Source organism: Wolffia australiana, chromosome 6 (assembly GCF_029677425.1).
Source record: "Wolffia australiana isolate 7733 chromosome 6, ASM2967742v1".
Classification (NCBI taxonomy): domain Eukaryota; kingdom Viridiplantae; phylum Streptophyta; class Magnoliopsida; order Alismatales; family Araceae; genus Wolffia; species Wolffia australiana.
The window spans coordinates 15,283,016-15,355,104 of record NC_135840.1 but is presented as its reverse complement, the minus strand read 5'-3'; the positions used below and the strand labels follow the sequence as shown (position 1 = coordinate 15,355,104).

Below are 72,089 nucleotides of genomic sequence, written 5' to 3'. Positions count from 1 at the left end.
AAACCCTAACGGGTTGATGTATCTACGATGCGATGAATGTCCTAGGTGTCGTACGTGCAGGCTCCAACTCGAGGGAGGCACTGAACTCCAAGCTTGGACGGGTCGCCGGTTGATGGTGATGGTGGCCTCTCAAACCTCGTTGGAACGACGAGGAAGTCTAGGCTCGAACAGAATCTATCCGTAAGGCTCGGACATAACGGACGTCGTAGTCGTAGTTTTCTCTCAAAACCTCGCTCTCTCCTCTTCCAACTGCTCCAGCATTACATTGCTCGTCGAGCCACTGCTGCTCTCAGGCACCTCCCTGCCCCACCCGTTTCGGTCGTCGTCGGTCAATGACAAATCCTGCAATTTGATGCCGGACGTCGTTGGGACGTCGTCCTGTCGTCAGAATTTCAACCTAAGAGAATGATTGGTTGTACAAACTATCAGATATGATGCAAACAGAGAAAATATAATAAAATATAAAGATTCATAGTGCTATCAGAAGTATAGGATTTCAGCCCAAATTAATAACATGTGATCAAACTGTGAAGGAAAATGTATGTGAAGAAATGATAGAATTCTTCAAGGAGACTTCAGCGCCCAGGGCCCAATAAGTTTATCTCACTCATTATGAAATTCATGTGCCAAGGAAATTTTCTGATATGCTACTTATGAACCTATACAAAATTGTGTGAAACTGTAATGAAGCCAAAGTCTCACTTATGAAGTCTATTTTAATCCTGATTGATTTCTGAGGATCAACCCCACTTTGAACATGGTAAGCTGGATATGACAACATTGCATAAGGATATACTATCTCAGAGAGGTTGTCCATGCTGAGATATGAAGTTATCATCAGGAAGATCATAAAATAAAAATTGTATGCAATGGAAATATCAAGGGTAGTCATGCAAAAAAAGGCTGCCCAATTGTCACACATAGCATATTCACAAATGAAAGTATTATTTTTCTCAATGGAGGAGCACATTCACTGAGAAACATACATACACTAATAGAAATATTAAACATTACATAGGGCCATAAATAAAATCAAAAGTTCCATATATACTAGTTTGAAATCTTCAACAACGCATTCCAGAATATTCATAAAATCAAAGATATTATAATGGGATGACCTTTTCATTTTCACAGAAAATTGTGAGAACATGCAACAATTTTCTGGTCCGGAGGTTGTGGGGAGAAGAAATGTAAGTGGCTAGGATGGAAAACCATATGCTGGTCTACAACTGAGCTATATCTATGGATAAACAGATTAGAAGCGAATATAAATGTAATAAAAGAGAATATGACTTGGAAACGTCTAACTGAATATTCAAAATTGATATGCGTGTTCACACATAAATTTTGAACTATGTACCAACTAGAGGACAACGGAAATCTACCCATCATAATTATGAAACTAGTTAAATTATATAAATAAATGTCTAATCTTACCCATTGTAAGGTTTGTAGATGTCATATAAATGTGTGACACACAAATTAGACAAGAGATGGGTGTTTGGGTCACATGGAGATGATCATCATAGAAAATTTTATGTTACAGGTTTATGAAGTTCTACTAGAGACATAGGAAGAGTCAGTAGGAAGATTAGGGTTTGGAGTGACATTTTACAAGCCATCAAAACCCAAAGAATTAATTATATGTAGATGGACAATATGTGCAGAGGATCCTGACACTCATTTATAATTTTCTCTAAAAAATAGCTCAACACTTTTTCCAAGAAAAGCATAACACATCAATATTCTACAAAGAAATATGAGATAAAAGACTAATAACCAAAATATGCATTTTCTGTGAAATTACGCAAATAGCTTCTATTAGATAGCACCATATAGGAAATAAGGATTTGTTAAGCCTCGAAGTGTGTATGACATCTAAAAAATCCTGATCTAGAATACACACTATGGCACTGTGCCTATATTCTATAGAAGTTACATGACATAATGAATATGTAGATGGTTTATTTAATGTGAAACTTTCTAGCTAAACCAAGGATAAAATTGTGGGAGAGTTATTAACTTTCAATAAGAAAAGAAATAGGGACAGAAAATTGGATAGATTAGGGAATGATCCTTCCTTATTTTATTATGGGAACTTGGAATAAATGGCATAAAAAGAAATGCAACAATCTCCAAAGATACCCAAATATAAAATCTGAATTCAGAGTGATAAGCCAAAAATTAGGGGTGAATTATGCAATTTTATAATCCCTTATTGTTGTTGATTTTAGCATATAAAAGAAAACGTATAAAACCTTAACTTAAGATATATAATGATAAGGATAGGTATCGTCCAAGGGAAGCTATTAAGGAATTCAATCAGTCATCTACTTGAATAATTTGACCCTAATTTGAGTTAATTTAATATTCATGAAAATAAAGTTACCCTAATTAGATTAAAAATTTAGAAAAGAGGGTTAGAAGAGATGAGAAGTCTAGAAGAATTAGGTATCTATAAATTGATTTCTTTGATCCAACAAAAAAAGATCAAAGGGGTCCAATATAGGGGTTAAGAAGGAGTTTTGGTTTTAGTTTGATTAGGGGAATTGGGTATCCAAATTTGCTAACAACTATATCCTAAACTCAATCTAATATATCCTATAAATTATTATTTTTAATAATTTTTTTCTTAATGTGAAAGTGGGATAGATAGATGAATTTCATAATCTCTTCTCTCAATACTAGTAAGGGCTTGCACATACCGCTCAGGTCAAGCGATTAAAAAATGCAGACCAATATCAACAAGAAAAATCACAAATTTCACTAACACATAATCAAAATTAGACCAAACTTCAGGTACAATGAAGGAAAAGTACCAAATACCGATGATCCAGGATGATTCTCCTCTCTGTCTTGTAGGTGTGAAAGAGCACCTTCCAGAATGACCTCCTCAAGTCGAATTTCTGCTTTCAAACATAGGTTAAATGGTAAAAATTATCATTTTACCTAAAAAAATTAATCAATTCATATCCATCGATGTAGGCATGATCTGAATGATCCAACCATATGTATAGAAAGAGGACGTTAAGATGAGCAAATCCATAAAAAATGAGCTCAGTCTGACTTCAAGATCAAAAGTTCTTAATAAATGAAAATTTTCCAATCTAAGCTGATGGAACAATTTCCTTTTATTTATTTAAATTTTGAAAAATGCAATTGCGTGTCGCCTCATGATTGGCTGGCGCAGTTAAAAGTCTTTTTGGTGCCTCCTCTCACGGCGCGCCATGTACCCCTTGGCTAAGATAAGGGGATAATAAAAAAATAACAGAAATACATATTAAACACTCTTATCTGTGCGTTGTTACTTGGCGGCCCGATGAAAAGCCGCTATGCTACCTCCCATGCATGTGCTTTTTATGTGTAGCATGGGCAGTGCACTTACCGGCCAGGAGATATTATATGCGTACAGAATTTAGGCCGTTGGATTCTCTTCCGACGGCCGAGATTTGGCCATGTGCCCACGCGAAATCAATTTCTTGCAGTTTTGCAGAAAAATCCATGGTTAAATTGACCCACGTAAATGAAAGCCGTTTAAAAAGTATTAATTCATATCCCCCTCCACTTTCTCTCTCCTACATATTTCCTAAAAAACATAGAAAATCTAAGTTATATTGATAAAAACCTTATGTGTATTTAATTGGATCTTTACACCTGCAATGCGCGACCAACAGATGTTTTAAGGGCATATTTACAAAAACAATTTAAGAAAAGTCCTTCCAACTTAAAAAAATAATTTAAACTAGTATTTTCTATATAAATATATCCTTTTTATATTAAAAAATTCATTTCTTCTTTGAGTACATCCCCAAAACATTCAATAAAATTCTAGAAAAATCGAGAAAATTCAGTAATTTATCCCCGTATTAATTATCATTAAAAGTAGTTTTTAAAAATGCCATTTCCATATAAATAGAGTTATTACAGGCTTAAATAAATTCCATGAGATTCATAAAGTAACATAAAATTAGGAAAAAATCAGAATTCACTTGGAAAAGTAATTAATATGAAAATATATGGTGACAACTATATTTTAAACTCTTTAAATGGATGAAATCGTGCTAATTAATAAAATTAAATACCTAATTTAGTGTGTTATCACAGAGCTTTCTCTAATGGGCTCAAAATGTGGCATAAAAAATAAGCTCGATGGAAAGTGAAAAACCCTATAGAAAATGATAACCAACAAAACATGTGTTGTGAGGAATTGAGAATCTTGATGGATAAAGGTTATCTCTCTACCTCTGATTCAGTATTCGCATTGATTATATTTGGCGAGAAGGTAATACTTCGCTAAAGGAATAGATACCTATGGAGTATGTACTAGAAAAAGTTTGGGATCGGTTCTTTGTTGGCATTGCCACAAATATACAAAGGAATTTATCACACATACAAAATGAGAATGCCATGTATTAATATGATAGAATTCTGACAAAAAATATTATCAGGGTTGCATGTCTTAAAATCTTTTATGCAATGTAGCAGGATTGCGATGTCCGTGGGAGAAAGAAATAACATAAATGGGGAGAATTTAATATCACACAATTCAAAGCAAAAACAACTAGACCTAGAAAATGTGTTCCTGTTATTTTTCTATCCACCTTGCATTATCCATGATGGGTGATAACATGCAAATAGGAGCTAATAAAGAGCTAATTTCATCATATTTATTGGATTTTAATGCGTATAAACATTAATTTTTAATGCATGTTATCATGATTTTAGGTTAAAACAAGAATTTCCTTAAATTTCAAAGTAAATGATGTATTTGATGAATAATTAGGTCAATTTACACAGTTTTAATGGTTTTAAAATGATCATTATAAGAATTTAAATGCTTTTAAATTGACCTATTTCTATAAATAAAATAAAAATAGTAATATAACTTATTTTAGAAGCTATTATCACATTTTTTGCATTAATAACCTTTTTTTTCATTTTATTTAAAATTTTTTCTTTTATAAATTTTTTTATATATTTAAACTGGCACTTATTGGGCCAATTTTGGGTGCTAACTGATGCAGGACGGCGATCGTCCTGCGCAGTTGTCGGTGGAGGGTCTCCGTATGGTCCTGCGCAAGGTCCTCATTTCGTCAAGCCGAAGGGTGTCTCTTTCGTCGTGTGGGAGAAGCTCCTCAGATAGTTGGCGAGACGCTGGTGGCGGCGTCAGTGAACGGCGTCGGCGAACGGCGTCGGCGAGCGGCGTCAGTGAGCGGCGTCGGCGAGCAGCGGGCGACGGCGTCGAACGGCGGCGGTGGCGTCATGCGATGGTGGCGGCGTCGAGCAACAGCGTCGAGCGGCGGCTGGCGTCGGCGGCGGCATCGAGCGCGGCGACGGTGGCGTCGAGCGGCGGCGGCATCGGCGGCGGCGACGGTGGCGTCGGCGGCGGCGGCAAAATGGACCGCAGGTCTGGGCGCGTGCTGGGCCACGGCCGGGGCGCGGTCTGGACCGCGCTCTGAGACGCGGTCTGGGCCACGGTCCAAGCCACTAGCTAGACCGCGGTCTAGGCCGTGGTTTGGGCCACTGGCTGGACCGCGCTCTGGGCTGGAGGCCTGGGCCGGAGGCAGCCCAATAACCAAGGCCCACAAGGGCATAGGGCTGACGTGGCAGCCTCGGGTTGCGTGCCCGTGAGACGGCGCCTTGGGACGCGAGCCAGGCGGCTAGGCAGCTGGCGAGCGGCGCCTCGGGGCGTGGGAATTCGGCGCCTCGGGGAACGGCTTCGGCGGTTGGGGCCTGGTGGGCCTGACCGGTTGGAGCCGGCCCAATAGGCCGAAGGGCCCATTGGGCCGGTCGACTGGACCCGGGCGCGCGGTGGCGCGGCTTGGGTCTAGCGGCCGGCGCGCCTGGGCGGCGCGAGCTGCGCGGAGGGTGGTGCCAGGCAGCGCGGGCGGCACGGGCGGCACCGGGTGGCACGGGCGGCACCGGGTGGCACGGGCGGCACCGGGTGGCACGCGCGGCGCTGGGTGGCGCGGCGACTCGGATGGCGTAGGGCGGCGCGGGCGACTCAGGCGGCGCAGGGCGGTGCGGGATGACGTCGGGCGGCACCCGAAGGTGCGCGGGTGGCTCGCACGTCGCAGGGCGCCGCGCAGCAGCGCGTGGCGGCACGGGGCGGTGCGGGGCGCCGCGGGACGGCGCGAGGCGCCACGGGGCGGCGCGGGGGCTTGGGGACGGGGCAGCGCGGGTGCGCGGCGGCGCGGAGCGCGCAGGGCAGGCGGACGGCGCGCAGCGCGGGCGGCGCGGCGCGGGCGCGCGATGCAGGCAGGGCAGGCGGACGAGGCGGCGCGGGGCGCGGCAGGGCAGGCGGGCGAGGTGGCATGGAGCGCGCAGGGCAGGCGGATGAGGCGGCGCGGAGCGCGGGAGGGCAGGCGGACGAGGCGGCGCGGGCGCGGCGAAGGCAGCGCGGGCGTGGCGATGCAGGCAGGGCAGGCGGACGAGGCGGCGCGGAGCGTGACCAGGCAGCACGAGCAGACGAACGGGGCCGGCGGCGGCGGCGGAGCCGCTCTAGGTCACTCGGACCTTCTTCCAAAAATTACTTTCTCAAATGGAAAAATCTGAAATTCTCTTACATGAGTGGGTCCTTTTATAGGAACCTTGAGGAAAATAAGGGAAAAACAATTAACCTAAAAGATGAAAATTTAAACTACCTACGAAAAAAAAGGTTGCGGATACGTTGAGGGCTCCGCCATCACTAACTATGATAAGGAGTGCAGGGCGCATGAATTGATCACTCCACACGCGATGCCAGATAAGGTAATCCTAAGACAAATTCGCGTCTTCAGTGCGCGATATGCACGTACGCAATTTCGTGTGTGTCGCGCACAGAAGGGAGACACGCGAAGGCACAAACAGCCAATCGCGTCACGTTGTACGCCCAACGTACAACGCGAAAGAGATCATAGTGCTAACGGAATCGGAAGAGCTGTTCTTCTGATTCCGCGGCGATAAAAGATGAGAAAACGAGATTTCATGGTCGTTCTTGATTTTTAAGCTCGAGGAGTGATGGCCTAGCCTGCTCGAAGTCTCAAGAAACAACGGGGAAGGATTTGGAGTTCAAATGGGGGTCGAAATTTGCAGATCCATCGCCGCATTTTTCAGCTCTTTCAAGTATGATTTGTTGAAGATTTTTGGTATTTGTTGTGCGAAGGTCGCCCCAGATTGATTCTCTGGCATCCTTGGCACTTCTAGGTTCATTTTGAATGCATTCTACACTTCATTTTGCATTTTATTGTTCTCAGATTCTCAATTCCGTTCACGGTCATCATTTTTCCATGTTTCGATTTTAATCATCTTAGCTCGTGAATTTCAGTTTGTTTTCAAATCAATTAACATAGATTGATGGTCAATCTCCTAGTTGAAATCATATTTGTTCTTTCAAAATCATAAAACTCAGTCTCGTGCTTCTGAAAATCAGCAAACCATGAATCACGTTCAGGATTTGCTATCACAGGAAATTTTTAAAATTTCGCACTAATTAGGATAAAATAGAAATATAATAAAAATACTATTATCTCCGAGCGGAATAAAAAAAAATATATATAATAGAAGAAAAGTAAAGATATTAGGAAGTATTGCCTGAGGGCTTCTGAATTAGTAGTTTCTATTCATAAGACATTTCGATCAATCTCTATAGGAAGTTTGGGAGTAATAATTATAATCAATTTTCTTCTTGAAGTCATTTCCAATTCACAAAAAAAGGTAAAAAAAAATTTATTTAGGCTGGACTAGTTTTTTTAGGTTAAATAAACAACCAGCGCAAGATTAATGAGAAACTACCAAATTAGATTTGGATCACACTCACATCCAAAAAAGTCTTAGATCAAAGTCTCACCCTAATAGCTAGTTAGTAAATTAGTTAATAATTCTTATAAAGAATTACTAACTAAACATAAACTTGTCAAAATCCAGAGTGCTAATCCCTAAATAGAGGAAAATTGAATCACTATTGCCTCTCAAGGGTTTGACCCCTTACTCAAGCATTAAGGGATATATAAATTTTAGTGATTAAGTTCGAAAAACCCTTAAATAACGACATATAAACACATATTTTTGAGCATATCATCTGGCGCTGTTGCCGAGGAGGCAACAAAGCTGACTTTCATTTTTTTTCAATTTAGGGATTCATTTGAACACTTATTTGAATAATGAATACTATGCAAGTGTTTGCTTGACATAATGTATAACTGTTATGGAATTATCGAATTCCATAACGGAAATATGGGAAGTATTGGAAATAGGGAAAATTATTCTCCTTATTTTTCTGATTTTATTAGTCCATCAACATCCAATTTCCCTGATTATTACTATAATTTTCACTCACATGCTCCTCTTAATCCTCGCAAAATTCTTTTTCATATGATCAATTTTCTAGTAATTCTTCTAATTTTCATCCTATTTCTCCTAATTTTCATGATAATGATCCTATTTTAAGGAAAATGAATGGATTTCAAGAAAATGAATGTAATAATTCTAGAATTTCTGACATATATGCTTCCTATGAGTCCCGATCTTCAAATTATCATTCTCCTCCTACTGCTGATCCCGGTAAAAAAACTTTGCTTCAACTGATGAATGAAAAAAACATGAAAAATACTTCAAATATTGCTCATGTTTTGGACAATTGTGATGCATATGCACATGCTAATTTTGAATCTTCAAAGTTTTATTCTTCTTCCACTTCCGATATTGGTAATAAAACTTTGTTTGAATGGATGATTGAGAAAACTATGAAAAATATGCAAGGAAATGAACATGCGAATTCTAGAATTTCTGACGTACATCCCTCCTATGAATCCCAATCTGCAAATTATCATTCTCCTTCTACTTCCAATATTGACAATAAACTTTGTTTGATGTGATGACGGAGAAAGAAATGCAAAGTGCTTCAAATATCACTAATTTTTCTAACAAGAGTAATCCATATGATTATGGCAAGTCTGAATCTTCAAATGCTTTTTCATCTATTTCTCATGATCAAACTAACCAAAGTTTGTTGGATTTGATTGATGAAAACAAACTATGGGAAGAGTATGTAAGATTGCTAGAAAAGGAAAAAGCTTGGGAATAAGAGAAGAAGCTCATAACTATGCAGATTGACATGCTGAAATCAACACAAACCAGGATGAGCTTTGAGTTTTCGGAAGATTCAGCCCAACTCCAATCCATGAAACATGCTAATGAAGGGGAAGATCAATCTTCACTCAAATCTATTACTAGTTTTCAAATTTCTAATTCATCATCTTCATACCGTGAAAATGATTCTATTCATGAACTTGAACCTAGAGAGGTACCATTTAATTTCATTGACAAAGTTCATGAATAAAATATCAAAGATAATGATATCATGCATGATAGGGATGCAAATGAGGTAGAGGAAGAATCATTTTCTGATTTGGTCAATGATTTCAAAAATTTGATTAATGGTGAGGAGAATAAGATGATGAATGACTTAGTGATTGGAAAAAATTTAGATTTTGAGGGTAATTGTCCACCGATCCACTAGCACTTTATTCTAGAGCTCCAAGGAAACAAGTTGGTTTTATTATAGACGATAAAGGTGATATAATGGAGTTGGAGGGAATTCTTGCTGATATGCATATGATATTTGAAGACTTTGAAAGAATCTATGAGGAGGAAGATGAACAGTTACGTGAAAGAAATCTAATTGAGGATAAATAGATAATGATATCATGCATGATAGTGATGCAAATGAGGTAGAGGAAGAATCATCTGGGATGCCAGAGAATCAATCTGGGGTGACCTTCGTGCAACAAAAACCAAACATCTTCAACAAATCATACCTGAAAGAGCTGAAAAATGCGGCGATGAATCTGCAAATTTTGTCCCCAATTTGAGCTCCAAATCCTTCCCCGTTGTTTCTTGAGACTTCGAGCAGGCTTGGCCATCACTCCTCGAGCTTAAAAATCAAGAACGACCATGAAATCTCGTTTTCTCATCTTTTATCGCCGCGGAATCAGAAGAACAGCTCTTCTGATTAAGTTAGCACTATGATCTTTTTCGCGTTGTATGCTGGGCGTACAACGCGATGAGATTGGCTGTTTGTGCCTTCGCGTGTCTCCCTTCCGTGTGCGACACGCACAAAATTGCGTATGTGCGTGTCGCGCACTGAAGACGCGAATTTGTCTTAGGATTACCTTATCTGGCATCGCGTGTGGAGTGATCCATTCGTGCGCCCTGCACTCCTTATCATAGTTTGCGCCCAAAACTGGCCCAATAAAGGCCAGTTTAAATAAAAAAACATTTGTAAAAGAAAACAATTGAAATAAAATGAAAGAAAAAGGTTATTAATGCGAAAAAATGTGCTAATAGCTTGTAAAATAAGTTTTATTACTATTTTTATTTTATTTATTGAAATAGGTCAATTTAAAAGCATTTTAAATTCTTATAATGATCATTTTAAAACCACTAAAATGTATGAATTAACCTAATTATTTATCAAATACATTATTTACTTTGCAATTTAAGGAAATTCTTGTTTTAACCTAAAATCATGTTTATACGCATTAAAATCAAATAAATATGATGAAATTAGCTCTTTATTTGCTCCTATTTGCATGTTATCAATGGGTAAACCAGAATTTGTGTAAAATAAGTCGTTTGAAGACTTTGATTAATGCAACAATATTTATTAAAATTTTCTTAGTTGGAATAGAGTAATTATGGGTCAAACCCACAAGGAGAAGTTAATGAGATCATAAATTGCATTTAAAATATATTTTAAAATAATTATTTTAGGTGATTTACATTATTCTAAAATTTTGGGTGGTTTCTTTAGAGGAAAATCAATCCAATTAATGAAAACTAGTCAAACTGTTTTAAATTAATGAAAGAAATATTTATTTTGTTTTAAATATTTCCTATATAAATATGTAATATTTAGAGAATTTTTAATGATGGGGGACCATTCAGCTTCGAAGATCCACTCACATCAGTTCATCATTCAAGGGCTCATGCACGCAACCCAGCCTTCAGAGTATCCGGCCTAGTCGACGGGCCACACAAGTTGACATCATCTTTGCTTATATTTTTCTTGTTTAGTAGGCCTTGTATGTCGGCCGCTTATGTGTTTGTTTTTTCCTTTGTTAGCATATGTTTCCGCCGTTGTACGGACCTACACATTTGTGCATGTGTGAGCTCATGTGTGGGCATGTTAGTGGGCCTCTCTCTCCAATTAGGGCCCCTACTTACTTATAATTGGGCCTTCTCCCTTTTATTTTGAAGGGGGAATGCCCATATTTACCCCTATAAGAGGTGGAGCCGCCCGTATGAAGAGAGGAGAAGAAGAAACATTTTAAAAAATGATTTTGAAGGATTTTTGATAAGCCAAAAATAGGGGTAAAAATTATGAATTTTTAGCCCTTGTCGTTGTGAATTTTTGGCTTATGCAATAAAATTTATAAAAACTCAACTTAAGACGTATAGTGATAAGTACGAGTGTCGTCCAAGGGAAGCTAGTAAGAAATTTAATTTGGTGATATTTTTGGTTTTTTAATTCTAATTAGGGTGAATTTGATCTTCAAGGAAGATCAACTCACCTAATTAGAAGAGAAGGTTAGAAAGGGGGGTAGAAGAGATGAGATGAAAAGAAGAAATGCGGGCTCTAGATTGAATTAATTGATCCAATTGGGTGGATCAAAGAATTCAATTAGAGAGGTTGGAAGAAATTTTTTATTTAAGTTTTGGTTGGTTTTGCGAATTTGCTAAATCAGAAATAAAAAGGGAAATCTTAATCTCCTAAGAATTAAAACTAAATTTTTTAGAGTTTTCTTTTGGAATGCAATTGAATGCCAAGGTAAATCCCTCAATTTCTCCTCTCAATCCTAATCAGGGCTTGTACATGCCGCTCAAGCCAAGCGATTTAGAAGTTCAGATCAGAATAGAGATGAAGAAACAAACAACTTAACCTAATTCATTCAAAATGCATAAAAGTTCAAATAATCAAGGAAAAAAGTACCAGATAACTTGATCCAAGCTAGAGCTCCTCCCTGTCTTGCAGCTGTGATAGAGCACCATCCAGAATGAGCCCCTCCTCTCGAAATTCAGCTTTTATACCTAGGTTACATGGTGAAAATCACCATTTTACCCCCGTTTAGTAATTAATATTTATCTATCAATGTAGGCTAGATCTGAATGATCCAACCGTACAGATAGAAAGAGGGGATCAAGACGAGCAAATCCATAAAAAAATCATCTCAATCAGACTTCAGGATCAAATTTTTTTAATAAATCAATTTTAACCATTGGATTAAAATTGATTTATTTCTTAATTCACGCAATGACGTGTCGGCAGCCTATTGGTTGCCGCATTTCAAATATCTTTGGCGGGCCCTCTCTCATCGCGCCACGTACCCCACCTGCGAAAAAAAGAAAAACAAAAGAAAAATCTAAAAGCGGGATTTGCATATGCATCGCTACGCACGTACCGGTGCGTTTCTTTATACCTTATCCATTAAACTGTCGCCACGTCACCAACCGTGCACGCGCGTTGTATGCGCTGCATGGGTGGTGTACTTACCTCCTGCGTGTAGCGCACATCTCATACCCGTTGGATTAAAATCCAACGGCTATGATTTTGCCACGTCGACGCGGCGGAAGGCACCGGCGCGCTTTTTCAGCGAAGCCCTTCATAAAACAGATTATTGATATCTGACGCCGCCCAGAGGTATTTGTATCAATGTCCTTTCGGCACTCTCTCTCCTCCGATTTTCTCTAAAATTAATAATGCAATTGCAAATAAACCCTGAATGATTTTAAATTGGATCTTTACGCCTGCCATGGCGACCGAGAGCTGTTTTCAGGGTCTTTTTGCAACGAAACGTTGCAAAAAGGCCCCGGAAAGTCTAGAAATTGCATAAATACATTTTTTCTCTTATAAATATGCCCTTTTTAATAGAATAAATGCATCTCTTCTTGAAATAAATCCCAGAAAATTCCTAAAAATTTGTAAAAATTTCTAGAAAATTCCCTGATTCATTCCCATGTTGATAAATGTCGAAATAAAATTTTTAATGTGCCATCTTCATCCAAAAATAATTATTTCGAGCTTCAATAAATCCTTACAAATTCATATAATTAACAGAAAATTAGGGAAAAATCAGAAATTACTTGAAAACATTATTTTCGTGTAAATATATGATAACAACCCAATTTTAAGCCTTTTAAATGCATAAATCATGCTAATAACATGAAATAAAGACCGAAATTAGGGTGTTATCAATTTTCTTGTGCTTTTAGTTTTTTTTAGGTTTTCATCAAAATTATGAAAATGCCCCCAAAAATTTGAGTGAGAAACCCTAGTTTCACCAAAAACTGCCGCGCTACGATCGTCGGCGCCACCATCGCCGCTGCCCGTGAGACGTTTAGGCTGCCTTGTGCCAACTTCACCGAGCTGTGCCAGTGCTGCCACCCAGCACCACCCACAGCCGCCCAAGGCCGCTTGTGCCTGCCCAGCATCGCCCGCGACCACCGCTGCCCTAGCGGCCACTACTGCCCTAACGTACGTCGCAGCCCATTGCATCAGCTGCAGACCTATCGGCCGCCTCTACCCGCCATGGCCGCAGCAGCTCTATCAGCCACCAAACTCATCACCATCACACCCGCCGTCGTCGCCCTTGCTCCATTCCCCCTGCAGCCGCCGCATTCGGTGCCGCTATGCCTCGCCACCTCACCGCACTGCCACACCTTCTCACCGCCGTGTCGTGGCGACCTGTTTCCATTGCGCCTGTTTTCCCGCAATCGCCGTGTTCATTGCTGCCGTGCCTCGTCATTTCGCCGCGCCACTGCAACCTCTCACTACCATGCCACCGCATCCTGCTACCGTTGCTCCCTTGCTGCGCCCATTTTTGCATTCGTTGTCACAGCACTATTGCATTTTCTCATGCCGTCATGCCTACTCACATTGCTGCATTTATCTGCGCTGTCATCACGCCTACGTGCGGCTTGCCGTCCACTACTGTAGAATCAGACATCGCCTTGCATGCTGCTACTACTACGCTCATAACTCCCTCTCTGCGTTATATTTTTTTCGTTCAGTACCTCAGAACATTTTCTCCACCGCCATCGTTGGATTAGTGATAGATAGGATTCACGTCCCAAGGATTAGTATTTCAATCAGTACGTTCTTGGTTTGGACCGTCGAGGGCATGCACATTAGTGCCCGTAGCCGAGCTTGCATCGTCGGCCTTCAACCCGACATCCGGATCATAGGTAGCCTAATTGCATTCCCAGGCCTTACTTACCGTGACTTAGAGTTCGTCGGTGTCCGTCGGCATCGCCATTGGATTTAATTCAAATGGATTGTAGGTCTAGGATTTCATAATTTCCAGCCTTCACCCATATGCCGCCTTCTCAGATTTTAAAACAAACCTTTCAAATTCAAAATTGGGGTTAGTTCCCAAATTCTTGCCTTTAGTTGACCCTGTCTTTAACGAGGTTTGAATGGGCTTCTAGAATGGGCTTCTTGTGTATTGGGCTGCCTCGAACTATCTATTAGATTTCTACTTTCCTTCCATCTGTATCTCGAATTCATCATTGTATTTCTCTAAGTCATGTTTATCAAATAAAACTCCAAGAAGATATGAGAAAGCCATTTGACTCTGAAGAGTTAAGTGGGATTAATCTAAAAAATCAATAAAATATTTAAAAATAGAGCTTAGGGAAATTAATCATAAATTTGTAATTTAATCCTTGAATGGTGAATAATGCTAGTAAAAATCTAAACATATGTGGTAAAAAGAAGTAGAAAAGCATATTATATATACCTTCCCCTTCCTCTCTCTCTCAACTGAAGCCATAGATGATGTGTCCGCTAATCGACCACTTCTCTCTGGACGAATCTAAGTGAAGGCGATGACAGTGCTGTCTCTGTCTCACCCGTCATGGACACTGACCAATTCTAGCATATGCGCCGCTGAAAAACTTCAGCCCTAAGTGGCTGCGTCATAGACGTTGATGGTGGTCAAAGGTCAAAATTATGGCCCACTACTCTCTGGCATCACACACCATGGCCCAAACGTTGTGGTCAGCGGCCCCCTTATGAAGGGAAGAAAACGAATACTTCTTCCCAGTGGCCAACATGACAATAAAGTTTTTAGTTAAGGAAATAGAGAGGAAATAAATATAGCGATCGCTCGGATAGCCCTTTGAAAACAGCTGAGATCATTCCCTTGGTCAACACTACTCTTTGAGCAGATGATATACTCAATGAATGAAGTACTTGTCTCACCAGCTACCTTCTTTTGGTGCATGATTTTCCTATACCATCCTAGTAAAATCTTGTCCATCTATTTTGAAGGAATAATACAAAAGCCTGGCATTTTGACGTGCAATATATTTAAAGAATAATAGGTTTTTTATATCCATTTCATCGTAAGATTAAACAAAACTAGATTGACTTAACTATTGACTGAAAAGCCAAAGGAGACATGTTATTTCTGTTCTGCATCATATTGAAATTAGAATCATAAAACAATATCTAGGTCATACTGAACAAACGCATCCTTCCGGACTTCGTACAACTGATGAAATTTACACCGTTTCACAACTGAGCATCTTTATTGTTAGAAATGTGAGAAATTAGTTTTTTTAAATTGGGCTAGATTGAGGGTAGATTCTGTAATAAAAAGAGAAAACGAACACATTTAAACTACTTATTTTTTGGAGTTTTACAAACGTGGCATTGACTTCGATGTACAAGTCGAAGGAGACATGTTATTTCTGTTCTGCATCATATTGAAATTAGAATCATAAAACAATATCTAGGTCATACTGAATAAACGCATCCTTCCGGACTTTTTACAATTAATGAAATTTACAGCGTTTCACAACTGAGCACCTTTATTGTTAGAAATGTGAGAAATTAGTTTTTTTGTTTGGGCTAGATTGAGGGTAGATTCTGTAATAAAAAGAGAAAACGAACACATTTAAACTACTTATTTTTTGGATTTTTACAAGGCATTGACTTCGATGCACAAGCAAAATCTTCGAATACTATATCCATAAATTCCTTTACACAGGAACAATATTCTCCATTTTGCATCGAATCATAGGCTTAGGTGTTATAAGATTTCTCTTGCGCGTGAAACTTGTTGCTTTGTGGAGTTATTTGATATAACAACTTTTCTAGATTACTTCCCCCTGTAATATTTAATAGTAATAGTAATAGTAATAGTTGCAACTTGATAATCGATTACAGTGCAGTAATAAACTGTAACCGTTGTGCTGAAAACAATAAAACGTTGTACGATTGGTGTTATTTTTCACAGTACTAACAGTAAATCATTTCTCGAGCCTCAAACACTCTCTAGTGTCTTCATCATCGTTTAGGAAAAGATAGACGTTTTTTCTCTTATTTGAATGATGAGGGAGGGAAAGATATCAAAATGAAGAAATTAGCAATGAATGATGAATGGACGAAATACAACCCCAACGAAGGGCATGTACTGTTAAGGACCTCAGCCCACATTTCCATGACGACAACAATGACACAATTGCGGACGCCATAGAACATTCGAGAAGAATCAAGACTGACTCTGGAGAATCGCCAGCCACCACAGCAACGATCTCGCATCCTCCCCACGACGGCACGACAATGATCTCGCAGCGTCCCAAGACCAACGCAATGATGGCATCGGCACAGTGCAAGATGACATTAACTCACCTGCCGACCTAATGCTCCCCAGCAGCTCTAAAAGAGGAAGCGACCTGTATCATCGAAGACACACAAAGAAGCCTCACGGCGAGCTTATCCATTCTTCAATCTATTTCTTGTTTCTCTATTTCTTCTTACATTGGATAAATCTATCCAGTTCTTCCTCTCATTCTCCCACTGCTGGTAGAAGATCAGATCATCGTTTTCTATCATGGTATCAGAGCCATTGCCGGAGTCAATATTTGAAGCACTGAGTCTGGATGAAGACAGCGCTTCCGAATCATCACCTATGGATGAGTCTGCAGCAACCCAAAGAAGGATCAAATCCTACAAAGGTCCAACAAGGATCTCGGCCGCCATGCTGCCGTCGGTCAAGTTGACAAGAGAAAATTACGTCATATGGAAAACCCAGGTAATCCCTACGTTGAAATCCCATAGATTGATATCTCACATTGAAGCAGAATTGCCATCGGAGTCTCAAAATCCGAAAGATGAGTGGTGGTACTACGACCAACACGTCATGGGATTCCTTCTATCGTCCATGACAGAAAATGTCATTCGATGCATAACTGAGGCCACTACGGCAGAAATCTGGGATACGTTGGCAAAGGACTTCACCTCATCCGCGGAAGCAAGAGAGCAGGAGCTTCTTAGAAAGTTACATACTCAGACAAAAGGCAGTTTGAGTCTCGAAGACTATATCGCCCAATTCAGAATGCTTGGCAGCGCTCTATTGGCGTCATGAGAAAGAATCGATCAACGGATGATGGTTTGCGCACTCCTTTGAGGATTAGGCGCACAATATGCCCCTGTGATCACGACCATGCGAGCAGCAGCTGAGCCAATGTCACTCGAAACGGTCATTTCTCATCTTGAGACCATGAGGTGATGCTCTCGCGTCACCAAGTTGCTAAAGAAACAACCGACTTCCCTGCAACAGCCAATCTCACTGAAGCCAACCCAAGCAACACAAATCAAGGCAACGGTAAGAGAGAAAACTCAACTCGTAACTGTGGAGGTTTTGCCAGGGGAAATGGACGAGGAACGGCGCGCACTGGACCCAACGAACGATTCCCTCTGAAATGCCAAATATGCTCCAGAACAGGGCACAGGGCCTTGGAATGCTACAAACGATTCAATCGAACGTACATTCCACAAGACCCTCGGCTGAACCAGTTGATGCCGCCAGACATTCGAGGTCAGAATGCTCGCAGTTATCCACAAGCTGAGCAGTCCCATCGTCCACCTCCACAAGCCTACATCACCACGTCTTCAGTTGCGCCATCATCAACGTACTGGTACCCAGACAGCGGTGCCACACATCATGTAGTGGCCGATCCGAACATGCTTGTTGATGCCCAAGTCTACTCCAGACAAGACAAAATCTATGTTGGAGACATCTCAGGTTTGCAAATTCAACACTCAGGCTATACCACAATCCAAACTATTTCTCGTAACCTAGACCTTAAACAAGTTTTACACGTTCCCAACATTACTCGCAATCTAATCTCTGTTCGTCAATTTACCGAAGATAACAATGTGTTTTTTGAGTTCCACTCTACACACTGTCTCGTTAAAGACAGCTCTAACAGACAGGTTCTGCTCATGGGTCGCATTGAAGATGGCATGTACCAGCTCACGCCAAGCCCCTCACCAGCTGCTCTCATTGGCTAGCGTAGCTCTCCCACAACATGGCATCACCACCTCGGACACCCATCCTTTCGCATTATCCAACAAACCATTCGGTGTTTTGGGTTACCTTCCACTCAGCTCCCTAAAAAATATGTTTGCTTGGCATGTTCGATGGCAAAAAATCACAGACTTCCGTACTCATATTCTCTCTCTCATTCTATCAAACCTTTACAACTCATACATTCGGATTTATGGGGACCGGCCCCCGTTTCCCATTCTTATCGATGATTATAGTCGTTACACATGGTTTTTTCCGTTAAAAACCAAAAACGAAGTATTTTCAACTTTTCTCACCTTCCAAGCCTTGGTCGAACCGCAATTTGCATCCAAAATTGTTGCCTTTCAATCTGATTGCGGGGGTGAGTTCCAAGCTCTTCGCTCTCATCTCCAGCAACAAGGCATCTGTCACCACGTCTCCTGTCCACACACGCCGTAACAAAATGGGACAGCTGAAAGAAAACACAGACACGTCATCAAAACCGCTCTCGCACTCCTCACTCATGCATCCCTGCCTCACCAATACTGGGATGAAGCTGCGGCAACTGCGACCTACTTGATCAATCGTCTACCATCGCCACTCCTCAACTACAAGTCTCCCTAGGAGCTACTTCACAAAGATAAGCCGAATTTCAATTTTCTTAAAACCTTTGGATGCCTATGCTTTCCTCCCTTACGTTCTTATGTAGCTCATTAACTCTCTCCTCGATCCGAGTGGTGCATCTTCCGAGGCTATAGCGCACACCATCTGCGCTATCGATGCCTTTCCCTCTCCTTCGGTAAATTATATATCTCTCGCGATGTTCGCTTTGATGAACATACATTTCCAGGTATCACCTCTTCGCCTCAAGCACAACAATTGTCGCCACTGCCGTCCAGCATCCTCGGACCACCACCCCCACACCGCTCTCTTCCCTTGCTGATTGCTCAACAAACTCCTTTACGGCACCACCCCCCTCACCTCGCTTGCCATTCTTAGATCGTCCTCCTACTCAAACCCTACACTCACCGGTCGCCTCTTCCGACCCCCCTGCTCGGTCAACCTCCACCTCATCCTCCAGTCTCGCTTCCCTACACCGACCACATCACTTATTGCGTGACATTTATGCCAGCACCCAACCCATCTCTCGTCCACTCTCTCCCCAATGTCACACTCTCGCCACTTCTTCTGCCGGACCTAAGTCATACGCCGAAGCCACCATCCACCCCAAATGGCACCAAGTCATGCTGTCCGAATATCACGCTTTACTAACAAATGGCACCTGGATTCTGTTCCTCCACCTCCCAATGCCCGCATCCTTTGATGCAAATGGATTTATCGGCTCATGCACAACCCCGATGGCTCCGTCGCTCGTCACAAAATGTGCCTCATCGCTCAAGGCTTTCGTCAAATCCTAGGGGTCGACTTCGCCGAATCCTTCAGCCCAGTGGTCAAAGTCAAGTCCATTCGCCTCCTCTTAGCAACGGCCGTCGCTCGCAGCTGGTGCATTCACCAGCTGGATGTCTCCAATGTGTTTCTTCACGGCGACCTCCACGAGACCGCCCACATGTGCCAGCCTCCAGGTTTCATCCATCCTCGTTATCCTTCACAGGTTTGCCTTCTCTGCAAATCTATCTATGGCCTCAAACAAGCCCCTCGGGCCTGGTTTTTTAAACTTTCTCAATTTCTTCTCTGTCTCGGTTTTTCTGGCTCTCGCACTGACCCGTCTCTCTTCTTCAAAATCACTCCCTCTTCTCGTCTCTATCTCCTCATTTACATGGAGAGATGTAACCCCCGGGCGATCCGACCAAGGACGAGAAAATCATCAATGTAAATGAGGAGATAGAGACGAGAAGAGGGAGTGATTTTGAAGAAGAGAGACGGGTCAGTGCGAGAGCCAGAAAAACCGAGACAGAGAAGAAATTGAGAAAGTTTAAAAAACCAGGCCCGAGGGGCTTGTTTGAGGCCATAGATAGATTTGCAGAGAAGGCAAACCTGTGAAGGATAACGAGGATGGATGAAACCTGGAGGCTGGCACATGTGGGCGGTCTCGTGGAGGTCGCCGTGAAGAAACACATTGGAGACATCCAGCTGGTGAATGCACCATCTGCGAGCGACGGCCGTTGCTAAGAGGAGGCGAATGGACTTGACTTTGACCACTATCCGTGACCTTGGTCCAGCTCGCACGTTTCTCGGCATTCAACTCACTCCTCACCCCCTCGGTCTTAGTCTCTCCCAATCTCAGTATCTATCCACTATTTTGAGTAGCGCCAACATGAGCACGTGTAATGCTACCATCACTCCCGCTCCAGTCTCGTCCATCAACCTCATCGACGGCTCATGTGATGACACCCTCTATCGGCAGATAGTTGGGACACTCCAATATCTTACGCTCACACGTCTTGACATATGCTATGCAGTCAACCGAACATGTCAACACATGCATCAATCGCGTCCCGAACACTGGAAAGCGGTTAAACATCTACTACGCTATCTCAAAGGCACCGCTAACCTTGGATTACTCTATTGTAAAAACTCTAACTCTTGTTTAAGCATGTACAATGACGCCAAGTGGGGCGGAGACTCAAAACATCGGCAATCCACTAGCAGTTACCTCATCTATCTTGGATCAAACTTGGTGTCATGGAGCTCGAAGGAACAATCAACAGTTTCCCACTCAAGCACGGAGGCTGAATATAAATATATGGCTAACGTTACCTCCGAATTTCTTTGGATCAAATCCCTTTTGCAGGAACTGCGGTTGCCAATTGATGGCACTCCCACACTATGGTGCGACAATCTCGGAGCGACATACCTTGCCCGAAATCCCATGTTTCATGCGAGCATGAAACATGTGGAGAACGAGTTACCAATTGTGATGCAGGACCACGTTCGAGACGAGGTCCGGCCGTCACCGAGAGAAGACAATCGGTGTCGAAATCGTGTTGATGCGCGACGAATACTCTAGGGGTTCATCGGGCACGGGTCTCCTACGATGAAATGGTCGGGTAGGGGTGTCGTACGTGCAGCTGCCGACAAACAGGGGGTGCCGGCGTCCGGGAGTCGACGGGGTTGCCTGGAGATGGGGATAGACCTCCTGACCCTCGTCCGAATGGACGAGGTTGCTACGACGCCGAACGGGATTTCTCCCGTCGGAGGATGCTCGCACGGGACGAGCGAATCGAGCTCGTGACAAATCGGGAAGGACGCTCAAGACTTCGTAATGTTCGCTCAGCCTATCACGCTCACCTATGTCTAACCCGAGCACGGTGGAGGCAAACAAAAATATACTACAGGAAATAAGAGACGAGCGCAGAGCGACGTACCTCGTAGTCACCCGGTGGTTCTATCCCGTCGCTTTCAGATCGTCGGGGTGGCATGGTGACGGTGCTCTGGAGTGGCGCGGGCGGCAGCCTCCGCGCTCAATCACGGTGCAGCAGGAGCGCGCGGTGGGCGTGCGCGTGCGGCAGCAGGTGGCCACGCGCACAGGCGAGGCACGGGAATGCGCGGCTGAATGGACGTGGCAGGGGCGCGCGCCCAACAGCAGCAAATCACGCGCACGGCAGGTGGCGCCAAGGGCGCCGGGCGACGGTTGACGCCGGTGGGAACTCGCCACAGGGTGCAACCACGAGGTGGCTCCGAGCGGTGGCAAGGGCCTCGTGACGGCAAACGGCGACGAGGACGTATGAGTGGTGAGCACTAACGGAATGATAGCACTGGCGGTCGGGGAAGATTTCGCGACCTCAGTCCTGGCAGGTCACAGACCCGTCTCAGTACAATCCCGGAGGGTGCACTGACTGTCGCGGAGAGATATCGTTTCAGTGCACCCGGCAGCAGCAAAGACGTGAACACCCGTCGGGCAGAAAGTTGGCCGAGTAAACGGCGGCGCGGGAATCCACCGGAAGCGGCAAACGCGTGTGAGTGAACGGTCGCGGGAGGATCGCGGGCAGGTGGTGCAGTCAGTGGCGTCCGGGGCGGAGGCGAAGGTGGCCCTAGGTGCGGGGAGGAAACGCTGGTGGTCGGTGCAGCTGAGGACCACGGCCCCTTCCACGGATTGCTTCGGAAGGGGTTGCAAGCGCGGGAGCTCGCGCGGCCACGCGGGCGCACGAACGGGCGCGCACGGCGCGGTGGCATGCGGGCGGGTGCGAAGGGGCGCTGCGGCACGTCGTCGGACGATCCTCTTCTCCACTCCTGCACTTCTCTTTCCTCTGCTCCTTCTCCTTCCCCTTCCTCTTCTTCTTATTTTGCTTCAACTGGTCGTGACCTAATTCTCCATCGTGAGGAAACAATTCAAAAAAAAATATCTTCCTTGTTTAGGGCAACCCTCTTCCCTTATATAGGGGGGAAGTGGGGTGACCTGCTTATGCCAAAAGAAGAAGAAAAGAAAACCCAAAGGACAACATAAAGGGAAATCCTATGACCTAGGACCAAGGAAGTGGAACAACAAGGAAGAGGAGGTTGAACAAGGGGGAAGGGAGAGGGGATCCATACAGGATTATCCTCTCGTCTTACATGTGAGCATGACGAGTTTAAAACGACGAACGGTGAAAAGCAAGACTAAAACAACGAACAAAACGGGACGTAACGATGACGATAAGGTGTCCATTACCCGGAATATTTGAATCCGGGCGCGCGTACCGTCGCCTTGGCTTGCCGAGCGGGCTGAACACGTACGGATGGCGGTGCCGAGGGCGACGGTGACGTCTCTGAAGACGTGTCCGGGGTTGTCGCTGGAGCTGCCGGGGACGATGATGACGTCTCCAAAGATGTTCCTGGTGGTGCTGCTGGCGCCGCGCCATCAAATTGACTTCCATTTTGTTTGAGAACGAGTTGCCGCCAAACAACTGCAAGTTATGTTCACGTCCAGCCACAATCAGTACGCCGACATTCTCACCAAGCAGCCATTTCTACGACTGCGCTCCAAGCTCCACCTCGTCCCTCTGCTGAGCTTGCTGGGGCGTGTAAGGACCTCAGCCCACGTGTCCATGACGACAACGATGACACAATTGCTGACGCCATAGAACATTCGAGAAGAATCAGGACTGACTCTGGAGAATTGCCAGCCGCCACAACAATGATCTCGCATCCTCCCCACGATGGCACGACAGTGATCTCGCAGCGTCCCGAGACCAACGCAATGATGGAATCAGCACAGTGCAAGACGACGGTAACTCACCTGTCGACCTAACGCTACCCATCAGCTCTAAAAGAGGAATCGACCTGTATCATCGAAGACACACCAAGAAGCCTCACGGCGAACTTATCCATTCTTCAATCTATTTCTTGTTTCTCTATTTCTTCTTACATTGGATAAATATCATGTACATCCCTTGGAAAAACTTTCAACCGTGAGATATATCAGATATATGAACTACTCTCCAGCCCGCATCTCAGTCAGACCTGCGACTCCAGCTCTCGAGTAGGAACAAACGTTCCATGGAAGCCGTATGGAACTCTAGAAGGCAGCTCAACCGACGCCTCTCACGTAAAATTCCGATATTTCTAAAACGTCAAATTCCACTATGAAAACCTCCTCTAGTATGCCGCTCTTTGGAGGTGTAATCCAAAAGCCTGACATTGTAATGTGCAATACATCTAAAGAATGGTAGGTTTTCATAGCCATTTCATCATAGGATTAAACAAAACTAAATTGAATTAATTATTGACAAAAATTTTACGTCATGTTGAAATTAGAATCATAAAATATAAAGGTCATACTAAATAAGCATATCCTTCCGGACTTTATACAATTGTTAGAAATTTACGCCGTTTCACAACTCAACATCATGTGTTTATTATGAAGATCATCCCTCTTCGCACATGTGGCTTAATGATGCCGGACGTCGCCTCAACGTCGTCCGGTCATCACCGAGGGTATAGGCTCGGTGTCGAGTCACTAACTAATCGGACTACGGCGAAGGACGTCGTCCGATGTATGCGAGTGGACAGATGAAAATGATGAGGTAAATGAATGAGGTCCTATATAGTACGTGCGTGTGCCGACGAGTGGTGTTGCCGTTCCAGAGCGATGACGGGTCGCCTGAGTGAAGCCTGATGGGCTTCCTGAACCTCGCCCGAGAGGGTCGAGGGCGAGTACGTCGCCGAATGGGAGATCCCCGCTGATGTGCTCAGACGCGTCGGGTGTTCCCGACTCGTACCGGACGGGTAAAGACCCTCAAGAATCGTCGTCGTTATCTCAACCTGTCTCACGCTCACCTATCTAACCCGAGCGCAGAGGCAATACGAAAGTATACTGAAGAACGTTAAGGAAGAAAAGGAAAGCAAGGGAATGGTACCGTTGTCGCGCTGGCGACAGATTTTCGTACTTTGGAGGCCCGTAAGAGGTGGGAATGCTGAAGGCGGGGCGAGGCCGGAGAGATCGGGGGCGCGGGAGCGGTCTACGTCGACGGCAGATTCGTCCGTAGACCGATAGCGAGTGTTCGTAGCGTGCAGATAGCCACGACCCATAGTTATTCCTGAAGTCACGAGCGCCGGTCGGCTATTAATGGTGTAGAGTCGCCGCAGGCAGTGTGGGATGAAGGGATTGGGTCGTCGTGGACAGATGAGCAGAGAAATGAAGAATGATGTAAGGCGTAAGGGGAAGTGGTGGTTCGGATGGCAGGGCAAGAAATGAAGAATGGGGGTCGGGAGATTCAAATGGCGGAGAGGATGAAGAGTGGGGGGATTGGCGGAAGGGGGGAGGATCAAAGAGCGTAGGGAAAAGAGAAGACAGAAAAGAAAGAATGGCCGGAGGGTCAAAGGGCTGAGAGAAAACAACGGAAGGTGGAAGGGTCAAACGCGGAGAGGAAAGACAGGGTGGCGGAAAGGATATGTGGGGGAGAGAGAAGTTGGGGCGTCGACGGAAGGGTCAATGAGAGGGAGGGAGAGAAGGGAGCGATGGATAGGCGGGAGCGCGTGGAGAAAGAATGCGTGTACGGTGGCAGAGTTCTTAGGGAGATCGCGGCAGAGGCTGACAAGGGACGACAGACACGGGAACAAGATGGGGAATAGAGGGGATAGATGGGCAAGAGACACAGGATGGTAGGGGCGGAGGGCCACGGAATTGCCGCGGCCGCGCGGAGGAAAGAAAAAAAACAGGGAAATTGAGCGACGCGGGGGAAAAGGAGAGTGTTAACAGGTCGTTGGTGCTCGGTGACGGTTTGAGGGAGGAGGGAACGGCGTGCAGATGATGTGGGAGGGTTCGGGAGCGATGCCGGCGACGGCTGAATGGCGGTAAACGGCGGCGGCCGGCGGCGGCCGGCGGCGACGGGGCAGTCCGGCGGCGGCTTTTCTCTCGTTCCTTTCCTTCTTCTTTCTCTTCTTCTTCCTCCTCCTCTTCTCCTTCTTCTTCTTCTTCCTTCTTCTTCTTCTTCTTTCTTTCTTCCTCCTTCTCACGATCGTGACTCTTCCACTTTCTTTGAAATAACTGCCAATTTCAGGGAAAGAGTGGGTCCAAGGACGCCCACCCCTTCCCCTTATATAATGGGTGAAGGTGGGCCTCCTTTTAACAAGAGAAAATTAAGAGATAAAGCAAAAGCTGATAATGGGCTTGTCAGGCCCAAGTGAGGGGAAGACGTCCTCATATGGGCTCTTCCCCTCACTACACGACGATGCATAAAATACGAACGAAACGAAATGAAACGAGACGAAACGAAACAAGAGCAGAAGGAAAAGTAGCAGCTCCGAAGGTGATGTGCGCGCGCGTCATGCCGAGTATTTGAACTCGGGGACGCGTGTCGCTGCGACAGCTCGTGGTGTCGGCTGGACGCGTGGCGGTGGCAGGCTCGATGACGACGGTGGTTCCTTACATGCTGGCTCGATGACGTCCGGCGGCTGTTCTCGTGCTGGCTCGATGACGTCCGGTGATGCTGCGCCATCACTTAATCTCTTGGGACAGTTAAAAAGATCAAAAACCTGAGTGAAGCATAGGTTTTTATATTGGGGAGATTGAGGCTAGATTCTGAAACAAAAAAGAGAAAAAACGAGCACATTTAAACTATTTATTTTTTGGATTTGTAGAAACGTGGCATTGACTTCGATGCACGAGCGGACACTTCAAATACTATATCCACAAAATCCTTTTGATAGGAACAGTATCCTCCGTTTTGAATCGAATTATATGGCTACGTGTGACAAGGCTGCTCTTCCGCCTGAAACATCTCGATTTGTGGAGTTATCTGACGTTACAAATTCCGTCTAGATTACTTCGCCCCTAATACTATATGTGATATTAATAATTGCAACTTGATAATAGATTACAACGAGGCAATAAACTGTAATCCTTGTGCTGAAAACGACAAAGCATTTTATCATTGATGTTTTCTTTTGCACTGAAGTAACAATAATCAGTCCTCAAGCTTTAGATACTCTTTGGTGTTTTTATCATCGTTCTCTCAAAAGACGATGCCTTTACTCTCATTTAAACGATAAAGTGGAAGAGAGGGAGGAAGAGAGTGAGAGATCACAATGAAGAAATTAGCAATGAATAACAAATGGACCAAACACAGCCCCAACAAAGACCATGAGAAGTATCGGAATATACAAACTACCCTCTAGCCCGCATCTCAGTCAAACCTGCGACTAGGGAGTGGCACGTCCGGGACGTGACGCCCCGGATGTGATGGGACGGATGACGAGCCATGATGAACGGTGACGTGACAAAATGTTTGTCACGTCACCATCACGTCACCCGTCTGAGGATTTTGAAAAACATCGTCACGTACCCGTCACGCGTCCATGCATCCTCATTCTGTCACGTCACTGTCACGGTGATGGCGTCACCACCACTGGTGACAGAAATTACTACAGAGACAAGCTTCTCTTCCTCCAGGTCCGTCTTCTCTTCCTCTTCTCTTCGATCTGATCGATCGCCATCGCCAACAATCTTCCGTGTTCTTCTTAGGAGCTTCTCTACGCCGAGTGCATCTCCGCCGACGAGTACCAGGGCACAAAGCTGCCGCTGCTCCGGAGACTCACCGAGCAGAGCGCGGAAGTCGATTGTAGGGACGTGATCGTCCGCCTGTGCGATCCGACAGCGGAGGAGTGATCGGAGATCGATCTTCGTGATTGATCAGATGGTGTGCAAGGAGTTCAAGAAGGATCAAATGGTGGTCGGAGATCGATCTTCGTGATCGATCGTCACGTACCCATGCCACGCACTGTCTCCTTCAGGAAGAAGTTCGAGGACCACGTCGCCTCGAATCTGTTCGATGAAAAACCCAGGAGCTGCTTTGCGTACGACCCCTTCGGACTATTAAGTCAGAAGGAGTTCTGAGTAAGGTCTACTAAGTTGTATTAAAGTTCCGTCACGAACGTCATCCGTGACGGACTTTTTGTCACGTCACACATCCAGACTACCCCGTCACCATCATCATCACGTCACCATCACAGGCAATATGTCACCGTCATCGTCACCGTCACCGTCACTGTCACGGCTCATCTGGTTTGTCACCGTCACCATCACGTCATCCGTCACAAGTCCGTCACGGTGACGTGTGACGTGACGGATGACGTTCGGTGATCCCTACCTGGGACTCCAACTCTCAAGTGGAAATGAACATTCCGTGCAAGCCGTACAAAACCCTAGAAGGCAGCTCGAACAATGCCTCTAACGTCAAATCAAGGGCATTTGACGATGAGCAACTTTGATTTTCCCATCTCTTCATCGTGCATAAATGTGAGGACGAACCCATCGTCCTCTCGCGCTGTCGTCAATGAGTCAGCGTTCCTTGGCACAAAGCAGGGCTTGCTGCCAAAGCCCCCACCACTGTAGATGAATTTTCTCACCTCGCCGGACTGTAGATCAACCTTGGCGAATACCAAAACCTTCGGCCATGGCTCAGCGATAGAGAGATAAGCGTACTCGATCTTCCTCCCCAGCCAGTTCCTGTTCACCATCCCAGCCTCGAGGTTCATCTTCTCCACGATAATCGGCCGCCTCGTAGACTTCCCCGTCTCGGGACTTAGCCTGATTTCTGACAGAATGCTGCTCAGGCGTTCCTCGCCCTTGTTAAACACCGAGTCGGGGGGGGGGGGGTCATACAAGACCCGATTATGACGATTTCTCCTGTCTCAACCTCCTCCCAAGCGTTCCAAACGTGGAAGCAGAAGCACCCGAGAACGTCAACCCAGTTCAGCTCGAACGTGTCCTCCGCGTATCACGAGAGAATCCCGAATCTTGAGACCTGTTGGGGGTTTGTCAGCCCCCCCACTACAGGAATGTGGGTGAAGGGGGGCTTGATTGGTCTACCACCTTTGGGAGAGGGGGGGCACGGGAATCGAGGCACCCCCTTTTCCCTCTCATCCTTTTGTGAGAAATGGCCCATTTGGGGCCCATTTCTCTGCTACTTAAAGGGTTTTCATCCCCCTTGCACCCTAATCCATTTTTGCAGCCATCAAGTGCTTTTGTTAATTCTTCTTGTCTCTTCCTCTCTTCTCCTCTCTCTCTCCCTTGGTTTTGTCTTCATCACTCCTTGGTGGTTACTCCCTTGGCTTGGGAGTTGAAGGAGTTGCTCTACTGCACCACACTAGAAGCTAGTGCCCTGCACCGAGAGCCTTGCACGTCGATGTCACACTGGTGATGTCAAGAGGTTCTTGTTATCTTTCTCTATACGCCGACGCCTTTATCTAGTCCGCGTTGATTCCGCATTTCTACCGTAGCATCTTGGGTCATTGTTTTCTTCAACGAGTTTCAACAAGTGGTATCAGAACTATTGGTTGTTTTACTCAGATTTGATATGGCGTCGTCTTCATCTCATTTTGATGTTGAGAAGCTAGACAGTTCGTCGAACTTTAACCTGTGGCAGCAGCGGGTGTACGATCTGTTGATCCAGCAGGATTTGACGTTGACCTTGGACGGATCGAAGCCTGATAATGTTACGTCAGCTGATTGGCACAAATATCAGCAGAAGGCCGCGAGCACCATTCCGTAGTGTTTATCCGATAGTGCTCTTTACCATGTTCTCGGCGACAAGGACCCCGCGGCGATTTGGGATAAGTTGGCGAAGCGCTTTGCATCGAAGTCAACGATGAGCAAGTTGGCGTTGAAGAGATGATTGTTCGGGCTGCGCATGGCTGAAGGTTCTGATTTATCTGTTCATATTGATTGTTTGAATCAGTTGATTACATATCTGATGAAGATTGAGGAAGTGTTCTCCGACGAGAACAAAGTGATATTTCTGCTTGTTTGTCTTCCCGAGTCATATGATCACCTTGTGACGACCTTGTTGCATGGAAGCAAAGCGCCAAGTCTTGAGGAGGTTATTACAACCTTGATGGAGTATTATCAGCGGAAGAAAGGAGCTGAAGATACCCATGGCGAGGCACTATACATGAAGAATGGGAAGGAACGTGGGCGGCAGAAGGAGAAGGGGAAGTCGGGAGAGAAGAACCATCGGTCCAAGTCTTAGACAAATTGGTTGAAGAGCATGACATGCCATAAGTGTCATGAGAAAGGACATCTTAGGAGAGATTGTCCAAAGTTAAACAATGGGAAGACGGATGCTGCTGAGAAGAGCGCTACTAATGTCACGAGGGTTGAGGAGGGTAGCGATGGAGATGTCTACTCTGCCTTGGTCGCGACTGATGAATTAGTAGACTTATGGATTCTGGATTCTGGCTGCACTTATCATTTATGTCCTCACACTGACTGGTTTCACTCTTATGCGAGTGCTTTAGGAGTCATTTCTATAGGGAACGATGCTCCTTGCAAGATTGTTGGCATTGGAATGGTGAAGATCCAGATGTTTGATGGAGCAATCCGAATGTTGGGAAATGTGCGGCACGTCTCGGAGCTATGACAAAGTTTGATTTCCCTCCGGTACTTGGAGACAAATGGCTGCACATTCAAAGCCGCGGACGGAGTATTGAAAGTTTGTAAAGGAGCATTCGTTGTGATGAAGGGGGCACGTCTACGAGCCAACATTTACAAGCTTGAAGGGAGCACTGTGATAGGTGGAGCTGTAGTCGCTACACCACGTGAGCCAATGACGGATGATACACTCTTGTGGCACTTGCGTTTGGGCCACATGAGTGTAGCATTTGCCCGTCCTGATACCGGTACCGGATGCCGGTATCGGGACAGATGCCGTATCGGATACCCGAAAGTTAATTTTCCGGTATCCGTTCATTTCGATATCCAGATATTGGATATCGGTATTGAATATCGATTGCTACAATGCCGATAACCGATACTGATATCCGTCTCGATGTCGGCATCCGTCTCCGTCTCAGGGGGAGGATGACGACATCGGATATCGGTTGTGGGTATCGGTTTTCAATATCCACATTGAAAGTATACTTAAAAATATAATTACTTGATAATTATTCAGCGATTAGATCGATTTATCGTGGGCAAGAGAGTTATGAGAGAACTTTTTAAGAGTTAATACATCACGTTTCATATATACAGCCACACATTTTTATTTTTTTCCATATGGGATAACCGGATTTGGGTTTGGTGTTAAACTCCGAATCCCTTTATCCCATACGGAAGAATATAGAAAATCTTGCTTCTATTTATTGGACGATGTGATAACATATTAAATAATGACTAAATATAAGGGCCAATAAATATAGCAAATATGGATTATAATATAATTTTACTGTTTAATGTAATGTCGGATTCATTTAATATATACAAAGAAAGATTTCTAAATTCTTCCATGTGGGATAACGGGATTCTGAGTTTACATTAAACTTCGAATCCTGTTTTCCCATATGGAAGAAAATAAAAAATTTAAACTCTATATATTAACTGAGATTAAAACAGAATAAAACCATCTGATTCTTATTTACGTAAGTCATAGCTTGATATTTAAAATGTGTTTTCCACTATCGATACCGGTTCCGATATCCGGATATGGTTCCGATATCCAGATATCGAAAACCAATATCCGGCATCCGGTATCCATCTCCAACATCCAGATATCGGAAAACCGATATCCAGTATCCGATACCCTATTCATCCTCACCCCCATATCCGATACCGATATCCGTCTAACCCCTTCTAGATGGATATCGACCGATATCCGATACCCGATATCCAGCCCCGTCCCACTTTTTTCCAGATATCGGATATCGGTTTTCGATATCGGATACCGAACGGATATCAGTTGGGCGATTACTACATGAGTGAGACCGGTATGCAGAAGCTACATGCACGAGGTCGGGTACCAGGGGTGAGGTCTTGCAAATTGGATTTTTGCAAGTACTATGTCATGGGCAAATAGTGCAGGGTGACGTTCAAGGCGGCAAAGCGTGACACTGGCGGTGTCATGGACTATATTCATGGTGATGTCTGGGGGCCCGTTGACATGATGAGCCGTGGAGGTGCTCGGTATTTTCTAACGTTTCTTGATGATTTTTCCATGAAAGTTTGGGTTTATTTCTTGAAGCACAAGTCGGACGTTTTCTCGCGGTTCAAGAGTTGGTGCGCAAGAGTTGAGACCCAAACGGGGAGGAAGATCAAGGTCTTGTGAACTGACAATGGTATAGAATTTAAAAATTCTGAATTTGATCAGTTCTACGCAGAGCATGGTATTCGACGTCATTTTATGGTGAAGAAGACGCCTCAGCAGAATGGCATTGCAGAATGCATGAATCGTACCATTGCAGAGAGAGCAAGGTGTTTGCGGTTGAATGCTGAATTGCCCAAGGAGTTTTGGGCTGAGGCAGTTCAGATGGCGGTGTATTTGGTGAATAGGTCGCTGAATTCTGCTCTAGATGGGAAGGTGGCTGAAGAGGTATGGACCGGAAAACCTATGGACTATTCCATTTTGCGTGTTTTTGGATGTCCAAGTTATGTTCTTACACCTGCTGATGAGAGATCGAAGCTCGATCTAAAGTCCAAGAAGTGTATTTTCTTTGGGTATAGCGATGAAGAGAAGGGCTATCGGCTTTGGGATACGGAAGCGCAGAAGATTGTGTTCAGCAGGGATGTGGTTTTTTATGAAAATCACATGGTGAAGCCTTCCAATGAGCAGGGAGATCAGAATTCAGGCGGCGGCAATGTCCAAGAGAGGACTTGGGTGGAGGTGGAGAGTGTGCAGATTCCACCCAATTCAGTCGACGGTGGAGGATGGAATGATGAGGCCGCGGAGAATTCTGAGAGCATTGCTGTTAGGCGGGAGAGGTGGAAGATGAGGCCGCCTGCACGTCTTGATGATTATGTGACTGTTGCTTTGTTTGCAGGAGATGGAGAACCAACATCTTTCAAGGAGGCATTGAATTGCCCGGAGAAAGAAAGATGGCTGCAGGCGATGTCCGGGGAACACGCATCTTTGGACAAGAACCTAACATGGGAGTTGGTGGAGTTTCCGGCAGGGAAGCGTGCTATCGGATGCAAGTGGGTGTTTAAGAAGAAGGCGCCACTTTTCGATGCAGAGCAACCATCATATAAAGCACGGCTAGTCGCAAAAGGCTTTGTTGAGAAATAGGGAGTTGACTGTAATGAGATCTTCTCACCTGTTATGAAACACACATCTATTCGCATGGTATTAGCCATTGTTGCACATGAGAACATGGAGTTGGAGCAGCTGGACATGAAGACGGCATTCCTTCATGGTGATTTTGAGGAAGTGATCTACATGCATCAACCTGAAGGCTTCATTGTACCAGGGGCAAAGAACCTTGTTTGCAGGTTGAGGAAGTCCTTGAATGGGCTGAAGCAGTCTCCGAGGCAGTGGTACAAGAAGTTCGACTCATACATGGTGCGTATTGGCTATTTGAGGTGCGAATTTGATTGTTGCGTCTACATGATGATGGCGCAGCCCCGGCGACAGCCCCAGACACGCCTTCGGAGTCGTCACCGTCGTCCCCGACAGCACCAGCTCCAGCCCCAGATACGTCTTTAGAGACGTCAGCGCCGCCCTCAACAGCACCGGCCGTTTGCGTTCAGCCCGGATTCAAGTATTCCGGATAATGGACACCGTATTGCTATATTTACGTCTTTCCTTTACTCGTCATTTGCTTTAGTCTTCGTCAGTCGTGGATTTAAACTCGTAAGGTTCACATGTAAGGCGAGAGGACAATCCGGTCTGGATCCCCTCTCCCTTACCTCTCGTTCACTCCCTCCTTCTTTGTTGTCCATCTCCTTGGTCCTAGGTCGTTGGATTTCCCTAATGTGTCCTTAGGTTTTTTTCCTTTTTATCTTCTTCTTTTGGTATAAGCAGATCCCCCCCCCCCCCCCCCCCCCCCCCCCCCTATATAAGGGAAGAGGGTTGCCCTAAGTCGGGTACGATGTTTTTTTGAAGAAGTTGAAATCTTGTTGTTTTGAGAGAAATGGTTTTCTCCCCGTTGAGCTATGGTTGTGACCAGGTGAAGCAGAAGAAGAAGAAGAAGCAGAAGGTGGACGAGAAGCTAGAGTTTGGAAGAAGAGTCTGAAGAAGACAGAGGTCTCGCCCACCTGAAGAACTAGGGTCATGCTCGCCCTGTTGAACGAGGAGGTTTCACGATCGAGAAGACGGCAGGCTGAGGGGAGCGGGAGAACGGTGGCCAGGAAGCGTTGCCCTACGAACGCCGCTGCCCTGCAGGCTGCCTGTGACTGCCGCCGCCGACGGAGGTCACCCACAGACAATTTCCGCGCCCTGACTCGTGATAAGCTCAATTTTACTGTGTTTTTTATTGGTTATTTATCAGTAACATGTGTGAGGATTAAGCTTATTAAACGAATTTATAAACCTCACAAGTTAGGGCGAGTGAGGGTCGATCCACAGGGAGCAAAAGAAAACAGCAGGAAATTCCTTTTCAGTACGTTAAAGTGCAACTTAATCAAGCCGTCTACAGAGAATTTCTATGTAGACAGATCCTTTGCCCTTTGGGGCAAAGGATCGAACACCTTGCGTGCAGGGATAACCTGCGCGCAAGGTGTTGCGTGCTTGGCGGCCTCCTGCGTACAGTTGCACGCGGCTGTGAGCTGCGTACAGTTGCACGCAGGTGCACGCGGCTGCGTGCTGCGTGCGGCTGTGCACGGCTGAGCGCGGCGGCTTTGCTGCACACGGCGTGGTGGAGATGCGGAGGAGTTCTGTTCTTTTGGAAGATTTGGGGAAGACGATTTGAACAACAAAGGAACAAAGTTTAAACTGAAATCAAATCTAAAACGAAACAATCCTCAGTTGGAAAACATTGGAAGATCTTGTGACTCTTCCAACCCAACCAAAATTGTCTGAGAAGAGAGGGATTACAGGGCTGAAGCTTGCGATTTCCCCACGTCGGGTGTCATGTCCTTGCGGCGAGGCGTGGTTCTTCAATCCAAGCTATCTTCAGTCTGTTCTTCCTCTCCAACTCCAAAAGCTCATCAGCTCCTGGAGGGTGCAGAAATCCTCTTCTCCAAGCCCTAGTTTCCTTAGAGAAAATTCTGAACACCTAAACTCCTCTCTCAAGAGAGTATTTATAGGTTTTCTCTTAAGTCATGCCCAGGGGCATTTTCGTAATTTTTGCCACTTCGAATTTTCGCCCACTTCTGTTGATCCTCCTCTCTTCCTTGATCTTCTTAACCTGTTTCTGAATGTTCACTAGCCATAAAACGTTAAATATATTTCACTTGATTCAAAGAATCAAGTGGGGTTAGTGATTTCATAAAACAATACATATGCATGAACTTAGCATGAATTCACAAGATAATTGTAATGAATTTAAACTTGAGAACTTGATTATTTGATGACATATTTTAGAGTCATCAACTCGCGGAACTCTGTCCCCTGATCGCACCGTCCTCTTGCACCACCATCTGGGATCCTCCGGTGATGGATTTCCGAGCCTAACTCCCCTCTCCCGTGGTCTCCCGACGCGCCCTCCACCATGACGGCCACTCAAGCTCCTAAGCGGGTGCAACCTTCACAAGCGTACAACAAACGCCGCGATCCGTCGAGCTATGATCCAGCGTTGCGGTCTGATAAGCTCAAAAAATGTGTGTTTATATGTCGTTATTTAGGGATTTTTTTGAGCTTAATCACTAAAATTTTTATATCCCTTAATACTTGAGTAAGGGTTCGATCCTAGGGAGGCGACGGTGAATTCAATTGTCCTCAAATCAGGGAGTAGCACTAAAGTTTTAATAGCCAAGCTCCATTTACTTTTGACAGATTTAATGATCAGTTAACATCTCTTGGCAAGATTTACTACTCATCCACTGCAAAGTGGCTTAAGTACAATTGTTTTTAGAATATTTTCTCTTTAGTCAAGTAGAAACGATTAAGAAAAGGAAATTGATCCCAATAGTTTTTACCAAATGTTTTTGCTAATGATTAATTCAAACTTATCCTGGACTAGGATGCCTAAGATAGTATTTCTCACGAAGTATATATTTTTTTTGATCAATTTCTCACGGATTTAGGAAGTTTAAGCAGAGTTTTATTATTTTTTTATTTTATTTTATACCGATTAATTTCAAATTGTAGCTATGTCCTCAAACCACAAATCGTGAATGTGATTCACGATTTGCTGAATTTCAGAGGCGAGATTGAAATCTTATTGATTAGATGAACGCAGCGATTAGGAATAAAATGTTGGTAATAGATCTAGGTAGAATAATCTGAAAACAAACTAAAAATTCACAAGCTAAATGAGTAACGAGGAACATGAAAAGAACGACGGCAAGCGTGAGCTAAATGAAAATTTTCAGAAAATTAACAATGTAATACGTGAAAAACTTAAAGAAAGATAGACCTAGATGTACCAGAAGCAATCAGAGAGTTAGTTTGAGCTAATCCGAGCAACGAACGCCGAGTTCTTCTCCGATTTGGTTTGAATTTGACAAAGAATTGCGGCGCCGGATCTGCGAAATTGCTGCTCCAATCCGTCTCCAAATCACCCCTGGCGATTCTTGAGTCTTGAGGGAGGTCAGGCGATCCTTCCTTCAGCTTGAAAATCAAGAACATTTCTTTTATCGCCTTGTGATCGGAAGAACATCTCTTCCGCTTCCGTTAACTTCTTCTTATTCGCTTTTTACGCAGATCGCACGCACTCTGCCGATTGGTCCATGTCGCGTTATATCCATTGTATGCGACGTGCGCTGCGGCGTATGAAACGCACGCGTCATATGAAACACACGCAACACGCACGGTGCGCTTGCGTGCGTGTCATGCACGGAAGGCGACGATTTGCCTTCTGATTGGCTGGCGCTGTCTCCCTGTGCTCTGCGCAACTCACACATGTCGTTAGCGCTTAAAATGGCCCAAATGAGGGCCATTTTTATAAGACAAAGGATTTTTTATTAAAAAAAAATCATAATAAATCCTAAAAACCATTATTTAATATGTAGAAAAAGTATTCTTATTGATTGAAAAATTAGTTTTATATTTTAATTTCTTTTTATGAATAGAAATAGGTCAGTCAATCATTTAATTTCATTTAGAATTTACTCTAAAAACACCTAAAATGTAAAAATTGACCTATATATTTATTAGAAGTATTATCTAACTTGCAATTCAAGGAATTTATTATTTTAACCTGAAATGATGATAACATGCATTAAAATTCCATGTTTTATCCATGAAAAGCCCTAAAAATTTGATGAAATTATCTCTTTATTAGCTTCTACTTGCATGTTATCATAACCCCCCACTTTACCTATTGGTAGTCCCTTAGCAATAACTGAGATGTCAAGGATGAGACAAGTCCAAGTCGTCTTTCATGCATCATAATATTGGATAGTTTAAGTTTCCCCTTCAAGTGCCGTGTGAATTGTTCTTATAAAGAACAAACCTTATATGGAAAAGATTAAGTAGCTCATAAAGGGTCCTTGTTTTGCTCAACAAAACTCAATGAATCTCAATGCCTAAAAGTTAAAATAAAATTGAACAATTCCTCTTTTACATGATCTTTCCCCCTTATCCTTTGGCGTTTTTTATATAGGGTTTAAGGTCAACTCCATCTATTTCGTGCCCACATGCAAGAATTTTGTAAAAGTAGATAGGGCTTGTCACCATTTACGGTGTAGGCCATTTATTATGTGCAGGGCACTTGATTCCTCACTGCTGCTAGCGACTTTTGTGCAGAGCACTTATTTGCGGCTGACGCCACTTATTGGGTATGTGTCATGATGCAGCTTATTTCACTCTTTTTTTTTTTGGGTTCTTGCACATGGTCACAAGGATAATTGGAGTGATGATACCCTTAATATTCACCAATGGTTATGGGCTACTCCCATGTTTGAAGAACGTTTGGATTGAGGAAAGAATTCTGGATTAAAAAAGAAGAAGTGGGCAAAGAAATTCTCTGACCATGTTGAGATTAACCCCGAAGGGACTCGCCTACAGAGCCACTCCTTACAATGGTATTCGACGGCACAAAAAGGTTACCCAATCTATCATTTAGCGAAACTTGAAGGGTCATCTCAGTTTATCAACCTCAATTATTCCTATGGTATAGCAAGGTAAGTTCTGCTTATTTGTTCAAAATTCTTAAGTGACGAAGAAAACATACTCCTATGACCTTTAACCCCCACTTTTGTTTATTCCTAGATGTCACTAAAGAATGTAGCTACATGCGATTACAAACTAGAAAGTAATAAGAAAAATAAGCAAATTAGAAATAGAAGGTAGAGAAATATACCTTGATTGATGTGACGTTGTTGTGCCTTGCCTCAGGGTGATTCAAATCGTCTTCCTGCTTAGGTATAGCAAGCACAAACAAAAGTCAACGTTATTTGTAACTTTTATTATCTCTAATTTGTATTATATTATTTTATTTCATCCTTACTATTATATTATTTTTTATCTATTACTGTTTTAAATTGGATTGATTTCTTTAAGAGCATACGTCTTTTGAATGGGTGATGCTTGAGAAGACTCTAGTTCTATATAAGGTTTAAGCCTTTGTCCGTTAACTTTAAATTCAGCATTGGTATGAGGATTTTCCACAAGTATAGATCCATTATTGTATATTTCTTTAATGATCAAGGGCCCATCCCATTTTGATTTGAATTTACCTGGGAATAGCTTAAGACGTGAATTGTAAAGCCATACCTTTTGCCCTTGGAAAAAATGCTTACGACTGATATATTTGTCATGGAATTGCTTCATTTTGTCTTTGTAGATCTTTGAGTTTTCGTAGGCTTCATTGCGCAGTTCTTCTAACTCATGAAGCTGTAGCATCCTGGCTTTACCTGCATTTTCTTGTGAAAGATCAAGTTTTTTTATAGCCCAATAAGCTCTATGTTCTATTTCAACAGGTAAATGACATGCTTTTCCAAATATCAACCTGAAAGGAGACATTCCCAATGGCGTTTTATAAGCTGTTCTATATGCCCACAATGCATCGTCTAATTTACTTGACCAGTCTTTTCCATCTAATCTAACAATTTTTTTTAAAATCTTTTTAACTTCCCTATTGGTATTCCCAAATTGTCCATTTGCTTGTGGGTGATATGGTGTTGTAACTCGATGCTCCACGCCATATTTTTAAGCATGGCTTGTAACTGACGATTATTAAAATGCTTACCTCCATCACTTATAATTGCTCTAGGACATCCATGTCTACAAAAGATAAATCGATGGATAAATTTTAGAACAACTTTATGATCATTTGTTCTTGTTGGAATTGCTTCTATCCATCGTGACACATAATCAACTGCCATGATAATGTATTCATTTCCATTTGAATTTGGAAATGGACCCATAAAATCTATTCCCCATAAATCAAAATTTTCAACTTCTATAATAGGTCGTAAGGGCATGGCATCATTTTTTCTAAGATCAATGGAAGCCTGACATTTACTGCATGCGACACAATATTTGTGAGCATCTGCAAATATGGTCGGCCAATAAAACCCGGCGTTAAGGACTTTTAATGCCGTGATTTTTTAAGCATAATGACCTCCGCACAGAGAAGAATGACATGCATTTAGAATACTTACTTGATCCTCTTCAGGCACGCATCTTCTAAAAATGTCATCCACTCCTCGTCTAAAAAGCTCCGGCTCATCGTAAAAATAATATTTTACCTCCTTAAGGAACTTTTCCCTTTTTGCGTAGTCCCACTCCTCTGGCAGAGCTCCTGCTACTAGATAATTGACAATATCAGCATACCAAGGCAATTGCTTACATTCTATGGCGAGAAGATTCTCGTCCGAAAAGTTTTCGTTGATGGGAAGCGAGTCGTCCGTGTGGATCCGCGATAGATGGTCTGCCACCACGTTCTCTTTTCCTGGTCTATCCTTGATTTCCAAGTCAAACTCTTGTAATAAAAGGATCCAACGAATTAATCTGGGTTTTGATTCCTTTTTGGTGAGCAAATATTTTAATGCTGGATGATCAGAGAAAATAGTGATTTTATTTCCTAAAACATATGGACGAATTTTTTCTAGTGCAAATACTATTGCAAGTAATTATTTTTCCGTAGTAGAATAATTTACCTGAGCTCCTCCAAGTGTACTTGCATAATATATTGCTACTGGCTTCCCACCAATCTTTTGCCCCAAGATGGCACCTACAGCATTGTTAGAAGCATCGCACATAATCTCAAATGGTAAATTCCAGTTAGGAGCATGAAGAATGGGTGCCTTGATTAATGACTGTTTTATCAATTCAAAGGCTAAAGTGGCGTCTTCTTCAAACGAGAAGTCTACATTATTACAAAGTAAATTTGTAAGAGGTTTAGCAATCTTAGCAAAATCTTTAATAAAACGACGGTAGAATCCCGCATGCCCGAGAAAGGCCCTAAGTTGTTTTTCCGTTCTGGGCAGGGGAAGGTTCTTTATAACCTCCACCTTGGCTTGGTCCACTTGGATTCCCTCTTTGTTGATGAGATGGCCCAGGACAATCCCTTCCTCCACCATAAAGTGGGATTTCTCCCAACTTAAAACTAGGTTGTTCTGAACACAAACCTGCAACACTTGTTCAAGGTTAGCCAAACAAGTATCAAAATTATCACCGAACACCGAAAAATCATCCATGAAGATCTCTAGGAAATCTCCTAAGTTATCTGCAAAAAGGGCATTCATACATCGTTGAAAAGTAGCTGGTGCGTTACATAACCCAAAGGGCATCCTTCTAAATGCATAAGTACCAAATGGGCATGTGAACGTAGTTTTTCCTTGATCCTCTTCCCTAACATGAATCTGATTGTACCCTGAATAGCCATCTAAAAAGCAATAAAATTTGTGGCCGGCTAATTTCTCTAAAATTTGATCAGTGAAAGGTAATGGATAGTGATCCTTTTTTGTAGCTAGGTTTAATTTTCTATAATCGACGCACACTCTATGTCCTGATGCAATTCTAGTTTGAATTTCTTCACCATTTTCATTGATCGTAACTGTGGTTCCTGATTTCTTTGGGACAACATGAATCGGGCTAACCCATGGACTATCTGAAATGGCATAAATAAATTCAGCATTTAACCACTTCAATATCTCCTTTTTAACAACCTCCGCGATTCGAGGATTCAATCTCCTTTGAAATTGTTTTGTGGGTCTTGAATCCTCTTCCAAGAAGATTCGATGCTCACAAATTTCTGGCCTAATACCTTTAATGTCATCAATCGACCATCCAATCGCACTTTTATATTTCATGATCACAGATATCAATTTGCTTTCTTGATCATTCGATAATGAAGACGATATTATTACTGGCTTAGTATTGTCATTTTCAAGAAACATGTACTTAAGCGAATCAGGCAAGGGTTTAAGTTCAAGGTCCAATGGGTTGGTAGGAATTTGTGGTGGCTTTACCTCTATGCTTCCTTCCTCTATGTCAATAGCTACGACTTCTGCATAAAGATCGTCATAATCGACCTCTTTTACCTTAATTTCTCCTATGCTATCCACATCCTCATGCTCATAAGTAGGAATTCTTTTCAAATTGGGGATGGGAATTTCATATTTCTCTTTACCCATATTCATTACAATACTTCCTCTATCAAAATCTGCTATTACTCTTGCGGTAGCTAGGAAAGGCCTTCCAAAAATTATTGGAGCATTAGATAATGCTCCAATAATTTTAACATCGGCCACAAAAAATTCTACTGGGAAGGCTAAATTCCCGACTTCAACCACTATATTTATCACCTTCCCATATGGTGCTCTAATAGATCCATCCGCTAATAACAAATCAACTTTTACTGGATGCAGCTCAACAAATTTCAGTTCATCATATAATAATTTTGGCAAGATATTAACACTTGCCCCCGTATCTAACAAGCCTTTCTCAAAATTTTTTCCTTGAATTATGCACTCTACCAATGGAGCTCCTGGGTCTTTTCGTTTTTCGGGTAGACTGTTTAAAAGAATTGAACTTACATTTTCAGTAAGTTGAATTCTTTTAGAGCTCCTGGATTGGGTGCATAGTTCTTTGACATATTTTCCATACAGGGGGATATGTTTGTTAGCGTCAACTAGTGGAATGGTGATGGATGTGTTTTTAAAAACATCAAGTATTGGAGAATCCTCGAATTTTTCTTTTCTTACTGTTAGGACGCTAGGGAATGGCACTACTATTTTCTTCTTTTCTTCGTATCTTTCTACTTGGGTAGGGGAAAGTTCAGATCCATCTGCCTTTTCCTTTTCTTTCTTTTCACTTATATCACTTTCCTGATTTTTTTTTGTAATGACTAGGGGATCAGACAATACCTTACCACTCCTAAGGGATGAGATCGCATTCAGTGGTTCATTATTTTCACTATCCCCATCTATTGGTTCAACATGATCTATCCTATATGACGGGTTCATATTATTAGATGCACTAAAATGAGTAGGAAAAACAGATGAATCATGCAGCAAATTCTTAGGATTAATATTTGGTTTTGAGGGAAACTTACCTGCCATTTTCCCCTTCATAAAGAGGTCTTCAGCACTTCCTTTTTCCTTCACGTCTTTCTGTGCGTAGTTGTCCATCATCATCTCTTGATGAGCTCGCATCATCTCCATTTGTGACATGAACATCTTCTTTTCTTCCTCCCATGCCTTCTCGCGACCCTGAAATTGTTTTAACGTTTCCAGAAGTTGTTGGTAAGAAGGATTGTTAGAATTATGAGACCCCATTGGTTGTGGATTAGGTGCTGCAGGATAGAAGTAGGGTCGGCTTGGTGGGATATGCTGATTTGGATAAAATTGAGTTTGGGGATAGTGTCCTTGGCCCTTGATCTGATTGTTGTTGAACCCCTGCCCTTGATATCCACCATGATATCCCATATTTGTTGGCTTATTCCCGTTAGCTCCCCCACTCCAGTTATATGAATTCGGATTTATCCCATAAGCATTAACTTGCTCAATATACACTGACTTGCATTCATCCGAAGTATGATCTTTCCCTGCGCAATTAGCACATGAGGGACCCATTTCTACTTTGTTCACATTCACTTGGGATTTCATGCTCTCCAAGGAATCTTTAAGAATATGTTTAAAGTTCTCTGTCATATTAGCCATTGACTGCTTCATCTCTTTTTCCAATCTCTCTAATTTTATGTCTGTCTCCTTCCCTTTAACATCAATAATGCCTCGTCTCATCCCACCCATTCTAGAATCCACCATAGATCCTTGTCGATACACCAAATCTTCCACCAGTCCCTCCATGCACTTCAATGATTCACTCACTTGTGTATTTAAGAAATTTCCACCACAGGATAGATCCACTAATTGTCTTTCATTATAATCCACTCCTTGATAGAATATTTGCGCAAGCTCATGCTCAGGTATACCATGATGAGGGCACTTCCTTGTCAAAGACATAAATCGCTCCCAAGCATCTCCAAAGGATTCATCTCCTTGGGTGAAATCCCTAATTAACTTCCTTATAGCCTGAGTCCTTCCATAAGAAAAATATTTATGCAAAAATCCAGTTTGAACGTCTTGCCAGGTTGTGAAGCTTTTCCCAAGGCTGTTCAGCCACTCTTTTGCTCTATCCTTAAGAGCAAAAGGGAATAACATAAGTTTCACTGACTCTTGAGAAACTCCGGCAAAATTATATGATGAGCAGAATTGTGTGAATTCTCTCAAAAACTCATAAGGTTCATCACTAAATTTTCCGTGAAAGCTTGGTAGCAAATTCAGCATCGTGCCGTCAATTTTGAAGTTAACATTGTCTCCAAGGGGCGCTACTATTCTTGAGTGAATTTCATAGTTGGATGGCGCGGATAATTCCTTTAGCGTAAGACCTTGATTGTTGCCCAATTCCCTCCATCCTTCGGCCATTCTTACTTCGATCTCTTTATTTGTCACAGGCAGATTTCTATTGCTTCTTCCAGAATATAATCTTGGTTGCAAGGATCTTCTCCCGTGCATATAAACTATCTAATTGCTAAAAGAATCAAGCAAGAAACAATTGCAAATTTTAGAAAACAAAGGAAACAACTTAATATTCCAAAAGTAAGTACTCCAACAAGATATCCAAACTTCCCTAATTGAAAATAAATTTCAGCCTTGTTGCCTCCCCGGCAACGTTGCGGTCTGATAAGCTCAAAAAATGTGTGTTTATATGTCGTTATTTAGGGATTTTTTTGAGCTTAATCACTAAAATTTTTATATCCCTTAATACTTGAGTAAGGGGTCGATCCTAGGGAGGCGACGGTGAATTCAATTGTCCTCAAATCAGGGAGTAGCACTAAAGTTTTAATAGCCAAGCTCCATTTACTTTTGACAGATTTAATGATCAGTTAACATCTCTTGGCAAGATTTACTACTCATCCACTGCAAAGTGGCTTAAGTACAATTGTTTTTAGAATATTTTCTCTTTAGTCAAGTAGAAACGATTAAGAAAAGGAAATTGATCCCAATAGTTTTTACCAAATGTTTTTGCTAATGATTAATTCAAACTTATCCTGGACTAGGATGCCTAAGATAGTATTTCTCACGAAGTATATATTTTTTTTGATCAATTTCTCACGGATTTAGGAAGTTTAAGCAGAGTTTTATTATTTTTTTATTTTATTTTATACCGATTAATTTCAAATTGTAGCTATGTCCTCAAACCACAAATCGTGAATGTGATTCACGATTTGCTGAATTTCAGAGGCGAGAGATTGAAATCTTATTGATTAGATGAACGAAAGCGATTAGGAATAAAATGTTGGTAATAGATCTAGGTAGAATAATCTGAAAACAAACTAAAAATTCACAAGCTAAATGAGTAACGTAGGAACATGAAAAAGAACGACGGCAAGCGTGAGCTAAATGAAAATTTTCAGAAAATTAACAATGTAATACGGTGAAAAACTTAAAGAAAGATAGACCTAGATGTACCAGAAGCAATCAGAGAGTTAGTTTGAGCTAATCCGGAGCAACGAACGCCGAGTTCTTCTCCGATTTGGTTTGAATTTGACGAAGAATTGCGGCGCCGGATCTGCGAAATTGCTGCTCCAATCCGTCTCCAAATCACCCCTGGCGATTCTTGAGTCTTGAGGGAGGCCAGGCGATCCTTCCTTCAGCTTGAAAATCAAGAACATTTCTTTTATCGCCGTGGAATCGGAAGAACAGCTCTTCCGTTTCCGTTACTAACTTCTTCTTATTCGTTTTTTACGCAGATCGTACGCACTCTGCCGATTGGTCCATGTCGCGTTATATCCATTGTACGCACGGTGCGCGTGCGTATGAAACACACGCGTCATATGAAACACACGCAACACGCACGGTGCGCTTGCGTGCGTGTCATGCACGGAAGGCGACGATTTGCCTTCTGATTGGCTGGCGCTGTCTCCCTGTGCTCTGCGCAACTCACACATGTCGTTAGCGCTTAAAATGGCCCAAATGAGGGCCATTTTTATAAGACAAAGGATTTTTTATTAAAAACAAATCATAATAAATCCTAAAAACCATTATTTAATATGTAGAAAAAGTATTCTTATTGATTGAAAAATTAGTTTTATATTTTAATTTCTTTTTATGAATAGAAATAGGTCAGTCAATCATTTAATTTCATTTAGAATTTACTCTAAAAACACTTAAAATGTAAAAATTGACCTATATATTTATTAGAAGTATTATCTAACTTGCAATTCAAGGAATTTATTATTTTAACCTGAAATGATGATAACATGCATTAAAATTCCATGTTTTATCCATGAAAAGCCCTAAAAATTTGATGAAATTATCTCTTTATTAGCTTCTACTTGCATGTTATCACGGTCCACGACGACTGCCGTGGGCCCCCTCCTTCAGGCGTCCCGGGCCCATCCCCTATTGCGATGCCCGCCGAGCTAACGACGTGCCGTCCTGAACGGTTGACTGATCCGCAGGCGACTGCGCCGTCTTCTCAGTTCGACCGGCGCCGCCGTAGGCCACCGAACCCCCCATGACGCCCTGGCCGGACCACTCCACAGTGGTCGGTCATTGTGAGCCCGCGGCGAGCCCAACTGCCTCCACGCGACAACAACCTCTCCGTGGTCCCAACGCGCCTCCGCGCCACAATTGCCATTACACGGTCAGCTACCGCGCTGACCAGCCAACGCCCTCGGCGGTGAGTCAACGTGCCCTGAGCACTACGTTTCGTGGTCAATTGTCACCGCCTCCCCGCGTCGTCCTACGACCTCGGCTACCCTCCGCGTGCACCCGTGCCCGGGCCGCCCTACACCGATGATTCCCCTACTCGAGACTGAGACGACTGCCCCTGGGACGACCATGAGGTACGCCGCTCGACGCCCGTCTCTTATTTCTTGTAGTATATTTTCGGTTGCCTCCATCGCGCTCGGGTTAGTCGTAGGTGAGAGCATGAGGTTGAGTGAAAAACTACGTATACTTGAGCGTCTCACCTGGTTTGGTGCGAGTCGGGCCCGCCCGTCTGTGCGACCACTACCCGGCGGGGTATACCCCGTTCGGCGCCGTAGCGACCTCGTCCATTCGGACGAGGGTCAGAGGGTCCACCTACCCATCTCTGGGCGACCTCGTCGATCCCCCGGACGTCGGCTTTTCCCTGCTCGTCGGCTACTGCCCGTACTACACCCCCTCCCGGATCATCTTCATCCTAGCTCGCCTTCACAGGATTCTCGTGCCCGATGATCCTTCGAGCATTCGTCGCGCACTGACGCGCCATCGACACCAAGTACGAACCCTCGGTGGCGGCAGGACTTCGTCGCGGACGTAGTCCTGCATCACATCATGATGTGTGATGATGGTTCTCCTATATATTTGATGCTCTATGTTGTTGATATGCTCATTGCTTCGAAGAATTTACATGAGATTGGAGGGTTGAAAGCATTGTTGAGTGGGGAATTTGAAATGAAGGATCTTGGTGCTGCGAACAAGATCCTTAGAATGGAGATTCATAGAGACCGTGTGAATGGTCGTTTATGGTTGACTCGGAGGAGCTATCTTGAGAAGATTATTGACCTGTTTGGCATGAGGAATGATAAAGTAGCGAACACTCCACTGGCTAACCATTTAAGGTGTCCGTTGTTCAGAGACCTGAAGTTATTGAAGACATCGCTGAAATGAAGTCTATTCCCTATGTTAGTGCCGTTGGTTCTCTCATGTATGCTATGGTCTGTACAAGGCCAGATATTGTTCACGAAGTTGGACTGGTGAGCAGGTTTATGAGCAATCCGGGAAAGGAGCATTGGAGCGCGGTGAAATGGAGGTTCACTTCGACAAAGGGAGTTCACTTTCACTACGTGGTTATGTTGATGCTGACTTTGCAGGTGACATTGACAATCGCAGATCAATGACCGGTTATGTGTTTACGGTGGCCGGTGGACCTGTGAGCTGGAAGTTGACACTTTAGTCAACTGTTGCATTGTCTACGACGGAGGCGGAGTACATGGTGGCAACGGAAGCTGCTAAGGAGGCCTTGTGGTTGAAGGGTTTGTTCAAAGAACTCGACATTGCTCAAGGTGGATTTCCTCTGTTATGCGATAGTCAGAGTGCCATTTGCTTGGCAAAGAATCAGGTCTATCATGCACGGTCGAAGCACATTGACGTTCGGTATCACAAGATCTGGGAGTTGCTGAATTCTGAGGAAATTATTCTTCAGAAGGTACACACGGATGAGAATGCCACGGATATGTTGACGAAGGTTGTCACTCGGAAGAAGTTTAAACATTGTTTGGACTTGGTGCATGTTGCAGGTACCTTGAAGGAGGTGGAGCGCTTGTGGCGTGGGAAAGCGACAAGAGCACCTAGCGCGATTGGGGTGTCTGCCAAGGTAGAGTTTGTTGGGGGTTTGTCAGCCCCCCCACCGCAGGAATGCGCGAGAAGGGGGGCTTGACTGGTCTACCCCATTTGAGAGAGGGGGCACGCGAATCGAGGCGCTCCCTTTTCCCTCTTGTCCTTTTGTGAGAAATGGCCCCTTTGGGGCCCATTTGGGGCCCATCTCTTTGCTAATCCATTTGAACCCTAATCCATTTTTGCAGCCGTCAAGTGCTTTTGTTCATTCTTCTTGTCTCTTCCTCTCTTCTCCTCTCTCTCTCCCTTGGTTTTGTCTTCATCACTCCTTGGTGGTTACTCCATTGGCTTGGGAGTTGAAGGAGTTGCTCTACTGCACCACACGAGAAGCCAGTGCCTTGCACCGAGAGCCTTGCACATGGACGTCACGCCGGTGACGTAAAGAGGTTCTTGTTATCTGTCTCTATACGTCGACGTATTTATCTAGTCTGAGTTGATTCCGCATTTCTACCGTAGCGTCTTGGGTCATTGTTTTCTTCAACAAGTTTCAACAAGATCTTCGTCTCATTGAATACGACGGGGGACCCACCGCGTACCATCTCCTGCAGTTCAAAAACGATCTACTGGTCAGGGATGGCGGCAAAATTCTCGGCGAAGTCGTGGATCATCGTCGGCTGCTTCAATCGGATCTCCACCTCGGTAGACATCTTCCCGTCCGACGAGAATGAGAGATAACGAAGGTAGGGTTTGCAGACAACGTCGTATCCGAGGGAAAAGAGCTCCTTGGTGACTAGGTCGAGCTTGGGGTGTACTATCATGGGCCATTGCAGCTGGCTTTCGAAATCATACCGGCCAACTGTGGACAGGTCGCTGGAGCGTTCGAGTCGGACTTGGTAGAAGAGGTTGCCTTCGGACATGGTGAGGAGACGGCCGTTGAAGAAGACGAGCCCAGCGTTGGCTACGCCCATTCCTTGACTATTGTCAATGAGCTGGAATGCCGAGCGAGCCAAGAACAAGAGAAGTCTCGCGATAACCAAGTGGCCGTGGAGCTCGCCGATGGCCTTGGGGAAAACTGGCCGCCCAATACTTAACTCTTGCTGCAGGCGCGAGGTTTTGGTGAATCTGAATGCGTAGGATGCCTTGCCTTCGGAGAACTGGATGGCGTGGATCATTCCATTGCCGTCGAAGAGATGGTGTCCTGCCACCGGCTTGAACAGAGGGTTCGCGCCATTGCGGATGTAGACGCCATCGAGGGAAGGGGGGATGCGGCCTTCCACTGTTAAGTTGTGAACTGTTGGCTGCTCGCCTACTGGACCAAAATTGCCCGCAATCTGGACAGTCGGGTCTATGCCTTTTGGCAGATCATGCTCTGCTTCTAGCCTTTCCCGGATGAACCCCTCCTCTAGTATGTCCAGCGCCACAGCTGCCGCTCTTAGAAACAAGTTCCACTGGGGCCTCTTTGTCTGCCTCGGCCGTAAACTCCTTAGTGAATAAGCAGACGACGAAGAGGACGAAGAAGAAGAAGGAGAAGAAGGTTGGCTTGTGAGAGTTATGCTTGACGCGGAATAGTTGCGGCCTGGAATAATTGAGGTGAGTTCTGATCTGGGTTTTGGAGTAAGTGAGCTGAACCTTGCTGTGGCCATAGCTGCGGCGGAGTCAAGTGACAGGAGTCCTAGTCTAGTTTTTGGCCTTGAAGAACTGTAGGCAAAGATGGGAGGCTTCTTGGATAGGGAGGTGTTACGATGGGGGCTTAAATAAGAGCACATAGGGGGCCATCATTGCGCGTATTCGTCGTGATTTTTTTGGGCCTCCTGTGGTTACAAATAAAAGTTGAAATGATTTTGTATTTGCCACGAAGTCCGTTTCGGCCGATAAGGATTTAGCTTTAATGGCGACTCGCGGCGAGAGAAAACAGTAACGTACTGCACCTCAAGAGTCAAATTTCCGTATGGGCATTATCATATTTCGCATTGTCGACGGCGTTATAGTAAACTACTTGCCACGCTTTTTGTACGTTGTCTAGATCCCAATATATAACTGCACAGTGTTAGATCCACAGGAGTCTTGCATCTATTCTCAAGGATGATGAATATCGTACATGAATGTAAATCAATGTAAAACATACCTCGATCCATCGCGTCTTCTCTAGTTGAATTGAACAAGCTTGAGGGGAGGCCTTTTGGATCAATACCGGATGACTTCCTGAAGTCTCTCTGAGTAATGGGATGCTCAGGAGAAAAGTCAATTACCTTATGACCCAAGGACCTGGCCCCTATTTATAGGAAGAGGAGATACTTAAACCTCTTAAGCATGTCTTAATTAATCCCATCATTATAATTAAGACAAGTTTAGCCTCTACACAATTAATTACCACACTTATTGTTATAAATGTCTTAATCCCCTCATTAAGTGAATCACATATGAAGTGGGATTTATAACTGATAGCTTAACAATATGCAATTATATACATACATATATATAATTCTCCACAGATTAAGAAATTAATCTAACAATCTCCCACTTGGAAAATATAAATATGTTCATGAGATATTGCATATTATCCCTGTAGGAGCTCAAAAATTTTGCTATCATTACTAAGACATTTCAACCAATCTCGTCCATCACAAACTGGCATAGAACCATGGGGCTTTTGTTACAGTAATTGTAACTAAACCCAAACAATGATCACATACACCAATTCAATGAATGACATAGATCATGTGTGGATGTGTAGCATGGAAATTACACAACAAGTGATTCATACGTGTACATTTCCAACTTAGTCATCCAGATTCTGAATGGAGATCAACTGAAGTTTGTTCAGACATACTTAAATTTAGGAGATTACTCATGCATGAAAACAAACTCCATAATGTGTCTATTACTGAATGAACATCAAAATACAAACTCCCATTGAATTACATATCCTCGTGAGGTATTAAACTCATATGAGCAGCATGCTCATGAAAGACATTTGGCGGTAGTCCTTTTGTAAGTGGATCCGCTACTATGGAGTTTGTCCCAATATGCTCAATAGACAACTGCCATGTCTGAACTTTTTCTTTCACAACTAGGAACTTTATGTCAATGTGCTTTGACTTTGTTAAGCTCCTGTTGTTATTGCCAAACATGACGGCTGACTGATTATCACAATAGAGCTTCAGCGGTCTTTCAATGCCATCAACGATTCTCAAGCTTGTGACAAAATTCTTCAGCCAATTGCCTTGATTTGATGCTTCATAGCATGCTATATATTCAGCTACCATAGTAGAAGATGCTATCAATGCTTATTTCGCACTTCTCCAAGATATAGCTCCTCCTGCTAACAGAAAAATATAGCCTGAAGTAGACTTTCTGCTATCAACGCATCCAGCAAAATCAGAATCAGAATACCCAATGATCTCCAATTGATCTGATTTCTTGTATGTGAGCATATGTCCTTTTGTTCTCAGAAGGTATCGCATGACTCTCTTGGTTGCTTTCCAATGATCCATACCTAGATTACTTAAATATCGGCCAAGTACACCAACAATATGAGCAATATCTGGGCGTGTGCAAACTTGTGCATACATAAGACTCCCCACAGCTGATGCATAAGGAATGTTTTGAAGTTCCTAGCTTTCAAAATTATTCTTCGAACACTGATCAACACTAAACTTGTCTCTTTTAGCAATAGGAGTGTCTAGAGGTTTACAATCCTCCATGCCATATCGTGTAAGGATTTTTTTCAGTATATCCCTTTTGAGACAAACCTAAGATATTTTGAGAGCGATCACGATATATCTGAATGCCCAATACATATGAGGCTTCACTGAGATCCTTCATTCAAAATGACTCGACAGAAATTTCTTCATGTCATGAAGTAGGTTTATATCGTTTGTGGCAAGTAATATGTCATCGACATATTGGACGAGAAATATGTATTTACTCCCACTAAACTTATGGTACACACATTCATCTGCTAAATTTGCCTCAAAATCGAAAGAGACAATAATTCGATGAAATTTTTGATACCATTGACGAGAAGCTTGCTTTAGACCATAGATGGACTTCTTTAATTTGCAGACCATTGACTTTGGATCTCCGATCTCAAAGTTTTCTGGTTGAACCATATATATGGTCCCATTAATTTCTCCGTTAAGAAACGCAGTCTTGACATCCATCTGGTGTAGTTCAAGATTAAAATGCGCTACAAGTGCCATTATAATTCTAAAGGAGTCTTTCGATGAAACTGGAGAGAAAGTCTCATTATAATCTATGCCTTCTCGTTGAGTAAAACCTTTGGCAACAAGACGTGCTTTATATCTTTCCATATTACCCTTTGAATCCTTTTTGGTTTTAAATATCCATTTGCAGCCAATGGGCTTCTTACCTTCGGGTAATGGGACAAGATCCCAAACGTCATTGTCAACCATAGATTTTATTTCTTTGTTCATGGCATCTATCCACCTTTGAGAGTTAAAATTCTGCATGGCCTGTTTTATATTAAGAGGATCATCTTCCACGATCTCAAAATCAGCCTCATGTTCCTGGAGAAAAACAATATAGTCATCTGGAATTGCAGATTTTCTTTCTCTAGTGGATCTCCTTAAGGGCACTTGTATTTGAGGTTGTGATGTTTGTTTAACTAGAATAGAGGAACATGAAGCATTATCTTGAATTAGTGGTGCCTTTGTTGGTGGGCCAAGTGTGATTAATTCATCTTCTTGGTCATCAACAACAACTAAAGGGGCATCCTCTAATTCTTCCATAAAGACAATGTCATGAACTTTATCTTACCCTGCAAACTCAACATCCTCAGAGAAATGAGCATTTCCCGTCTCAAAAATGGTTTTAGTAGTGGGTTCGTAAAATTTAAAACCTCTAGACATTTCAGAATATTTGACAAAATAGCAAGTGACAGTTCAAGTCAAGCTTTCGTTGATTAGGCAATAAGGGTCGTGCTTCTGCTTGACAACCCCAAATGTGTAAATGTTTCAAACTTGGTTTGCGAGTTGTCCAAAGCTCATCTGGAGTTTTCTTAGTTACCTTTGTTGGAATTCGATTAAGTAAATATTTTGGTTCATCGGAAGAGGCGATTCTGCAAGCATACTTCTAACCATATCTTGGAGTGTTCTATTTCGCCTTTCGGCAACACCATTCATGTGGGGTGAACCTGGCATGGTGTATTGAGGAACAATACCACATTCTGATAGATATTTAGCAAAAGGGCCTGGACATTGTTCACCTGAACCATCATATCGGCCATAAAATTCTCCTCCATGATCGGATTTTATGGTCTTAATCTGCTTATTTAGCTGATTTTCAACTTCAGCTTTATATTTATGAAACATTTCCAGATATTCTGATTTCTCATGAATGAGATACAGGTGGCCGTATCAAGAATAATCATCTGTGAAAGTAATAAAGTAGCGTTGACCATTTCTAGTTGCGGTAGGAAATGGTCCACATATATCTGTATGGATCAATTCCAAAACATCTGAAGCTCGAATGGCCCCTTTCCCTTAGGTTTTGTTTGTTTTCCCTTAATACACTTGATGCAAGTGTGAAGATTCTTGTCATCAAAGGGATCCAGAATACCATCTGACACAAGGCGATCGATTCTCTGATGAGAAATATGCCCAAGTCTTTTGTGCCATAATGAAATGGAATTCTTATTCTTTAACTTCCTCTTGGCCCCTTTTGCACTAGTATGTAAAATTTCATTGGATGGGACGTACATTTCAAGTATATAAAGGTTGCTATCACTTAATAAAGAGCCGGTGCCGATTAGACTTGATTCATAAAAGAGACTAACTTTACTATTTCCGAATAGACAAATATAACTGAATTTGTCCAAAATAGATACAGAAATTAAATTATGTCTAAAAGACGGTACAACAAAAGTCTCTATCAAGTCTAAACAGCATCCAGACTTTAAGTGTAACCTAAACGTCCCTATTGCCACCACTTCTGCTGAATTGCCATTCCCGGTGTAAATGAAGCTTTCAGCGGCACTCAGTGTCCGGCAATGGAGGCAACCCTTTCTTTACTTGCCAAGCATGAAACTTAGGGCAATTCTTTTTAAGATGTCCACTCTTTCTGCAATGGAAACAAGTCACAACTTTATCCTGCTTCTGTTGCTTCTTCTGATGTGGCCAATTTTCAGCGTGCTTTAGTTTTGGCCGCCTCTTGATTTTCCTCTTTGCATTTATTGTCAAATTGGCCCTTTCATGACGCTCTGTAATCAGCTGTTGCTGTTCTTGAGCACAGAGCGAAATAAAATTGTTGAGACTCATCTTTTCACGTTGAACCTTGTATGCCAATTTGAATTGCTTATATGGTGCAGGAAGTGCATATAGCACAAGGTGCATGAGCATCTTTTCAGATACATCCATGCCCAATTGTCCGATTTTAGTGGCTATAGTGGACATTTCCAAAACATGTTCTATGATGTGACCCTTTTCATGAAATTTCATGGAAATCAACTTGTGTAATAGTTCATGAATTTCAGATTCTTCATGAGTTGCAAACTTGTGTTCAATTTCTGCCATAAATTCTGTTGTTGTGATGTCTTCTCGAATAAGATCTGCCTGATAAGATTCAGGCACAACAGGTTGCATCGTCATCAAACTTAACCGATTTGATCTTTCCCATGCCTCTAGGTTTTATTCATCTGCATCGTCTGGTTTTTCAGATCTCATGGCATAATCAAGATTTGAGTATGCGAGGGCAAGCATTACATCTTTCTTCCACGTCTGAAAGTTATTGGGATTCAAGATGGGAATTTTATGCCTTTGTACGGTGATGTACTCATGTGTAGTCGCTGTAGAATAGGACAAATATCTCACATAAGAGAATGAATTGCAAATAAAGTACAAACCCATTGCAAGATATCAGGCGCAACATTAATGTATCATCTTTGGACAATAACATTAACTGCAATTGACATCTTGTTGTGAATAATAACATAGACAAAAAAATTCCCGTTAACTAGCAAGTCTGTCTTTGGACCGACTAACCAATCACAAGAAAAGTAACTGAATATTTGTCTCATGTCATTTATCACGAGCGTACAAAGTCTCGTCCAGTATTTACTGTCCCTTGTGCGAGCTAGTACCGACATTTGACACATGTACACTACATCCAATGTGTAGAGTAAATGATTTCCACAAAAGAGCCCACTTTGGCAGGTTATTGTTTCCGTCAAAAACTCATTACATTGGACAATGTACTGAATTTGCATGTACTCGACTGCTGTTATGAATACCTTTGATTATCCATGATGGTGGGTGTTTTCAAGTCCAAATGCCAATCATAAGCTTTCAGTCTTGCATTCAACTAACATAGACCAATACATTTTAGGACCTTCTTGGGCCAGCTAGTGGTGAAAATCCATTAAACTTGGTTTAATCGGTCTTTCAATGGCTAATTTGCAACTTGAACGTTGATATTTCTATCGCTGAGAGCCCTAATATGGACTAGCTTTGCCTTGGAATTGCTGTTGTAGTGGCTTTTAAAAGGTCTTTTAATGGCCAAGGGAATTCTAAAATGGGCCATCTATTTCATGCCTAAAGCGCCCCAAGGCAGTCCTAGATGGGCCACCTATTATTAATTCCGGGGGGATTGGGCTGCCCATTAAATGGATCTCCCATTAGGGGTCCCTAAGGCCTGCTGGGCGGCCCAAAATGGGGTTTTGTGAGCCCTTTGGGCAGCCTGATTTTGGGCTGCCCATAAAAGGTCCCCCGGGGCCCCTTGGGCGGCCCAAATGGGCCGCCCTTTATGGGGCTTTCGGGGCCCTAGGCAGCCCGAAATGGGCTGCCCATTATGGGTCCCCGCCGGGCCCCATGGGCGGCCTGAAATGGGCCGCCCTCTAAGGGACTCTTGGGGGGCCCTAGGCAGCCCGAAATGGGCTGCCCATTATGGGTCCCCGTGGGGGACCATGGGTGGCCCGAAATGGGCCGCCCTTAAAGGGGCCTTCGGGGGCCCTGGGCTGCCCGAAATGGGCTTCCCTTTAACGGACCCTCGGGGCCCGTGGGCGGCCCGAAATGGGCCGCCCTTTAGGGCTCCTACGTGGGCCCTGGGTGGCCCAAAATTGGCCGCCCGTTAGGGCTCCTTGCGGGGCCCTTGGGCGGCGGCCTTGGGTGACCTAGGGCGCGCTGCCCTGGGCAGCCTGGGGCGGCGGCCTTGGGTGGCCTAGGATGGCTGCATTGGGTGGCCTGGGCTACGGCCTTGGGTGACCTAGGGCGGGCTACCTTGGGCGGCCTAGGGCGGTGGCCTTGGGTGGCCTGGGGTGGCTGCCCTGGGGGGCGTGGGCAGCGGCCTTGGGTGGCCTAGGGTGGGCTGCCCTGGACGGCCTGGGGCGGCATCCTTGGGCGGCCTGGGGTGGCTACCGTGGGTGGCCTGGGGTGGCTGCCTTGGGTGGCCAAAGGAGAGGGAAGAGATTGGGAGGGAGAAGAGAGAGAAGAGGGGAGGAGAGAAAGAGAGGAATGGAGAGGGGAAAGAGGATGGGAGGAGGCTGGCAAGCGACGCGAGGCGGCGGCGGTGGCGGCGGATCGAAGAAGGGATAAGGGAGGATGGGCAGTCCTCCAAGAAGAGTTAAAAACAAACTCAATTCTTGAATAATGACTGCCTAACTCTTTCTTGAAACAATGGCCTATACATATAGGCCTTGGAGGAAAGAGAAAATACAACTTAACGATGAGAAATTAAAGACGAGAGACATGCTTCGTGTCACGTCAAGGGGCAATTGTTGATCTGCCGCTGGCGATGTGTCATGATGCGTAAAGGGGCGTGCGTGCGTGGAGACGTGTGTGATGTCGGAGTGTTGACTTCGTCCGGTGATGGTGGTGGTGTGTCTGTAGCGGTGGCATTGACTTTGGTTGACGGTAGCAGAGTGTCCGTAGCGGCGGCGTTGACTTCGGTTGACGGTGGTGACACGTCCAATGTTGATGCATTGGCGTCCTCGCCATCAATTCCCCCAGGGTGCCAAGAACTCGACTCAGTCGAGTAAGCGTTGGAAGACTCCAGCGGGAACACCAAGTCTGGGCGCAGGCGAGCCAGGTCCTCTTTCGTGATCCACGTGTCGTCCGTCAATGCTTTGCCCTGCCAACGAACAAGAAACTTCCGCACCATCCTACCTTTGGTGAAGGTGATTACTTCGTCTGGTATGGCCTCGATGTTCTCTTGTCAATCAGAAGGTAGTGAAGGGGGAGTGGATAAGTCAAACTCAATCACCGAGAAGTCCGAGGGTAGAGGAGGGCCATTAGATGAAAGAGGTGGGGCTTTAAACGCGACTAAATCCGAAATATTGAAAGTGGTGCTTATCCCCCATGTGGGGGTATGTCGACGGCATAGGCATTTTCTCCTACTCGTTTGAGGATTGGGAACGGCCCGGCACTACGAGCATGAATCTTAGTAGCCCGCTTGGAAGAGAATCTCCCCGGCCTAACCCTCACCATCACCATGTTACCTTCTTTAAATTCGTGAAAATGACGGTGTAAATCTACGGTCTGTTTATATGAGGTGTTGCTATTTATGATATGTGTATGAATTTCCTCATGCGGACGTCTAATATGACTGGCGAACTCATGACCATCATCTGAGACTCTAGTATGCGGTAACATGGGTATAAGGTCGGTGGGTTTACGAGGTGGATGACCGTGTACTATCTCAAATGGACTCATGCTAGTAGTACGGTTGACTGACGCGTTGTAGGCAAACTCGGCACGCGGGATGACAGAATCCCAAGACTTAAGGTTGTCCTCAACCAAAGATCGTAATAGATTGCCAAGGCTTCTACTAACGACCTCAGTCCGACCATCCATTTGGGGGTGAAAAGTAGTGGAAAACTTGAGCTTTGTCCCCAAGAGATGCCAAAGAGTCTTCCAAGAGTAGCTAGTGAATCGGACATCTCTGTCCGATACTATACTTTTTGGAAGTCCATGGAGACGGACAACTTCATTGAAATAAAGCTGAGCGACATGAGAAGCATTAGAAATTTTAAAGCACGGAATGAAATGGGCCATCTTCGAAAAACGATCCACAACCACCATGATAGAATCATAACGTTTGCTCGTTCTCAGAAGCCCTAACACAAAGTCGATGCTCACGTCGTCCCAGGGTTTCTGAGGGACCGGTAGAGAGGTATATAGGCCGGTGTTTTGCTTAACCTACTTGGCGAGAGCACATACACGACATTGGGAGATAATATTAGCTATGTCTCGCTTGAGGGATGGCCAAAAGAACCTGTACTCGACCATGGTGATCGTTTTATCTCTCCCAAAATGATTACTAAGGCCTCCGGCATGCGTTTCCCATACAAGATAATCCCTAAGAGAGGACTGTGGGATGCATAGGCGACGGTCATAAAAAAGGAAACCTCCCTCAAGGATATAGTCTTGGTTTTTGGAATTTGGGCGCTTGCCTATGGTCTGGATGATAGGCGCAAAGTCCGGGTAATCAGGATAGAGGTTCTTTAACTGGTCAAATCCGATAACTTTGACTTTCATAACATTCAGTAGGTGGACTCGTCTACTCAAGGCATCTGCGACCCTATTTTCAACCCCTCTCTTATGTTTGAGCACGGAAGTGTAGGATTGGATGTACTCGACCCCTCTAACGTGCCTCAGATTAAGTTTTTGTTGGGAGTGAAGATATTTTAAACCCTCATGGTCGGAATAGAGAACAAACTCCTTAGATAACAAGTAATGACACCAGTGACGCAAGGACTGAATGATGGTGTAAAATTATTTATCATAGGAGGAGTACTTTAGTTTTGCATCTTTTAATTTCTCACTAAAGAATGCGATGGGGTGATTCTCCTAACTCAAGACTCCACCAATCCCTAACCCTGACGCATCACAAGCGACTTCGAATACTTTATCAAAATCAGGTAGTCGGAGGATGGGGGCCTGAATCATTCTCATTCTAATATCGTCAAAGGATTTCTGCACTGCGGTAGTCCATTCAAAATGATTTCCTTTAAGACATTCGGTTATCGGTGCCATGATGGTACTAAAGTTGGATATGAATCGTCTATAAAAGGTTGCTAATCCATGGAAGCTACGAACATCATGGGCATTTTTGGGAGTTGGCCATTGACCAACGGATACACTTTGGTCAGATAGGATAAAGCTTAGGAACAAGACATGACTAACAAGAAAGGAACTTTTTTTGGGTGAGCATATAATTGCTCAGTTTTGAACACTTCGCAAACTAGACGTAGGTGATGGATATAGTCGGGAATGGACTTACTGTAAATGAGAATATCGTCAAAATAAACTACGAGAAAGTTTCCTATGAATGGCCTACGAATATAATTCATCAGTCACTGGAAAGTGCTAGGTGCGTTCGATAAACCAAAGGGCATGACTTTCCACTCATACAATCCATCCTTGATTTTAAAGGCGGTTTTCACTCATGACCAGGATGGATACGAACTTGATGATAACCGCTTTTAAGATCGATTTTGGAGAAAATTTTGGAACCTGCCATCATATCAAACATGTCATCGATGCGAGGGATAGGAAACCTATATTTGACTGTAATTTTATTTATACCTCTACTGTCTATACACATGCGCCAACCCCCATCCTTTTTGGGAGCCAGTAGTGGGGGTACGGCACATGGGCTAAGGCTCTCTTGGATGAACCCCTTGTCGAAGAGTTCTTGGACTTGACGATGAAGTTCTTTGGACTGCATGGGATCCATCCGGTAATGAGAAAGATTGGGTAGAGATGATCCCGGAATGAGGTCGATGGCGTGCTGAATTTCACGCATCGGGGGTAAGTCATTGGGCAAATCGTCGGGGAAGACACTCTCAAATTTGGCGAGTAGTTGAGAAACTTTGGGTGGCGGTGGTGACGAGGTTTCAGCGGAGTGATCGGGAATCAGGGCGAGGCAGATGGACATCTCGCTATCTAGTTCCAGCTGAAATTGACGATCACTAAGAATACATAGGCCTAAGGATGGAGATTTTGGCAAAGGCTTTTGTGAGGTTTGAGTGTAAGGATGCCACGTAATTTTCTGTCCCTGATGGATAAATGAACAAGTATTGCTTCTACGAAAAAGATGTACATCGTTATCATATAGCCAAGGGCGGCCAAGGATAACGCTGCCCACCTTCATGGCTAGCACGTCACACAATACCTCTTCCTCGTATGACTGAACCTTCGAAGGAAGACGACATTGGTTATTTACGGGAATTGAGGTAGCATCGATCCAGGATACATAATATGGATTAGGATGATCGATTAAAGGCAATCCCAAGCGTGACCTCATGATACGGTGTTAATGCAACTACTGCTGTCTACAATCGTCTTACACATCTTGTCACGAATCTTAAAATATGTGTAAAATATGGATGTCCTCAAAGCAGAATTATCGGTAGAAGTTGGGTAAGGGTGCATCAGACAACTCCCCTGACAGACGTAGAAGGATCCTAGTGAATAAGGGTTGGTGGGCAGTTGGTGATACCAATGAAGCCCACCAAATCTTCCTCGTGCACGAATTCATCTTCGACATAGCTATCTACTCTATATTCCTCCTCATTGATAGGCTGCTCATCTATGAAAGGGACGTTATCGGAGGGCTCCTGACCTATATGTAGGGCTCGTAATGAGCATTGGGAAGCTCTGTGACCGCGTCCCTGGCTTTTAAAGCAAGTCAAGCCAGAGGGGCCAATATGTGTGAGATTGGGTTGAGGGGGGGCTCTAGTGGTGGAATCGAGGGAGGACGATGTACGCGCGTTTGGTGTAGTGGAGGACGGTGTCGGAGCTGGAGGATGGTGCTCGGTGCGAGTGGGAGTGGGAACTGGTGGTGGTGCTGGGAGAGCTAACGGGGGATTGCTCTGGGCCACACAGTTGGGATAAGCAGAATTGGATAAGTGTAATCGATCGGTAAGAACAGGGCGATTGTATACGGGAGTATGATATAAGTTTTGACATAGCTCTAGGTCCTCTACAATCTGATAGGCCTGCTCGAGTGTAGTGGCCTTACGGACAAGTAATTCTGTCTCTAAATAAGGATTAAGACCAGTTCTAAATCGCGAGATAACGACTCGAGGGTTCTCTTCAACTCGGCATATCATGTAGAATTCTTCAAATCGGGTAATGTATTCAGAGACGGGACGTGTACCCTGCTGTAGTTTATGCCACTGATCAAGAAGATTATCTAAGTAAGCAAGGGGGACGTATTTCTCACACAGTTTGTTCTTCATTTGGGGCCAAGTATCAATGGGTGCCTCACAACGGTTATAGATAAAAAATTCAAGATTTTCCCAAGAGATTTTTGCTTGTCCTCCTAATCTCATCTCGGCGTATTGGACTTTCTGCCACTCAAGCATATTATACCATTTGAAATAGCTATTCAATTTAGACTCCCAATCAAGATATTCTTTAGGGTCCCTAGATCCCTCGTAGTACGAAACATCAACTTTGACACTACGTTGGATTTGTTGCCATTGATTGTCGTGATCCGCACGGCAGTGATTGCGAGGGCGTGCCATATCCTTGAGTGGATAAGGATTGTTCCTGTCCAGACGATTCCCGTTCCACCCTCGGTGCCAATCGTTCGGCGGATAGGGATCATTCCGAGGGGGATGATTCCTATCACGCATTGGAATCCTCTCCTTTAGTAGGTGGTAATCGTCTCGTGGTGAATAATTTCCATCATGAACCGGGTCTCTATCCACAAGTGGATAGGGATCGTTCCTCGAGGGACGATTCCTATCCTGGCCTGGTGTTCTAGGCTCAGGTGGATAGTAATCATCTCGACGATTTCTATCACGGGCCAGAGTACGAATCTCCGGAGGAATCAGATTGTCTCGTTCATGACGATTATGATTTCGACTCCCGGACCTATTCTTGGGTCGTATAGGATCATCGAAATCATGATGATTCCTATCACGATCTATAGATCTGGGTTCAGACAGATAGTGGTCTTCGCGATCATGGCAATGTCGATCACGACCTCGATCCTCGAATTGGTAAGTACGCTCACTAAGCGCATCGATTGAACTGGTTAAATGGTTGTCCATGTTGGTAGTTCTTTTATTCTTGTCAGGAAAACCGTTCTGGACAGCGTCTAACACACGATTGATGTCCCTAGGAGAAGAGGTCGATGGGATGGACGAGGACAACTCATGGACGGGGACGGACACCTCACGACCATCTTGGGGTTGGTCTATCATTGGAGCGGAGACTCGTTTCCCTGAATGCAGATGCATGCAATGGGACTGATGAATGATGATGACTACGATGGCAGAAACGACTGGGCTGACACAGGTAAGGCTCTGATACCAAGTTGATGCAGGACAATTGACGTAGGACAACTAAGGAAAAGGTGATTGAGGGGATGGATGGGTTGACGACAGGTAGGGGTAATAGACGGATTATAGGTAGGGATGAAACAATCCACAGAAATTCACGATCGGATTCGAATTTAAAAACCGATGAAAATCTGGTGGTGCAGCTCCGACCCTTTTCGAGGGCAGGAGTACTGTCTTCCCCCACCGCGATGATGCCTAAGCACCGAAATCAATACCTGAATTCATGTCGCAAGGGAATACTCGAGAAGAGGAGAGAAGAGATAGAATCTCAAACCAAATCTAAATCTGACGACGTTGGAAACTTCTCGAGAAAACACTGAACGAGGAACACTTCGACACCAAAGAGTTCAGGCGTACCTCGGCACTGTAGTGTGTGAAGAGGTTGCGGGCAATTCTGATCGTGACGAAGCTGGGCGAATCCGAGCGTTGAGCGACCCACTGGATGAGGACGAGGCTGGACGTTCTGGGTGTTGAACGGCCCTGGGTGAGTGCAGTTGTCGTGGGCGCAGCATCAAGCGTGGGCGAACACCCGCGTGCGCGGAGTGTGTGGAGTGCAGCGCAGCGCACCCAAGCGGGCGTAGCGCGCGCGCTCGACGCGCGGACGACATCTGGACAGGGGCAGCTTGAATGCGGCCTCGGGCGGCCCTGGCGAAGGCTGCCTGGGTGGCTCGGGCAGGGCGTTGGGGCGCGCGGGCAGCGTGTGGGCGGCGCGCAAGAGGCGCACGGGTGGCGCGAGGGCGGCGCGTGGGCGACGCGTGGGCGGCGCGCGGGCGGTGCGGGCAGCCTCGGTGGCCCCTTGGCGGGCTACCTGGGTAGCCTTGGGCGAGAGAGAGAGGGTGCCAATGAGAGAATGGAGAGGAGACGGGAGGTCGACGTCGCGAGGCGGTGACGGCGGTGGCAGCGGCGGCGGCGGCGGCGGCGACGATGAAGGCTTGGGTTAAGAGGGCTAGGGGAGGCTGGACAGTCCTCCAAGAAGAGTTAACAAAATGCAATTCTGGAAATAATGACTGCCTAAGTGTTTCTTCAAAACATTGGCCTTTATATAGGCCTTGGAGGAAAGAGAAAGTGACGAGAAAATAAAGAAGATAAAGTAAAGACGTGCACCGTGTCATGCCAAAGGGCAGCTGTGGATCTACCTTTGGCGTCGTGTCATGACGCGCGTAGAGACGTGCGCGGGTGGAGACGTGCTCGTCGGTGGTCGTGGCGTGTCGGCTTCGGCGTTGATTTTGGTTGACTCTGGTTGACCGCGGTCAAAAGTATGCATGTTTACTCTGATTGACCGTGGTGACGCGTTCGTCGATGATATGTTGGCGTCCTCGCCATCGATTCCCCCGGGGTGCGGAGAACTCGACTCCGTTGAGTAGACGTTTGAAAGCCTTAGTGGGGTCACCAGGTCGGGGCGCAGGCGAGCCAGGTCTTCCTCCATAATCCACGTGTCGTCCATCGATGCTTTGCCCTGCCAACGAACAATAAACTTCCGCACCGTCCCACCTTTGGTGATGGTGATTACTTCGTCCAGTATTTCCTCGATGATTTCATGCCAGTCAGAGGGTGGCGATGGAGGAGTGGACAAGTCAAACTCACTCACCCGAAAGTCCGAGGGTAGAACGTGGCTGTTAGATGAAGGAGGTGGGGCTTTTAACGCGACTAAATCCGAGATATTGAAAGTAGTGCTTATTCCCCACGAGGAGGGTATGTCAACGGCATAGGCATTTTCCCCAACTCGTTTGAGGATCAGAAACGGCCCGGCACTACGAGCGTGAAGCTTAGTAGCCCGTTTGGAAGAAAATATTTCCGGCCTAATCCGCACCATCACCATTTCACCTTCTTTAAATTCACGAAAAACGACGGTGCAAATCTGCGGATTCTTTATATGAGGCATTACTATTTATAATACGTGTACGGATTTCCTCATGCAGACTTCTAATATGATGCGCAAATTCATGACCGTCATCTGAGACTCTAGCATGCGGCAACATAGGTATAAGGTCGGTAGGGGTACGAGGAAGATGGCCATGAACAATCTCAAATGGACTCATAACGCTAGTACGGTTAACAGGCGCGTTGTAAGCAAATTTGGCACGCGAAATGACAGAATCCCAAGACTTGAGGTTGTCTCCCACCAATGATTGTAATAGGTTGCCGAGACTCCTATTTACGACCTCGGTTTGTCCATCAGTTTGGGGGTGAAAAGCCGTGGAAAACTTGAGCTTTGTCCCCAAAAGATGCCAAAGGGTCTTCCAAAAGTAGCTAGTGAATCGAACATCTCTATCCGACACTATGCTTTTTGGAAGACCGTGGAGACGCACTATTTCATTGAAAAATAATTGGGCGACATGAGACGCATCCGAAGTTTTAAAGCAAGGGATGAAATGAGCCATCTTTGAAAAATGATCTACAACCACCATGATGGAATCATGGCGTTTGTTCGTCCTCGGGAGCCCTAGCACAAAGTCGATGCTCACATCCTCCCAAGGTTTTTGAGGGACTGGTAATGGGGTGTAGAGGCCGGTGTTCTGTTTTACTTGCTTAGCGAGAGCACATACATGATATTGAGAAACTATACTTGCTACGTCTCGCTTTAGGGAGGGCCAAAAGAATCGATGCTCAACCATAGCAATGGTTTTATCTCTCCCAACATGACCACTAAGGCCTCCGGCATGTGTTTCCCATACAAGAAAATCCCGAAGAGATGAGCGTGGGATGCATAGGCGACGATCGTAAAATAAGAATCCATTCTCCACGATATAATTTTGATTATCAGGATTCGGGTATTTGCCTAAGGTCTGAAGAATGGGAGCAAAATCCGGGCAATCTGGATATAGGTCCTTCATCTGATCAAATCCGATAACCTCAACTTTCATAACATTCAACAAATGGACCCTTCTACTCAAAGCATCGGCGACTTGGTTCTCAACTCCCCTCTAATGTTTAAGGACAAAGGTATAAGACTGAATGAATTCGACCCATTTAATATGCCTAGAATTTAATTTCTGCTGAGAATGGAGATATTTCAAGGCTTCATGATCAGAGTAGAGGACAAATTCCTTAGAGAGCAGGTAATGACGCCAATGATGTTAAGATTGGACGATCACATAAAATTCTTTGTCGTAGGTAGAATATTTGAGCTTAGCATCATTCAATTTCTCACTCAGAATTCCTCCTATTCCTAACCCTGAAGCATCATAGGCAACCTTGAATACTTTATCAAAATCAGGTAAGCGAAGAATAGGGGCCTGAGTCATTCTAAGTTTGATCACCTCAAAAGATTTCTGAGCTTCTACCGTCCATTCAAAATAATTTCCCTTAAGGCATTCAGTCAAGGGTGCCATGATGGTGCTAAAGTTGGATATGAATCGTCGATAGAAAGTTGCTAGGCCGTGAAAACTACGAACATCATGGGCATTTTTAGGCGTTGGCCACTGGGTTATGGCATCGATTTTTGCCGGATCAACGGATACACCTTGGCCACATAGGATAAAACCTAAGAATGAAACATCACTGACAAGGAAAGAACATTTTTTTGGGTGAGCATACAGCTACTCAGTTTTCAATACTTCACAAACTAAACGTAAGTGTTGGAGATGATCGGGTGTGGATCTGCTATAGATGAGGATATCATCAAAATATACGACGATGAAATTTCCTATGAACGGTCTAAGTATATGATTCATCAATCGCTGAAAGGTGTTAGGTGTGTTTGATAATCCATAGGGCATGACCTTCCATTCATATAGTCTGTCTTTGATCTTAAAGGCAGTTTTCCATTCGTCTCCGGGTCGGATACGAACTTGGTGATAACAGCTCTTAAGATCAATTTTGGAGAAAACTGTTGAACCTGCCATCATATCAAACATATCGTCGATCAGGGGAATAGGAAACCTATACTTGACCGTGATCTTATTTATAGCTCTACTTTCAATGCACATACGCCAACTCCCATCCTTTTTGGGAGCCAGCAGTGCGGGAACGGCACACGGGCTAAGGCTTTCTTGGATGAACCCCTTGTCCAAGAGTTCTTGGACTTGGCGCTGTAATTCCTTGTACTGCGTAGGGTCCATCCGATAGAGAGGGAGGTTGGGTAACGATGACCCCGGAATGAAATCAATAGCGTGCTGAATATCACGCATTGGAGGTAGGTCATTGGGCAAATCATTGGGGAAAACACTAGCGAAGTCCTCTAGTAGCTGAGAAATCTCGGGGGGCAGGTTGGAGGAATCCTCGGAGGAATGATCAAGTATCATGGCCAAGCACATAGTCATCTCACTATCGAGTTCTTTTTGAAATTGGGATCCGCTAACAACACATAAGCCTACGGATGGAGATTTCGGTGAGGCTCTTTGCGGACTATGAGTGTAGGGATGCCACGTGATTTTCTTGCTCTGATAGATGAAAGAACAGGTATTGCTCCGACCATAGAGGTGTACATCATTATCATACAACCAAGGGCAGCCGAGGATAATGCTGCCCTCCTTCATGGGTAGAACATCACATAATATCTCCTCTTCGTTGGATTGAACCTTCAAAGGGAGACGACATTGGCTCTTCACAGGGATAGAGGTAGCATCGATCCAAGACACAAAATATGGGTGAGGGTGGTCAATCAAGGGTAATCCCAAACGTGATGTCATAACATCGGAGACGACATTAATACAACTACCACTATCTACGATCGTCTTGCACATCTTATCACCAATTTTAAAATATGTGTAAAATATGGATGTCCTCAATGCAGAATTATCGGTGGTAGGCTGGGTAAGGTTGTAACGGACAGTTCCCCTAACTGACGTAGATGGGTCGTGACGATGAAGAGACGGTGGATAGTCGGTGATGCCAATGAAACTCACTAGTCCATCATCATGCACAAATTCATCAACAACATAGTTTTCAACTCTATATTCCTCCTCATCTATAGGTTGCTCATCTAGGGTAGGGTCGCTATCGAGGGGCTCCTGTCCTATGTGTAAGGCTCGTGAAGGGCATTGTGAAGCTCTATGACCTCGACCTTGGCATTTAAAACAAGTCAAGCCGGAAGGACCGAGTTGTGCATAAGCGGTGGACTCTAGGGAGGGTGAGGTACGAGTATTCGGCGTAGTCGATGACTGAGTCAGAGCGGCCAGACGATGTTCGATGGGAGTACGGGTAGGGGTAGGAACTAATGGTGGTGGTGCCGGAAGAGCTAAGGGAGAGTTACGCTGGGTCGCACGGTTTGAATAAGAAGGGTTAGATAAGTGCGACCAATCGGTAAGAGCAGGGCGATTGTACACGGGAGTATGGTATAAGTTTTGGCAAAGCTCTAGGTCTTTTACAATCTGGTAGGCCTGCTCGAGAGTCGTGGCCTTACGGACAAGCAATTCCGTCTCTAGATAAGGGTTAAGACCAGTCCTAAAATGAGAAATAACGACTCGAGGATTCTCTTCAACTCGACACCTCATATAGAATTCCTCAAATTGAGTGATATACTCGAAGACGGGACGTCTACCCTGCTGCAGTTTGTGCCATTTGTCAAGAAGGTTATCGAGATAGGCAAGTGGGACGTATGTCTCACGCAGTTTGTCCTTCATTTGGGGCCAAGTATCTATGGGTGCCTCACGACGGTTATAAATCAAAAATTCAAGATTCTTCCAAAAGATTTTAGCTTGTCCCCCTAATCTCATCTCGGCATATTGGAATTTATGCCACTCTAGCATATTGTACCACTTGTAATAACTATTCAATTTAGACTCCCAATCAAGATACTCTTTAGGGTCCCTAGATCCCTCGTAGTATGGAACATCGACTTTGATGCTACGCTGAATCTGTTGCCAATGGTTGTCGTGATCCACACGGCGGTGATCGCGAGGGGGAACCACATCCTCAGGTGGAAAAGGATCGTTCCTGTCCAGATGATTCCCGTTCCATCCGTGATATCTATCATCAGGCGGATAAGGATCATTCCGAGGGGGATGATTCCTATCGTGTTCTGGAATCCTCTCCTCCAATGGATGGTAATCGTCCCATAGTGGGCGATTTCCATCGTGCACCGGGGCTCTATCCATAGGTGGATAGGGATCGTTCCGTGGGGGACGATTCCTATCCTGACCTGGGGTCCTAGGCTCGGGCGGATAGTAATCGTCCTGACGATTTCTATCATAAACCGGAGTGCGAATATCCGGAGGAATCGGATCGTCTTGCTCGAGACGATTGTTATTTCTGCTTCCGGATCTATCCTCAGGTCATATAAGATCATCAACGTCGTGATGATTCCTATCACAATCTCGAGATCTTGGATCTGGGATATGGTGGTTGTCGCGATTGCGGCGATGTCGATCCAGACCTCTATTTTCGAGTTGATAAGTCCGTTTGCTCACCGCATCGATCGAACTAGTTAGACGATTGTCCATATTAGTAATTTGTGTGTTGACATCACGAAAACCGTTCTGGACAACGTCTAACACATGATCGATGTCCCCTCGAGAGGAGGTCGGTGGTACGAAAGATGAAAACTCATGGACAGGGACGAACACCTCACGATCGTCTTGGGATTGGTCTATCATCGGAGCGGTGACTCGTTTGCCTGAACGCAAATGCATGCAATGGGACTGACAGATGATGATGAATGTAGATGTCTACGATGGCGGAAACGACTGGGCTAACAGGTTAGCCTCTGATACCAATTTGACGTAGGACAACTAAGGATAAGGTGACTGAGGGGATGGATGGGTTGACGACAGGTAGGGGTAATAGACGGATTATAGGTAGGGATGAAACAATCCATAGAAATTCACGATCGGATTCGGATTTAAAAACTGATGAAAATCTGGTGGTGCAGCTCCGACCCTTTTCGAGGGCGGGAGTACTGTCTTCCCCCACCGCGACGATGGCTAAGCACTGAAATCAATACCTCAATTCACGTCACAAGGGAATACTCGAGAAGAGGAGAGAAGAGAGAGAATCTTAAACCAAATCTAAATCTGACGGCGGTAGAAACTTCTTGAGAAAACACTGAACGAGGAACACTTCGACACCAAAGAGTTCAGGCATACCTCGGCACCGTAGTGTGTGAAGATGTTGCGGACAATTCTGTTCATGACAAAGCTGGGCGAATCCGGGCGTTGAGCAGCCCACTGGACGAGGATGAGGCTGGACGTTCCGGGCGTTGAACGGCCCTGGTTGAGTGCGGTTGTCGTGGGCACAGCGTCAAGCGTGGGCGAACACTCGCGCGCGTGGCAGTGCGCGTAGCGCGCGCGCCTCGATGTGCAGATGGCGTTCGAACAAGGGCAGCCTGAATGCAGCCTCGGGCGGCCCTGGCGAAGGCTGCGTGGCGGCGGCGGCGACGATGAAGGCTAGGGTTAAGAGGGATAGGGGAGGCTGGGCAGTCCTCCAAGAAGAGTTAACAAAACTCAATTCTTGAACTAATGACTGCCTAAGGGTTTCTTAAAAACATTGGCATTTATATAGGCCTTGGAGGAAAGAGAAAATGACGAGAAAACAAAGATGATAAAGTAAAGACGTGCGCCTTGTCATGCCAAAGGGCAGTTGTGGGTCTGCCTTTGGCGTCGTGTCATGACGTGCATAGAGACCTGCGCGGGTGGAGATGTACTCGTCGACGGTCGTGGCGTGTCATCTTCGGCGTTGTTTTCGGTTGACTCTGGTTGACCGTGGTCCAAAGTATGCGTGTTGACTCTGGTTGACCGTGGTGACGCATTCATCGATGATATGTTGGCGTCCTTGCCATCAACAACTAGAGTAGAAAAAGGGCGGCTGAGGACGTGGATAGGATAATCACAATAGACGGGTATTGACGGGTTTGGTAGGGTGGATAAAACAGACCACAGAAATCCACACGATCAAATTCGGAGCTTAAAACCGATGAAATGCTGGTGGTGCAGCCCCGTTCCTCGTCGAGGGTGGGAGTATTGTCTTCAACCACCAGGACGATGCCGAAGCACCAAAATCAAGACTCAAATTCACGTCATGAGGAAACTCACAAAAAAAGAGAATTTAGGAATTCGAAATCAAATCTGTTGGCAGTGGAGAATTCTCGCGGAATACTAGACGAAGCACATGTCGACACCAAAGAGTTCAGGCGTCCCTCGGCACCGTAGTGCATGAAGAGGTTGCAGGGAATTCTGATTGTGACGAGACTAACAATTCCGGGCGTTGAATGGCCCATTCAATGAGAGAGTATGGGCGTTCCGAGCATTGTACGGCCCTAGCAGAGAGCGAGACGGACGAGCGGACACGGACAAGGCAGGTGTGCGCAGGCACCGGTGCGGATGGCGGCCTTGGGCGGCTCTGAGGCGGTAGCCTTGGGCGGCCAAACGTTGGCTGCCCTAGGCCTGGGGTGGCTGCCCTGGGAGGCCTGGGAAGGCGCCTTGGGTGGCCTGGGATGGCTGCCATGGGCGGCCTAGGCCGGGCTGCCCAAGGCGGCCTGGGGTGGCTGCCTTGGGCACCCTAGGGCGGGCGGCCCTAGGCTGTTTGGGGCACTGGCCTTGGGTGGCCTGGGCAGGCTGCCCTGGGCAGCCTGGGGCGATGGCCTTGGGCGGCCTGGGCGGTCTGCCCTGGGCGGCCTGGGCGGCGGCCTTGGGCGGACTGGGGTGGCTGCCTTGGGCGGCCTGGGCGGCAGCCTTGGGCGGCCTAGTGGTGGCTGCCCTGGGCGGCTTGGGGCGGCGGCCTTAGGTTGCCTGGGGTGGCTGCCCTGGGCGGCCTGGGCGGCGCCCTTGGGTGACCTAGGGCGGGCTGCCCTAGGCGGCGGCCTTGGGGGGCCTGGGTTGACTACCCTAGGCGGCCTGCCCTGGGCGGGCTGGGACGTCGTCCTTGGGCGGCCTGGGGTGGCTACCTTGGGCGGCTTGGGGTGGCTGCTTTGGGTGGCCAAAGGAGAGGGAAGAGATTGGGAGGGAGAAGAGAGAGAAGAGGGGAGGAGAGAAAGAGAGGAATGGAGAGGGGAAAGAGGATGGGAGGAGGCTGGCCGGCGACGCGAGGCGGCGGTGGCGACGGCGGCGGCAGATCGAAGAAGGGATAGGGGAGGATGGGCAGTCCTCCAAGAAGAGTTAAAAACAAACTTAATTCTTGAATAATGACTGGCTAACTGTTTCTCGAAACAATGGCCTATACATATAGGCCTTGGAGGAAAGAGAAAATACAACTTAACGACGAGGAATTAAATATGAGAAATTAAAGAAGAGAGACGTGCTTCGTGTCACGTCAAGGGGCAATTGTTCTTCTGTCATTGGTGACGTGTCATGATGCGTGAAGGGGCGTGCGTGCGTGGAGACGTGCGTGATGTCGGAGTGTTGAATTCGTCCGGTGACGGGGGTGGCTTGTCTATAGCGGTGTCATTGACTTAGGTTGACGGTGGCAGAGTGTCCATAGTGGTGGCGTTGACTTCGATTGATGTGGTGACGCGTCCGATGTCGATGCGCCGACGTCCTCGCCATCAAGATTGGCTGAAGGCATCAGGAGGGAGGATGTGCCGACGGAGGTAAGGAAGAACGGATTCTCTTCCCCTATTGTGTCTCCTCCTCACTGGCCTCCTACCGCGGATCCCTCTAGTGGGAAAGAGTCCTTGATCAGCCGCCATAAATTCGGTCGCGGCCAGTAATTTTGGTTGCCCTGCGATCTCCGTCAGTCAACAAGCAATCCACTACCCCGATTGGTATCGTCTGACTAATTTAGATCTGAATTGAGGTTCTCACACCTGCCTTGAGGAGTCACCTTGATTGAAACTCCACGTTTGCGCCCTAGGAATTCTGATCATTGCTTGGTAACGCCATTGTTCAGAAATTTGGCCGGTCATCATTTTCTTTTCTGAACGAGAACTCGACAACTGTTGCCCTCTCCAGCGCCCTGCGACAGCCGCCGACGCCCCTCCCGGATGCCCGTCGGTGTCGCCAATCGGGGCGCCTCTAGACGCCCACCGCCGACCTGTTGCCTACACCCTTACACGGTGTATGCAGCCAGTCGCCAGCGGCGCACGCTCTAAATGCCGCCTACCCAGCCATCACCCACGTTGGGCGCTCGCCCAGCCCACTAGTCCCGCTGACTTCCAAGGGGCCGTCGGGCGACCCCAGCTTGCTCCACAAAGAAGTCTGGCCGCCCCGTACCCCTGTTCGCCCTATAGAGTCCTCAGGACACCGCAAGACTGCCAGGCTACCGCCCCCCGGCCACCTGACCAACGAACCACCGCCGTTGGATCGCCGGAATGCCCAGCTAAGTCGCCGTCGCCGCCTCCGAGTACCGCCGCTGCTCGCCTTCGTTGTTGCCGCCTGGCGCCGCCGCCACCGCTGTCGCTCATCGGCGCCGCCGCCGCCGCCGCCGCTGCTGCGCGTCGGTGCCGCCGCTGTCGTTCGCCTCGCCGCGCAACCTCCGCTGCCGCCGCCATTCACCGCTGCCGCCGTCGCGCCGCGCCGCCGCTGCTCGCTGCTACTGCCGCCATCGCTCG

The 72,089-nt window shown here is 45.1% G+C and overlaps 1 protein-coding gene and 1 pseudogene across 1 annotated transcript; both read right to left on the bottom strand.

Moving 5' to 3' along the window:
• Positions 1–21,607: 21,607 nt before the first annotated feature.
• LOC144704983 (9-cis-epoxycarotenoid dioxygenase, chloroplastic-like) lies at positions 21,608–49,001 on the bottom strand (annotated as a pseudogene).
• On the bottom strand, positions 39,812–45,082 carry LOC144704822 (uncharacterized). The gene is made up of 3 exons (XM_078577370.1): positions 44,506–45,082; positions 42,087–43,564; positions 39,812–40,158 (listed from the first exon to the last, which is right to left on the bottom strand). Exons 2-3 carry the CDS (start codon positions 43,546–43,548, stop codon positions 39,992–39,994), a joined length of 1,629 nt encoding a protein of 542 aa, XP_078433496.1. The 5' UTR covers positions 43,549–43,564; positions 44,506–45,082; the 3' UTR covers positions 39,812–39,991.
• Positions 49,002–72,089: the final 23,088 nt, after the last annotated feature.

Coding starts and splice junctions, on each gene's coding strand:
- LOC144704822 (XM_078577370.1), bottom strand. CDS start 43,548: ATGCACGGGAGAAGATCCTTGCAACCAAGATTATATTCTGGAAGAAGC. Junction 40,159..42,086: donor TATGAAGGGGAAAATGGCAG/GTAAGTTTCCCT, acceptor CAAGTGTTGCAG/GTTTGTGTTCAGAACAACCT.